Here is a 72,089-nt window from a genome sequence, read left to right on the forward strand (position 1 = left end):
AGAGAGGGGGTCCCAAGATGGCAGAAGAATAGGATGGGGAGACCACTTTCTCCCCCCAAAATATATCAAAAGATGATCTGCACGTGGAACAACTTCCACAGAACAACTTATGAACACTGCAGACGACACCAGATACCCAGAAAGGCAAACCAATCTCTTGGAAACGAGATAGGACAAAGGATAAAGATGAAAAGCAAGACAGAGGATTTCAGGGCAGTGACCCGTCCCGGGGAGGGAGTCATGAAAGACAATTTTCCACACAACAGGAAACCCACTCACATGCAGGAGCTTTGGAATCTCAGAGGGCAGCCTAACCGGGTAACCAGGGCGGTGGGGGCTGGGGTGGCGGAATTGGATGGGAACTACCACAGAAATCACGCCCAATGGCAATTACCAGCCAAGAAGAGGCTCACAGATCACAATCGCCTGCAGCAAGTTGGGGCTGGCTGCAGATGTGCTGGCTGCATCCTCAGTCCTTAGAAAAAGGAGCAGGGTTGAATGCCCTAAGGACACTCTGAGGGGACTCATGTGACATAGCACAGACATAATGGGGAAAACCTAAACTGTGGGAATGCCGGAGAGACAAAAACAAAAGACCTTACCCGCAGAAAGGCTATAATGCTGCACTGTGACCCCCGGTGCACTCATAGAGCGAAGGATCCCACCCTAGCGAATACCAAAGGACAGCAAGCCAGCTGCTATTTGTGGCCCTCTCTGGAGGCAGAGAGAGGGCTTGCCTCATAGCTCAGTCAGTAAAGAATCTGCCTGCAATGCAGGAGACCTGGGTTCAATTCCTGGGTCAGGAAGATCCCCTGGAGAAGGAAATGGCAACCCACTCCAGTACTCTTGCTTAGAGAACCCCATAGACAGAGGAGCCTGGCAGGCTATAGACCATGGTGTTGCAAGAGTCAGATATGACTTAGTGACTAAACTACCACCACTGGAGGTGGAAAGGTAGGTGCATGACAGCCAGAGGCAGAAGGCAAGGGGCCACTGCAATCTTAGTCCCAGAGATCATTTTTCCCACCAAGCTGTGAGTGGGAACCCAGTCGCTAACCACATCTTCCTGGGATCCTGCACAGTTCATATCTGCCAAGAGGGTAACAGCTTGAAACTAGCTCCCCTGAGGAGATGCATGGTCCACCTGGGACTGTGCCCTTGTGGTGCATCCAGGACCCTGAGTGGCTTGGACCTGGGAAGGACACAACAGTAGATTGAAGCAACCCCTGTGTGGTCCATCCACCGTGAGCACTGGCAGACACGTGCCAGTGCGATTTGTTTGCAGTGTCCCTCCCTCTCCACAGCACAACTGAGCAAGTGAGCCCAAATAAGTGGCCACTTTCCACCCCCTCATGTCAGGGAAGAGATCAGACAGTGAAGAGAGACTTGCAAGCAGAGGAGGCCAACCTAAGCAAAGAAAAGAAGGGGAACCAGACCAGAAATGGCAGGTCCAACATATTAAAATCCTGCAGTTAAATTGAGACTATGCATTTGAGGGGCAAATGTAGATTTTGAGAACAGGTACAAGCTAGAACAAGGGATTATCTGACACTGAACTGACTCCACACTGCCAAAAATGGCTCCAGACAAATTCCTAAATATATATTTTCTTTATTATTATTTTTTTTACTTTTTAAATTTTCTTTTAAATTTTTTATTCTTAGTTTTTCTTTTTTCTCTTTTTCCCCCTTTCTTCCCCTTCTCTTTTTCTTTTGTCCTCTCATTCTGTCCTAATATAGTTCTTTATTTCTCCTATAAGTTTTATTTTTTAGAGACTACTTTTACTTTTTTTCAAAAAAAACCCTTGTTTTTAAAATAAATTCCATTTAAAAAATAATTCTTTTCCATTTTGTTTTTTATTGTACATTTGAGAGTCTAATTTTTATTCTAGGTTTTTAATTTTTGCTTTTTGATCTTTTGTTATTAATTTTGTGTCTTTAAGAGTCTAATTTTTAGTATCCATTTTTCAGTTAAGGATTTGATTACTGTCTTCATTGCTCTTTTCCCTTTTGACTCTCCCTTTTCTCTTCCTGGTCACCTCTGTCTCTTTCTTCCCTTTTCTCTCCTCTATATTACTCTATGAATCTCTGGGTGCTATTGTCTGTGGAGAATTGTTTCACCATTAACCTAGGGGTTTTGTTTTCTGTGCTGTGTGGATGGAGAAGTCTTGATGCTATTGTAAGAGGTCAGGACCAAAACCCAGAGGCAGTAGGCTCAACTCCAGAAGTTTAGACCATTGTAGAACTTCTGACTCCAGGGAACATTAAAAGACAAGAGCCCACCCAAAAGCCTCCATACCTATACTGGCACTGAACTCCACCAAAGAGCTAGTAAGCTTCAGTGCAATACACCTCACACTACTCCTCCAGCAAAACGAGAACACAACCCTGAACGTTAAAAGACAGGCTGCCTAAAGCCATACCAAACCCATAGATACCCCTAAACTCACTACTAGACACTCCACTGCCCTCCAGAGAGATTATATCCAGCTCCATATAATCTGGGACATATAAGCTGGACACAGACACAAGCTCTCCCAACCAGGAAACCTTCACAAACCACTGGTCCAACACCACCCACAGGGAACAGACTCCATAATTAAGAGGAAGTATGACACTCCAGACTGAAGAAAGGAGACCCCAAGTAAATCAAAATAAACAAAATGAAAAGGCAGAGAAATATACAGCTGGTTAAGGAACATGATAAAAACCCACCAAACCAAACAAAAGAGGAGGAGATAGGGAGCCTACCTAAGAAAGAATTCAGAATAATGATAGTAGAGATGATCCAAAATCTTGAAAACAAAATAGAGATACAGGTAAATAGACTAGAGACATGGATTGAGAATGTGCAAGATATGGTTAACAAGGACCCAGAAGAAATAAAGAATAGTCAGTCGGAATGAACAATTCAATAACCGAGACTAAAAACACTCTGGAGGGAATCAACAGTAGAGTAATTGAGGCAGAAGGAAGGATAAGTGAGCTGGAAGATAGAATGGTGGGAATAAATGAAGCAGAGTGGAAAAAAAAAAAAAAGAAATGAGGACAGCCTCAGAGACCTCTGGGACAATGCTAAGTACCCCAACATTCAAATCATAGGCATCCCAGAAAAAGAAATCAAAAGGAAAGGACATTGGAAAATATTTGAGATAATAATCAAAAACTTCCCTAAAATGGCGTAGGATATAGCCACCCAAGTCCAAGAAGCCCAGAGAGTCACATACAGGATAAACCCAAGGAGAAACATGCCAAGACACATATAAATCAAACTAACAAAAATTAAACACAAAGAACAAATATTGAAAGCATCAAGGGAAAAGGAACAAACAACATACAAGTGGATCCCATTAAGGATAAGAGCTGATCTTTCAACAGAAACTCTGCCAGCCAGAAGGGAATGGCAGGCCATATACTTAAAGTGATGAAAGAGAAAAACCTACAACCAAGATTACTCTACCCAGCAAGGGTCTCATTCAGAATCAAAGAAGAAATCAAAAGCTTTACAGACAAGCAAAAGTTGAGAGAATTCAGCACCACCAATCCAGTTCTTCAACAAATGCTAAAGGATGTTCTCTAGACAGGAAACAGAAAAGGTTTATAAAAATGAACCCCAAACAATAAATAAATGGTAATGGGATAATATCTTTCAATAATGACCTTAAAAGTAAATGGGTTAAATACTCCAACCAAAAGACAAAGACTGGTCGAATGGACACAAAAACAAGACCCCTATACATGCTGTCTGTGAGAGACCCACCTCAAACCTAGGGACATATACAGGCTGAAAGTGAGGGGATGGAAAAAGATATTTCATGCAAATGGAGACCAAGAGAAAGCGGGATTAGTAATACTTAAATCAGATAAAATAGACTTTAAAATAAAGACTGTTATAAGACACAAAGAAGGACACTACATAATGATCAAGGGATCAATCAAAGAATAAGATATAACAATTATAAATATATATGCACCCAACATGGGAACATCTCAATACATAAGGCAAATACTAACAACTATTAAGAGGAAAATTGACACAATAATAGTGGGGGACTTTAATACCCCACTCATACCAATGGACAGATCATCCAGACAGGAAATTAACAAGGAAAAACAAGCCTTAAATGATACACTGGACCAGTTAGAACTACAGGGCATTTCACCCACAACCAATGGATTTCACTTTTTTCTCAACTGCACATGGGACATTCTCCAGAATATATCACATCAAGCCTTGGTAAATTTTTAAAAATTGAAATCTCTTCAAGTATCTTTTCTTATCACAAAGCTGTAAAATTACATATAACCTACAGGAAAAAAAGCTATAAAAAACAAACATATGAAGTCTAAATGACATGCTTTTGAATAACCAACAGATCATTGAAGAAATAAAAAAGGAAATAAAAAATCCTCAATGGTGAAAAATTGAAACCATTTCCTCTGAAATCAGGAACAATTCAGGAGTGCCCACTCTCACCACTACTATTCAACAAATTTTGGAAGTCCTAGCCAAAGCAATCAGAGAAGAAAAATAAACAAAAGGAATCCAGACTGCAAAAGAAGTAAAACTCACATTTTTTGCAAATGATATGATTCTCTACATAGAAAACCCTAAAGACACCACCAGAAAATGACTAGAGCTAATCAATGAATATAGTAAAGTTTCAGGATAAAATTAACACAGAGAAATCACTTTTATTCCTATACACTAACAGTGAAAAATCAGAAAGAGAAATTAAGGAAATAATCCCATTCACCATTGCAATGAAAAAAATACTTAGGAATAAATTTACCTAAAGAACCAAAAGACCTGTATACAGAAAACTATAAAACACTGATGAAAGAAATCAAAGATAACACAAATAAATGGAGAAATTTACTATGTTCTTGGACTGGAAGAATCAATATGGTGAAAATGAGTATACTACCCAAAGCAATCTATAGGTTCAATGCAATCCCTATCAAGCTACCAATGGTATTTTTCACAGGACTAGAACAGGCAATTTCATAATTTGTATAAACACAAGAATGGAACCAGAGGAATCGACCTTCCTTACTTCAGACTACTACAAAGCTACCGTCAACAAGACAGTATGGTATTGGCACAAAGACAGAAATATAGATTAATGGAACAAAATGGAAAGTCCAGAGATAAATCCACACAACTTTGGGCACCTTACCTTTGACAAAGGAGGCAAAAATATACAATGGAGAAAAGACAGTCTCTTCAGCAAGTGGTGTTGGGAAAACTGCTCAACTACGTGTAAAAGAATGAAACTAGAACACTTTCTAATACCATATACAAAAATAAACTCAAAATGAATTAAAGATCTGAATGTAAGACCAGAAAATTATAAAACTCTTAGAGGAAAACATAGGCAGAAAGTGAAAGTGAAGTCACTCAGTCGTGTCTGACTCTTTGCGACCCCATGGACTGTAGCCTCAAGGCTCCTCCATCCATGGAATTTTCCAGGCAAGAGTACTAGAGTGGGTTGCCATTTCCTTCACCAGGGTATCTTTCCGACCCAGGGATCAAACCCAGGTCTCCTGTATTGCAGGCAGACGCTTTACCATCTGAGCCACCAGGGAAGCCCTGGTGGCAGAACACCCTCTGAAATAAATCACAACAAGATCCTCTATGACCCATCTCCTAAAGTAATAGAAATAAAAACAAAAGTAAACAAATGGGATCTGATTAAACTTAAAAGCTTTTGCAAAGCAAAGGAAACTATAAGCAAGGTGAAAAGACAACCCTTAGAATGGGAGAAAATAATAGCAAATGAAACAACTGACCAAGAATTAATCTCCAAAATATACAAGCAGTTCATGCAGCTCAATACCAGAAAAACAAAAACACAATCAAAAAGTGGGCAAAGGACCTAAACAGATATAAATAAAAGCAGCTAGAGAAAAAACAATGTATTACATACAAGGAAAACCCCATGAGACTATCAGTAGAATTCTCAGGCCGGAGAGGAGTAGAATGATATAGTCACAGTGCTGAAAGAAAAGACTTCCAATCCAGAATTCTCTACCCAGAAAAGTTATTGTTCAGAACTGAAGAGACTAAGAGTTTTCCACAAAAACAAAAGTTAAAGGAGCTCATCATCACTAAATAAGCCTTACAAGAAATGTTGAAAATAATTCTATAAGTTGAAAAAATATACTAATTAATAATAAGAAAACACAAAAGCAATCATCTCATTGGAAAAGTTCAACAAAAATGAAAGGTAGAAATGTAGTATATCAATCACTTATAAAGGAAGTATGAAGGTCAAAAAATAAAAGTAGAATTAAAATTGTAATAACTAGTTTAAGGGATGCATTAAATAAAAATATGTAAAATCAGCCTAAAATATGAAGACTGACTGGAAGAGTAAAAATGTAAAGCTTTTGGAATGTGTTCAAATATAAGTTGCCATCAAAAAAATTTTTAATATATGCACAGGATGTTGCTTATGAAACTCTTGGTAACCACAAAGAAAAAATTTACAGTACATACACAAAAGAAAATGAGAAAGGAATCTAAATATAACACCAAAGAAAACCATCAAACCAAAAGAGGGAAAGAGAAGAAAGGAAAAAAGAGGAATTATGCAAACAGCCAGAAATCAGTGAACAAGATGGCAATATGTACATGCCTATCAATAATTACTTTAAATGTAAATGGCCTAAATTTGCTCATCAAAGAGGTAAAATGGCTGAATGGATTTTAAAAATAGCACTCATCTATAGCTATATTCCAGAGAAGGCAATGGCACCCCACTCTAGTACTCTTGCCTGGAAAATCCCATGGACGGAGGAGCCTGGCAGGCTGCAGTCCATGGGGTCGCTGAGGGTCGGACACGACTGAGCGACGTCACTTTCACTTTTCACTTTCATGCATTAGAGAAGGAAATGGCAACCCACTCCAGTGTTCTTTCCTGGAGAATCCCAGGGATGGGGGAGCCTGGTGGGCTGCAAACACAGAGTCGGACATGACTGAAGCGACTTAGCAGCAGCAGCAGCATAGCTATATTCTGCATACAAGAGACTCACTTCAGAAGTAAGGACACACACAGGCTGTGAAGGGATGGAAAAAGATATTCCATGCAAACAAAAATGAAAAGAAACTTGCAATAGTTATAGCAGATAAAATACACTTTAAAACAAAGACTATAATAAAAGATAAGGGTACTAAGCAATAATAAAGAAGCCAATAAAGCAAGAAGATAAATATTCATTAATATATATATGCACCCAATGTAGGTGCAGTGCTGCAGTCCATCAGGTTGTGAAGAGTTGGATGTGACTTGGCAACTGAACAACCCAATGTAGGAGCATCAGAATATATAAAGCAAATAGTGACGTACCAAAAAGGAGAAACTGAAAGCAATACAATAATAGTAGGGGACTTTAACACCCCACAAGGCTGTATATTTTCACCCTGCTTATTTAACTTATATGCAGAGTACATCATGAGAAATGCTGGGCTGGAGGAAACACAAGCTGGAATCAAGATTGCTGGGAGAAATATCAATAACCTCAGATATGCAGATGACACCACCCTTATGGCAGACAGTGAAGAAGAACTAAACAGCCTCTTGATGAAAGTGAAAGAGGAGAGTGAAAAAGTTGGCTTAAAGCTCAACATTCAGAAAAAGAAGATCATAGCATCTGGTCCCATCCCTTCATAGGAAATAAATGGGGAAACAGTGGAAACAGTGTCAGACTTTATTGTTTTTGTTTTTGTTTTGTTTTTGTTTTGGCTCCAAAATCCCTGCAGATTGTGATTGCAGCCATGAATTAAAAGATGCTTACTCCTTGGAAGGAAAGCTATTAGCAACTTGGATAGCATATTGAAAAACAGAGATATTACTTTGCCAACAAAGGTCCATCTAGTCAAGGCTATGGTTTTTCCAGTGGTCATGTATGGATGTGAGAGTTGGACTGTGAAGAAAGCTGAGCACTGAAGAATTGATGCTTTTGAACTGTCGTGTTGGATAAGACTCTTGAGAGTCCCTTGGACTGCAAGGAGATCCAACCAGTCTATCCCAAAGGAGATCAGTCCTGGGTGTTCTTTGGAAGGACTGATGCTAAAGCTGAAACTCCAATACTTTGGCCACCTCATGGGAAGACCTGACTCATTGGAAAACACTCTGATGCTGGGAGGGATTGTGGGCAGGAGGAGAAGGGGATGACAGAGGATGAGATGGCTGGATGGCATCACTGACTCGATGGATAAGAGTTTGGGTGAATTCCGGGAGTTGGTGATGGACAGGGAGGCCTGGCGTGCTGCAATTCATGGGGTCGCAAAGAGTGGGACACGACTGAGTGACTGAACTGAACTGAAGATAGATGCCAAAGAGATTGCCTATGTTTTCTTCTATACTAGGTTTAACTGTTTTTCATCTTACATTTAGGTGTTTAATCCATTTTGAGCTTATTTTTGTATATTGTATGAGAAAATTTCTAATTTTATTTTTTCACATGTAGCAGCCCAGTTTTCCTAGCCCCATTTATCAAAATATACAGTCCATGGACTGTACAGCCCTTGGAATCACCAGGCCAGAGTAAAGAGTGGGTAGCCACTCCCTTCTCCAGGGGATCTTCCCAACCCAGGGATCGAACCCAGGTCTCCCACATTGAAGGCAGATCCTTTATCAGCTGAGCCACCGGGGAAGACCAATAATACTGGAGTGGGTAAACTATCCCTTCTCCAGGGGAACTTCCTGAACCAGGAATCGAACTGGGACCTCCTACATTGCAGACGGGTTTTTTACCTTATCAACTCTAGCTGCCTTGTATCCTAGGCCATCAGCTCCATCTTCACAACTCAGCTAGTCTGACATGTTCTTCCTCACTTTCCCTTCCCTGACTTGTAGTGTAGAAACTCTCAAAGCAGTAATCTGAGGTGTTTGTAAGCTTTAACTCAGTTGTTTCCCATCTTTCAGGGATCACTGTCTGATGGGGATGTTTGTGTTTCCCTAAATTTGTATGTTGAAATCCTACCCACCCACTCCACGTGATGATATTTGAATATGGGGCTTTTGGGAAGTAACTAGAATTAGAAGAAGGCATGAAGGTGGAGTCCTCATGAATGAGATTAATGCCCTTATAAGAGTTAGAACTCCTGTCCTCTTTCTGTTCTCTTTCATGTGGGAATACAATGAGAAGTTGATAGTCTGCTCTCAACAGAATCTGAACATGCTGGCACCCTGGTCTTAGCCTCCAGAACTGTGAGAAATAAATGCCTGCCATTTATTAGCCACCCGTTTTATGGTATTTTATATGGCAGCGCAAGCTGACTGAAACATTGTTCATTATCTGATTGTCTTGAAGACAGTTGTTTCAAACATTCTTGTCTGATTGTTGTTATTGTCATTGCTTCAAGTTGGAGGTTAAATCCAGTCCCTGTTACTCTATCTTGTCCAGAAGTGGTATTACTAGACTTTTTTAAAATTATCTTTTCAGTCATTTTTAATATAGCATGATATATACATTCCTAAAAATCACCACGCCATGCAAAATTATGCAATAAAAACCCATTTTACTCATAGGAAAATTAGGTTATGAACACAACACCAGAAAATTCTGACACATTAAATAAAAAGATAAGTACTAAATAAAAATGGAAGTACAGTTTTTAACAGGTTTAATGACTAATAAATACTATAACAAACATGGCACTTTACCTTGTGAAAAATCTGAAATTTACTTGTGGGAGGGCATGCTCATTCTCCTGCCAGCCTGCCCACCTCACCCTCACCATGTTGTATGTATGAGAAAGAAAGCAAAAGAGCTTTTAAAAACATTGAGAGAAATGGTAGATTAAACAGAAAAACAACAAAGAACATGGAGAAAAAAGTGCAAATAGTCTGACAAGACAGACAGGAAATTAAAGCTAGAATGTACTAGGCTGAGCAGCCAAATTGACCATTTGAAGGGATATAACTTGTGAATTATTGTCAAGTGATAGAAGGAGGGTTGTCCAAGATAAGATGGAGAATTTCAACACCAGATATGGATGTGTGGGGCTCATTGTCCTTGAGGCATGTGGGGACATGTGTTTTATGATCTACATTTCTCAGTTTATCTGGGTGCAGTCGTTTGCAGTTACTTAGTGTTTTTTAGGTACAAAATTGTGCTTCAGTCAGTTCAGTCACTCAGTCGTGTCCAACTCTTTGTGATCCCGTGGACTGCAGCACGCCAGACCTCCCTGTCCATCACCAACTCCCAGAGTTTACCCAAACTCATATGCATTGAGTCAGTGATGCCATCCAACCATCTCGTCCTCTGTCGTCCCCTTCTCCTCTTGCCTTCAATCTTTCCCAGCATCAGGGTCTTTACAAATGAGTCAGTTCTTTGCATCAGGTGGCCAAAGTATTGGAGTTTCAGCTTCAAACATCAATCCTTCCAATGAACACCCAGGACTGATCTCCTTTAGGATGCACTAGTTGCATCTCCCTGCAGTCCAAAGAACTCGAAAGTCTTCTCCAACACCACAGCTCAAAAGCACCAATTTTTTGGCGCTCAGCTTTCTTTATAGTCCAACTCTCACATCCACACATGACTACTGGAAAAACCATAGCCTTGACTAGATGGACCTTTGTTGGCAAAGTAATGTCTCTGCTTTTTAATATGCTGTCTAGGTTGCTCATAACTTTCCTTCCAAGGAGTAAGAGTCTTTTAATTTCATGGCTGCTGTTAAGGAAATGCAAAATTTACATCCTCTCAAATTCTTCTGTAATGTATCAAATGTCTAGTAACAAATCATACTTTCAAACCAAGGATTATAGAATAACTATCTTCCCCTTGTATTTCCTTGACTTGTTTTTCTTTTTATTTTAGTATTTAATTAAAATACTTTTCATGTATATATGAAAAGGATTTGAATATCATATTAAGGATTTGAATATCATATTAAGTGATAATTTTGCTTCATATAAATTTCTTCATTCTTTCAGAAAATTTAGCAGAGAAATGGAAAAAAGATGACACATTCTTTCAAAGGAATGCTGGACTTTATCCATAATTCTCTTTAAGGTTTATCAGAGTCTATAGAATTTACACTTTCCATTATCTCTGATAATTTTTCAACTCTTTAGTGATGAAGTCAACTTTTCAAAAGCCTGATAGTGATGAAACAAATGGTTCCTCTTAAAAAAGATGCAAGTGAATTTTGTACGGTAGAGATGCGTTTTATTCTACACCCCTCTCAAACCTGTGAGAGAGATGATTATAAATACTACATTTGCTTTATTACCCAGCAGATATTGGGTAAATATCCTATTTACACCTATTATCAAATTCAGTTCAGGCTTGACGGCTCTCTCTCCCTTTGGACTCTCCTTTTTCTCCACCAGGTCGCCTGTGTCTCCTCCCTCTCTACTCTACCCAACTCTGTGAATTTCTGTGTGTTCCAGACGGTGGAGAACACTTAGGGAACTGATTACTGGCTGGATCTGTCTCCCTCCTTTTCATTCCCCCCTTTTATCCTTCTGGCCACCTCTGTTACCTTCCTCCTTCTACTCTTCTCTGTATAACCCCGTGAACATCTCTGAGTGGTCCAGTTGTGGAGTGCACATAAGGAAGTGACTACTGGCTAGCCCACTCTCTCCACAATTGATTCACCTCATCTCATTTGGGTCACCTCTAACTCCCTCCTCCCTCTTCTCTTCTCCATGTAACCCTGTGAACCTCTCTGAGTGACCCTCACTGTAGAGAAACTTTTCATCTTTAATGTAGATGTTTTATCAATGGTGCTGTATAGAAGAAGAAGTTTTGAAACTACTGTAAAAATAAGACCAATAACTGGAAGCAGGAGACTTAAGTCCAAACCCTGACTCCAGGGAACTCCTGACTCCAAGGAACATTAATTGACAGGAGCTCATCAAATGCCTCCATACCGACACTGAAACCAAGCACCACACAAGGGCCAACAAGTTCTAGGGCAAGACATACCAAGCAAATTCTCCAGCAACAAGGAACACAGCCCTGAGCTCCAAGATACAGGCTACCCAAAGTCACCCCAAAACCATAGACATCTCATAACTCATTACTGGACATTTCATTGCACTCCAGAGAGAAGAAATACAGCTCCACCCACCAGAACACCGACACAAGCTTCCCTAACCAGGAAACCTTGACAAGCCACCTGTACAAACCCACACACAGTGAGGAAATGCCACAATAAAGAGAACTCCACAAACTTCCAGAATACAGAAAGGACACCCCAAACTCAGCAATCTAAACAAGATGAAGAGACAGAGGAATACTCAGCAGATAAAGGAACAGGATAAATGCCCACCAAACCAAACAAAAGAGGAAGAGATAGGGAATCTACCTGATAAAGCATTCCGAATAATGATAGTGAAATTGATCCAAAATCTTGAAACTAAAATGGAATCACAGATAAATAGCCTGGAGACAAGGATTGAGAAGATGCAAGAAAGGTTTAACAAGGACCTAGAAGAAATAAAAAAGAGTCAATATATAATGAATAATGCAATAAGTGAAATTAAAAACACTCTGGAGGCAACAAATAGTAGAATAACAGAGGCAGAAGACAGGATTAGTGAATTAGAAGATAGAATGGTAGAAATAAATGAATCAGAGAGGATAAAAGAAAAACGAATTAAAAGAAATGAGGACAATCTCAGAGACCTCCAGGACAATATTAAACACTACAACATTCGAATCATAGGGGTTCCAGAAGAAGAAGACAAAAAGAAAGACCATGAGAAAATACTTGAGGAGATAATAGTGGAAAACTTCCCTAAAATGGGGAAGGAAATAATCACCCAAGTACAAGAAACCCAGAGAGTCCCAAACAGGATAAACCCAAGGAGAAACACCCCAAGACACATATTAATCAAATTAACAAAGATCAAACACAAAGAACAAATATTAAAAGCAGCAAGGGAAAAACAACAAATAACACACAAGGGAATTCCCATAAGGATAACAGCTGATCTTTCAATAGAAACTCTTCAAGCCAGGAGGGAATGGCAAGACATACTTAAAATGATGAAAGAAAATAACCTACAGCCCAGATTATTGTACCCAGCAAGGATCTCATTCAAGTATGAAGGAGAAATCAAAAGCTTTTCAGACAAGCAAAAGCTGAGAGAATTCTGCACCACCAAACCAGCTCTCCAACAAATACTAAAGGATATTCTCTAGACAGGAAACACAAAAACGGTGTATAAACTCGAACTCAAAACAATAAAGTAAATGGCAACGGGATCATACTTATCAGTAATTACCTTAAATGTAAATGGGTTGAATGCCCCAACCAAAAGACAAAGACTGGCTGAATGGATACAAAAACAAGACACCTACATATGTTGTCTACAAGAGACCCACCTCAAAACAGGGGACACATACAGACTGAAAGTGAAGGGCTGGAAAAAGATTTTCCATGCAAATAGGGACCAAAAGAAAGCAGGAGTAGCAATACTCATATCAGATAAAATAGACTTTAAAACAAAGGCTGTGAAAAGAGACAAAGAAGGTCACTACATAATGATCAAAGGATCAATCCAAGAAGAAGATATAACAATTATAAATATATATGCACCCAACATGGGAGCACCACAGTACGTAAGACAAATGCTAACAAGTATGAAAGGAGACATTAACAATAACACAATAATAGTGGGAGACTTTAATACCCCACTTACACCTATGGATAGATCAACTAAACAGAAAATTAACAAGGAAACACAAACTTTAAATGATACAATAGACCAGTTAGACCTAATTGATATCTATAGGACATTTCATCCCAAAACAATGAATTTCACCTTTTTCTCAAGCGCACATGGAACCTTCTCCAGGATAGATCACATCCTGGGCCATAAAGCTAGCCTTGGTAAATTCAAAAAAATAGAAATCATTCCAAGCATTTTTTCTGACCACAATGCAGTAAGATTAGATCTCAATTACAGGAGAAAAACTATTAAAAATTCCAACATATGGAGGCTGAACAACACGTGCTGAATAATCAACAAATCACAGAAGAAATCAAAAAAGAAATCAAAATTTGCATAGAAACGAATGAAAATGAAAACACAACAACCCAAAACCTGTGGGACACGGTAAAAGCAGTCCTAAGGGGAAAGTTCATAGCAATACAGGCACACCTCAAGAAACAAGAAAAAAGTCAAATAAATAACCTAACTCTACACCTAAAGCAACTAGAAAAGGAAGAAATGAAGAACCCCAGGGTTAGTAGAAGGAAAGAAATCTTAAAAATTAGAGCAGAAATAAATGCAAAAGAAACAAAAGAGATCATAGCAAAAATCAACAAAACCAAAAGCTGGTTCTTTGAAAGGATAAATAAAACTGACAAACCTTTAGCCAGACTCATCAAGAAACAAAGGGAGAAAAATCAAATCAACAAAATTAGAAACGAAAATGGAGAGATCACAACAGACAACACAGAAATACAAAGGATCATAAGGGACTAGTATCAACAATTATATGCCAATAAAATGGACAACATGGAAGAAATGGACAGATTCTTAGAAAAGTACAACTTTCCAAAACTGGACCAGGAAGAAATAGAAAATCTTAACAGACCCATCACAAGCATGGAAATTGAAACTGTAATCAAAAATCTTCCAGCAAACAAAAGCCCCGGTCCAGACGGCTTCACAGCTGAATTCTACCAAAAATTTAGAGAAGAGCTAACACCTATCCTGCTCAAACTCTTCCAGAAAATTGCAGAGGAAGGTAAACTTCCAAACTCATTCTATGAGGCCACCATCACCCTAATACCAAAACCTGACAAAGATGCCACAAAAAAAGAAAACTACAGGCCAATATCACTGATGAACATAGATGCAAAAATCCTTAACAAAATTCTAGCAATCAGAATCCAACAACACATTAAAAAGATCATACACCATGATCAAGTGGGCTTTATCCCAGGGATGCAAGGATTCTTCAATATCCGCAAATCAATCAATGTAATACACCACATTAACAAATTAAAAAATAAAAACCATATGATTATCTCAATAGATGCAGAGAAAGCCTTTGACAAAATTCAACACCCATTTATGATAAAAACTCTCCAGAAAGCAGGAATAGAAGGAATATACCTCAACATAATAAAAGCTATATATGACAAACCCACAGCAAACATTATCCTCAATGGTGAAAAATTGAAAGCATTTCCTCTAAAGTCAGGAACAAGACAAGGGTGCCCACTTTCACCATTACTATTCAACATAGTTTTGGAAGTTTTGGCCACAGCAATCAGAGCAGAAAAAGAAATAAAAGGAATCCAAATTGGAAAAGAAGAAGTAAAACTCTCACTATTTGCAGATGACATGATCCTCTACATAGAAAACCCTAAAGACTCCACCAGAAAATTACTAGAACTAATCAATGATTATAGTAAAGTTGCAGGATATAAAATCAACACACAGAAATCCCTTGCATTCCTATACACTAATAATGAGAAAACAGAAAGAGAAATTAAGGAAACAATTCTATTCACCATTGCAACGGAAAGAATAAAATACTTAGGAATATATCTACCTAAAGAAACTAAAGACCTATATATAGAAAACTATAAAACACTGGTGAAAGAAATCAAAGAGGACACTAATAGATGGAGAAATATACCATGTTCATGGATTGGAAGAATCAATATAGTGAAAATGAGTATACTACCCAAAGCAATTTATAGATTCAACGCAATCCCTATCAAGCTACCAACAGTATTCTTCACAGAGCTAGAACAAATAATTTCACAATTTGTATGGAAATACAAAAAACCTCGAATAGCCAAAGCGATCTTGAGAAAGAAGAATGGAACTGGAGGAATCAACCTACCTGACTTCAGGCTCTACTACAAAGCCACAGTTATCAAGATAGTATGGTACTGGCACAAAGACAGAAATATTGATCAATGGGATAAAGTAGAAAGCCCAGAGATAAATCCACGCACATATGGACACCTTATCTTTGACAAAGGAGGCAAGAATATACAATGGATTAAAGACAATCTCTTTAACAAGTGGTGCTGGGAAATCTGGTCAACCACTTATAAAAGAATGAAACTGGACCACTTTCTAACACCATACACAAAAGTAAACTCAAAATGGATTAAAGATCTAAACGTAAGACCAGAAACTATAAAACTCCTAGAGGAGAACATAGGCAAAACACTCTCCGACATACATCACAGCAGGATCCTCTATGACCCACCTCCCAGAATATTGGAAATAAAAGCAAAAATAAACAAATGGGACCTAATTAACCTTAAAAGCTTCTGCACATCAAAGGAAACTATTAGCAAGGTGAAAAGACAGCCTTCAGAATGGGAGAAAATAATAGCAAATGAAGCAACCGACAAACAACTAATCTCAAAAATATACAAGCAACTCCTACAGCTCAACTCCAGAAAAATAAATGACCCAATAAAAAAATGGGCCAAAGAACTAAATAGACATTTCTCCAAAGAAGACATACAGATGGCTAACAAACACATGCAAAGATGCTCAACATCACTCATTATCAGAGAAATGCAAATCAAAACCACTATGAGGTACCATTTCACACCAGTCAGAATGGCTGCGATCCAAAAGTCTACAAATAATAAATGCTGGAGAGGGTGTGGAGAAAAGGGAACCCTCTTACACTGTTGGTGGGATTGCAAACTAGTACAGCCACTATGGAGAACAGTGTGGAGATTCCTTAAAAAACTGGAAATAGAACTGCCTTATGATCCAGCAACCCCACTGCTGGGCATACACACTGAGGAAACCAGAAGGGAAAGAGACACGTGTACCCCAATGTTCATCACAGCACTGTTTATAATAGCCAAGACATGGAAGCAACCTAGATGTCCATCAGCAGATGAATGGATAAGAAAGCTGTGGTACATATACACAATGGAGTATTACTCAGCCATTAAAAAGAATACATTTGAATCAGTTCTAATGAGGTGGATGAAACTGGAGCCTATTATACAGAGTGAAGTAAGCCAGAAGGAAAAACATAAATACAGTATACTAACGCATATATATGGAATTTAGAAAGATGGTAACAATAACCCAGTGTACGAGACAGCAAAAGAGACACTGATGTATAGAACAGTCTTATGGACTCTGTGGGAGAGGGAGAGGGTGGGAAGATTTGGGAGAATGGCAATGAAACATGTAAAATATCATGTAGGAAACGAGTTGCCAGTCCAGGTGCGATGCACGATGCTGGATGCTTGGGGCTGGTGCACTGGGACGGCCCAGAGGGATGGTATGGGGAGGGAGGAGGGAGGAGGGTTCGGGATGGGGAACACATGTATACCTATGGCGGATTCATTTTGGTATTTGGCAAAACTAATACAATTATGTAAAGTTTAAAAATAAAATAAAATTAGAAAAAAAAAATTCAGTTCAGCATTCCCCATTGCCTAAATAGTTGCCTGCTCTTAGGATTCTATTTAAACCTATTTAAACATCTTAATTGTTCCCTCATTAATTTATAAGTTACATGAAATTATTAATACATGCCCATTTAATTTTACATGAAAGCCATAATTTTACATTTCTTCAATTATCATTTAACAGTTCAAAAACTCCATCACATTTTTTTTTTTTTTTGCCATGCTGCACGACATGTGGGATCTTAGTTCCCAGACCAGGGATCAAACATACAACCCCTGCAATGGAAGTATGGAGTCTTAACCAATGAACTACCAGGGAAATCCCCTTCACCTTGCTTTTGCATCAACTGTTTTTTGAGATGTATGATACCAATATCATTTTTTAGTGCTTGCTAGTTGTGGAAGGCAGACTTAAAGATTGGTCTTCAATGATTCCCATCTTCTTCTGTTGACCATCTAGTGCAACAATCTCTTTTCAAGTGTAACAAATTGAATTCATAAAAAATGATGGGATATCACCTCTGTGTTTAAGTTACATGAGCTTGTGACCTCCATGTTGTTACTAGAATCTCTTCCATGTTGGATTTGACAAAGCAAGGTGCCAAATTGGGAAGGTCAGAGAGCTGCAAAACTTGTAGCTGCAAGAAATTGTGCTCTTATGATGGCCCTATGTTCAGTTCAGCTTAGTTGCTCAGTCGTGTCTGACTCTTTGAAACCCCATGGACTGCAGCATGCCAGATTTCCCTGTCCATCACCAACTCCTGGAGCTTGCTCAAACTCATGTCCATTGAGTCGGTGATGCCATCCAACCATCTCATCCTCTATCGTCCCCTTCTCCTCCTGCTTTCAATCTTTCACAGCCTCAGGGTCTTTACCAATGGGTCAGTTCTTCACATTAAGTATCCAAAGAATTGGAGTTTCAGCTTTACCATCAGTCCTTCCAGTGAATATTTAGGACTGATTTCCTTTAGGATGGACTGGTTGGATATCCTTGGGTCCAAGGTACTCTCAAGAGTCTTCTCCAACAGTTCAAAAGCATCAATTCTTCAGTGGTCAACTTTCTTTAGAGTCCAACTCTCACATCATTACATGCCTACTGGAAAAACCATAGCTTTGACTAGAGGGACCTTTGTCGGCAGAGTAATGTCTCTGCTTTTCAATATGCTGTCTAGGCTGGTCATGGCTTTTCTTCCAAGAAGCAAGTATCTTTTAATCTCATGGCTATATTCACCATCTGCAGTGATTTTGGAGCCCCCCAAAATAAAGTCTCTCACTGTTTCCATTGTTTGCCATCTATTTGCCATGAAATGATGGGACCAGATGCCATGATCTTAGTTTTTTGAATGTTGAGTTTTAAGCCAACTTTTTAACCCTTCTCTTTCATTTTCATCAAAAAGCTCTTTAGTTCTTCACTTTCTGCCATAAGGGTGGTGCCATATGCATATATGAGGTTATTGATATTTCTCCCAGCAATCTTGATTCCAGCTTGTGCTTCATCCAGCCTGGCATTTTGCATGATGTATTCAGCAGAGTGACAATATACAGCCTTGATGTACTCATTTCCCAGTTTGGAATCAGTCTGTTGTTCCATGTCTGGTTCTAACTGCTGCTTCTTGACCTGCATACTGGAAGAAACACAAGCTGGAATCAAGATTGCTGGGAGAAATATCAATAACCTTAGATATGCAGATGACACCACCCTTATGGCAGAAAGTGAAGAGGAACTCAAAAGCCTCTTGATGAAAGTGAAAGTGGAGAGTGAAAAAGTTGGCTTAAAGCTCAACATTCAGAAAATGAAGATCATGCCATCTGGTCCCATCCCTTCATGGGAAATAGATGGGGAAACAGTGGAAACAGTGTCAGACTTTATTTTTGGGGGCTCCAAAATCACTGCAGATGGTGACTGTAGCCATGAAATTAAAAGACACTTACTCCTTGGAAGGAAAGTTATGACCAACCTAGACAGCATATTGAAAAGCAGAGACATTACTTTGCCAACAAAGGTCCGTCTAGTCAAGGCTATGGTTTTTCCTGTGGTCATGTATGGATGTGAGAGTTGGACTGTGAAGAAAGCTGAACATCGAAGAACTGATGCTTTTGAACCATGGTGTTGGAGAAGACTCTTGAAAGTCCTTGGACTGCAAGGAGATCCAACCAGTGCATTCTGAAGGAGATCAGCCCTGACATTTCTTTGGAAGGAATGATGCTGAAGCTGAAACTCCAATACTTTGGCCACCTTATGCAAAGAGTTGACTCATTGGAAAAACTCTGATGCTGGGACGGATTGAGGGCAGGAGGAGAAGGGGACGACAGAGGATGAGATGGCTGGATGGCATCACTGACTCAATGGACGTGAGTCTGAGTGAACTTTGGGAGTTGGTGATGGACAGGGAGGCCTGGCATGCTGCAATTCATGGGGTCGCAAAGAGTCGGACACAACTGAGCGACTGAATGTAACTGAACTGAAGGTAAGATAAACTTCCCACGGCAGTAGATGCCTAATATGCTACTTGAGAACAGTGGGGAAATAACTCCAGAAAGAATGAAGGGATGGAGCCAAAGTGAAAATAACGCCCAGTTCTGGATGTGACTCATGATGGAAGTAAAGTCCAATGCTGTAAAGAACAACATTGCATAGGAACCTGGAATGTTAGGATCCTGAATCAAGGTAAATTGGAAGTGGTCAAACAGGAGATGGCAAGAGTGAATATCGAAATTTTAGGTATCAGTGAACTAAAATGGAATGGAATCAGTAAATTTAATTCAGACGACCATTATATCTACTACTGTGGGCAATAATCCCTTAGAAGAAATGGAGTAGCCATGATAGTCAACAAAAGAGTCCGAAATTCAGTACTTGTATGCAAAATGACAGAATGATCTCTGTTCGTTTCCAAGCAAACCATTCAATATCACAGTAATCCAAATCTAAGCCCTAACCAGTAATGCTGAAGAAGGTGAAGCTGAATGGTTCTTTTAAGTCCTACAAGACCTTCTAGAACTAACACCCAAAAAAGATGTCCTTTTCATCACAGGGGTCTGGAATGCAAAAGTAAGAAGTCAAGAGATACCTGGAATAACAGGCAAATTTGGCCTTGGAGTACAGAATGAAGCAGGGCAAAGGCTAACAGAGTTTTGCCAAGAGAACACACTGGTCACAGCAAACACCCTCTTCCAACAACACAAGAGAAGGCTCTACACATCGGCATCACCAGATGATCAATACTGAAATCAGATTGATTATATTATTTGCAGCCAAAGATGGAGAAGCCCTATACAGTCAGCAAAAACAAGATGGGGAGCTGACTGTGGCTCAGATCATGAACTCCTTGTTGCCAAATTCAGACTTAAATTGAAGAAAGTAAAGAAAACCACTAGACCATTCAGCTATGATCAAAATCAAATCCCTTATGGTCATACAGTGGAAGTGAGAAATAGATTCAAGGGATTAGATCTGATAGACAAGAGTGGCTGAAGAACTATGGATGGAGGTTTGTGACACTGTAAAGGAGACATGGATCAAGACCATACCCAAGCAAAAGCATTGCAAAAAGGCAAAATGGCTGTCTGAGGAGGTCTTACAAATAGCTGTGAGAAGAATAGCAGTGAAAAGCAAAGGAGAAAAAGAAAAATATACCCATTTGAATGCAGAGTTCCAAGGAATAGCAAGGAGAGATAAGAAAGCCTTCCTCAGTGATGAGTGCAAAGAAATAGAGGGAAAGAATGGAATGGGAAAGACTAGAGGTCTCTTAAAGAAAATTAGAGATACCAATGGAACATTTCATGCAAAGATGGGCACAATAGGGGACAGAAATGGTATGGACCTAACAGAAGCAGAAGATATTAAAAAGAAGTGGTGAGAATACACAGAAGAAGTATACAAAAAAGATCATGACCCAGATAACCTCGATGGTGTGCCCACTCACGTAGCGTCTGACATCCTGGAATTCTAAGGATGACTCCAGTAAAATGCTTGCCTGAGAAAGCTAAACACTGCCAAGAGAATATACTGTTTGTCCTACCCAGCACCTAATGATAGGCCACTGCTATCTTCATGCTCCCTTAAATTGAACATTTACTATAAAAGGACTTACAATTATGAATCCTTTATCCATCCTTTTGAGATGTATATCTATGTCCTACAACTAGATGTGTCTTTCTCAAAGACCAGAAAGTCATTGCTTCAAAATGTAATCATAAGGAAGGATAGAGCACTCCCAGTCTCTGGGGGAAGATAAAATCTTAACCTTGATAATTGCCAGCTAGCAGACACTGGCCCACCTGCATTTACACTGACCAACCCTTCATAATTTTTCACTTCTTTACCTCTCCTTGAGTCTCAATTCACCTTTCTCTGATTTTCCCTTTAAAATACCAGAACATTTCCTCACAAATTGGTATGAGGCTCAGGTTCTTTCTCTTACTGGAAGCAGAAATGTTTCACTGCTTTTACTAATCCCCAGCTGTGATTATCTCTTACAGCTCACATAGCAAAGAAGTGAAAGTAGCCTCTGAAGAAACAACCAGCAAGAGAGTGAGGCCCTCAGTCTAACAGTTGCAAAGAACTGAATTCTGCTAACCACAAGAGCTTGAATGTAGACCTTGCCCAGTTGAGACTGCAGCCCTGGACAACACCTTGACTGCAGCCTTGTGAGAGACCTTAAAGCAGATGACTCAGCTAAGCTGTGCCTGGACTTCTGACCCAGAAAAACCATGCGATAGTAAAGTGTGGGTTTTTCTCACTAGCCAAACTTGTGGTAATTTGTAATGCAGCATTACATAACTAATACAGTCTTCCTCTCTAGAAGCTTTAAATTTTCTCTTTCTCTTTTGTAGTCTCTATTTTCTCTATTTTTAGGCATGGTTTTTGTTTCTGGTTTTTTTGTTTTTTTTTTTTCCTTTTCTTCCCTACTCATTTCTTTATGGCTCTTTTTATCTGACATCTTTCTACTTTATTTAATCCTAGAAAAATAGTTTATAGATTTAAATAATTGTTTTCATTTTTCTCTTTCTGCAACTCTTGTTATCTAGATATTGGCACATAGCTTCTATCTAACATAATTTTATTATTTATTATTATTTAATTTCAAAGATTGCTATTAAATAATTAATAAATATTAATTTTTTATATTTTCCAGCTGCTATCCAACATTTTTCTTCATATGTTCTCTCAGTTCCCTAAGTTTTCCTTCAGCTGTATGATTCTACTAATTGTCACATCCAATGTATTTTTAACTCATATATTACTGACCTAATAAATGCATTTTTTGGTGGTTTTCCAATTAAAATTTCCTTTAATTTTCCTTATCTTAACTTGATTGATAATGCATATTTAAAATTTTGATTTGTTTTAGTAACTCTACTTCATATTGTATTTTTTCAATAATTCCATTTGTCTTCTTCTGAAATAGTGATTCCTTTTTAGTTACTTTGGTTTGTGATGCCATATTCTCCTGTTGACTGTGGTTGCTTTACCTGGTAATGCGTTTTAAGCAAGGGCCAAAGGCCTTACCCATATTTATGTCATTTTTCCAGTAAAATGAAGGAGAGTGGGTAGGTTGAGGTCTAGAACAGAGAACTCCAGGTATCCCCAAACAGTAAAATATTCCTGCTTTCTGTCTCCCCACAAACCAGGTCCCCAAGTGAGGGTTTCACTTGACTGATATAATTCACTGGAATTTTGGGAGGAAGGTGCATCCTAGACTCTAATCTATAAGTCTTAGGATTTTTAGAGAGACAGAGATGCCCGCATCTCAAACTATTTATCTATTAATATCTTATTCAACTCTTCACCTCAGCAGTGCACTTTGTGTGCTTAGTCACTCAGTTGTGTCTGACTCCCTAGAGTAGATTGTCATGCCCTCCTCCAGGAGATCTTCCCAACCCAGGGATCGAACCCAGGTCTCCTGCATTACAGGAAGATTCTTTACCATCTGGGCCACCAGAGAAGCCTGAAGTGCTCTTTGCTGACCTGATATTATCATGAACACCTGCACCAGGAATCTTGACTATTTCTTTAACTTCCTTCTGAGAGGATGGACAGACATTGATAATTCCAGGCAATGTGGGAGAGCGGGAACAGAAATAACTTAAAACTGCCTTTTTCAAACTTATGACTTCAGTTTTCTGTGCTCAGACAGCAGCTACTTTCTTCCCTACATGTTCATTTTAAGACAGCCTTCAGTTCCCTCTGGAGTTTTCAAAATGTTCTTCAATTCAGTTCATTGCTCAGTCATGTCTGACTCTTTGCAACCCCAAGTACTGCAGCATGCCAGGCCTCCCTGTCACCAACTCCCAGAGTTTACTCAAACTCATGTTCATTGAGTCGGTGATGCCATCCAACCATCTTATTCTCTGTCGTCCCCTTCTCCTCCTGCCTTCAATCTTTCCCAGCATCAGGGTTTTTACAAATGAGTCAGTTCTTTCCATCAGGTGGCCAAAGTATTGGAGTTTCAGCTTCAAACATCAGTCCTTCCAATGAACACTCAGGACTGATTTCCTTTAGGATGGACTGGTTGGATTTCTTTGCAGCCCAAAGGACTCTCAAGAGTCTTCTCCAACACCACAGTTCAAAAGCATCAATTTTTTGGCACTCAGCTTTCTTTATAATCCAACTCTCACATCCATACATGACTACTGGAAAAACCATAGCTGTGACTAGATGGACCTTTGTTGATAAAGTAACGTCTCTGCTTTTGAATATGCTGTCTAGGTTGGTCATAACTTTTCTTCCAAGGAGCAAGTGTCTTTTAATTTCATGGCTGCAGTCATCATCTGCAGTGATTTTGGAGGCCCCCCCCCCCCCAAAATAAAATCTGTCACTGTTTCCACTGTTTCCCCATCTATTTGCCATGAAGTGATGGGACCAGATGCCATGATCTTAGTTTTCTGAATGTTGAGTTTTAAGCCAACAATGTTCTTAGTTCTTAGAATATGTTTTCCTTTTATAATATAGGGGAAGTAAACAGCTGTTCTTAGCTCATCACTGTAGCAGGATTCAACAAATGTTGTGTTATAATTATTACTTATAGTACTTGTAAAGAAAAATCTCTGCTGTATTTATAGTTATTTCCACTTTTTATTCTGTATTTTTGCTCTTTTTTTTTTTTTGTCTTGATTAATCTCTCTTAACGTCTATCTCTAGTGTTGATTTTATCAAAGAACCAGCTTGTGGCTTTGTTAACTTACTGCATTATTATTATTATTTACTTTACTTTACTTGCTTATTCTTGTTTCCTTTGGTATTCTGTTGCTTCTAAAAACATGTCTAAATTGGATTCTTAACTTTCTAAAAATTAATTAATTTGACTGTGTTGTGTCTAAGTTTTAGTATGCTAGGTCTTCCTTGTGGTATGTGGGATCTTTTTCAAATTTTTTTAGTTGCAGCATGCAGAATCTTTAGTTACAACATATGTAACTCATGTGTTTAAATATTGTGTTATTTTATGACAAACATTTAAATCACTTAATTTCCACTATAATTTCATCTTTAATTCAAGCGTAATTTAGTAATAGGTTACTCAGTTTCCAAATATGTCTTAAAGCTATTCTTAATTATCTGAATAACTAATTTTAACCAACTTATGGTTGGTAAACATAGTATGTATAGTATTAATCCTAATCCAGTACATTATTTTATACATATTCTACATGGTCTCAAAAATAATGTGAATTATTCAATGAGTGGAGAGTTATTTACACAACTGATGTCCCAATCTGGCTTATTGCATTGTTTAGAAATTTGAAATCTATCCCTAGCTTTTGTATGTTTTAACTATTAATTTCTCAGAGATACATGTCTATAAAACCATCCTCTACATTTGTTGATTTGTAAATCTACTCATTTCTGTCAGTTGTTGCTTAAATTTGTCACTCTTTTAGCTAACAAGATCTTTATCTTAATATGCTCTTGTTTCTCTTTGGTGTCTCATTCCTTTATCCATGCTGTTGTATTATTCTCTGTGCATCAGCTTCTCCATCGAATGTACTATTTTTCACTAGCTGTTAAGAGTAAACAAGTTAATATTTGTAAAGTACTTAGGGTAGTGCTTGCCATGTAATATTATGTAGGTGTTTGGTTAGGATAAAAATGGCTAGAGGTGGTCATTGAAACCACAAGCATGTTTAAAGTCATTTTAGGAGACAGGATGATTTGAGAAAATAAAAGGATCAATGATCAAATTTAAGGAAATCTGTTTAATGGGCATGTGAGGGATAAAACTTCAAAAGAAACTTAAAAGGAGTACACAAAAAAGTAGGAGGGAATCCAAGAAAATACATTACCAATGGCGCCAAGTAGAAGGATTAACGTGCTGCTGAATAACTAAGATCATAGCATCTGGTCCCATCACTTCATGGGAAATAGTTGGGGAAACAGTGGAAACAGTGTCAGACTTTATTTATTTTATTTTATTTTTTGGCTCCAAAATCACTGCAGATGGTGACTGCAGCCATGAAATTAAAAGACACTTACTCCTTGGAAGGAAAGTTATTACCAACCTAGATAGCATATTCAAAATTAGAGACATTACTTTGCCAACAAAGGTCCATCTAGTCAAGGCTATGGTTTTTCCAGTGGTCATGTATGGATGTGAAAGTTGGACTGTGAAGGAAGCTGACCATTGAAGAATTGATGCTTTTGAACTGTAGTATTGGAGAAGCCTCTTGAGAGTCCCTTGGACTGCAAGGAGATCCAACCAGTCCATCCTAAAGATCAGTCCTGGGTGTTCTTTGGAAGGATTGATGCTGAAACTGAAACTCCAATACTTTGGTCACCTCATGCAAAGAGTTGACTCAATGGAAAAGACTCTGATGCTGGGAGGGATTGGGGTCAGTAGGAGAAGGAGATGACAGAGGATGAGATGGCTGGATGGCATTACAACTTAATGGACATGAGTTTGAGTGAACTCTGGGAGTTGATGATGGACAGGGAGGCCTGGCATGCTGCAATTCATGGGGTCGCAAAGAGTCGGACATGACTGAGCGACTGAACTGAACTGAACTGAGTAAAGATATAAATAAATGTGACAAACAGCATCAACTGAAGTAGCTGAATGAGTGGTTTAATGAGTACACTTGACACTTTAATGCATTTCCCAGAACTTCTTTGAGAAATGGTTTTATTCTGCCAACATTCCAACTGGGAATGTTGCCAGCAGACATGCTTTAGCTATGCCTCCTTGAGTAATTGCCTTGGCTAAAGAGATCCTCCTCACCTAAGCTCATGCACCCTTCCCTGGAAAAGCCTGAATCCCACTTGGGAAGGCTTCAAAAGTTCATCTTAATTTTAGAGCTCTATGTGGGATCCTTGAAGGGCTTTATTAAGACTGGGCATCACAACCTAATTTTTCCCTCTGTCCAACTTTGCTCCCTTTTCTTCCTTTCTAGGACTGCAAGGAGATCCAACCAGTCCATTCTGAAGGAGATCAGCCCTGGGATTTCTTTGGAAGGAATGATGATAAAGCTGAAACTCCAGTACTTTGGCCACCTCATGTGAAGAGTTGACTCATTGGAAAGACTCTGATGCTGGGAGGGATTGAGGGCAAGAGGAGAAGGGGACGACAGAGGATGAGATGGCTGGATGTCATCACTGACTCGATGGACGTGAGTCTGAGTGAACTCCGGGAGTTGGTGATGGACTGGGAGGCCTGGCGTGCTGTGATTCATGGGGTCACAAAGAGTCGGACACGACTGAGCGACTGAACTGAACTGAACTGAGGCTTCCCTGGTGGCTCAATGATAAGGAATCCATCAGCCAGTGCAAGAGACTTGGGTTCAAATTCCCAGGTAGGGAAGATCATCTGGAGAAGGAAATGGAAACCCACTCCAGCATTCCTGCCTGGGAAATCCCATGGACAGAGGAGACAGGTTGGGCTACAGTTCATGGGGTCACAAAGAATCCAACAGGACTTACAGCTAAACAACATGCTTTCCTTCCACAGACACTGATCCCTAATAAACTTCCTGCCCACCAAAGTCTATCTGAAGAGTCTGCCTCCCAGGGAACCCGATCTGTGACAATGAGCTTCATTTATGAGAAGTGCTGATGAATATGAGAAGTTAAAAAACACAAAATTTAAGAAATGAGTGGTGAGAAAAATAAAACAAGCCAAGAATGGGCAACTCATTTAAGTAATTCTGCTTTCACAGACAGGAGGATGATCAAAACCAAGATAGTAAAAAGGGCTCAACACTGTGCCTCCTCTTTAGTATGGGGATATTTCACTAAAAGATAAATACCACTTACACACACAGGATTCGATATCACCAAAATTAATCTTTAACAAAGAGTGAATAGTAGTTTAAAAGTATTACTCTATGATAATCGAGACGTCAAGATCTTTCATTTCACTAACGAGTTAGGAGAATGACTAACCAGCATTTATAAAAGACCAAAATAAACCTTTAATTTGGCTACCATACATCAGTCTCCTAAATTTGAACAGTATGAGCCTGTTTACATTTTTACTGCTGGTAGCTGATAAAACTAGATCTTTGAAACCACTCCTCCCACAACTTCCTCCTAGTCCCAGCTGAAGCCAGAGTCAACCCATTTCTCAGATAAGAGACTTAACAACAGTAATCAAGAGACATCTGCCAAGTATTTCTCTGGAGAGTCACATAAAGATGCCAAAAAGTAAGTCAATACAAGAAATGAAACTTTTAGGGAATGAAGAAACTATATGACAGTGTTATTTCCAGCAAGTATTAAGGGGTGGAGGGAGAACGTAGGTTAAGTCTCGAGGCAAACCTTTAAGTAAGAGAATAAAACCCGAGAGACCCACAGGAAGTAGCAATAAAACAGGCGCTTGCCACAGGCAGGTGTCTTAAAATTTTCTCACTCCGGAAGTTCCTATGACTACGAAAGAGCCCTCCAATGTCTTTTAAAGCACTGGCGGAAAAGAAAACAGACCAGCGGCAAATACAAAGGGAGGAAATTCGCGATTGCCCCGGAAACATTTTATTTTGCGTAGGCATCTGGAGAATTTTCTTTTGCGATTCGTTACTTGATCCGGAAGAAGAGATGGCAGACAGCACCTTTGATTGGATCGAAGTATAAGGGCGGGGCGCTAGCGAGCCAGTCATCTTGGCGACCGGATGTGACGATACAGGAAGCTGGCAGGCTGAGCTTTGCTAGCTGGCGGCTTTGGTGGGCGGGGTCGGTCGGGCCCTTCTGGCTCGGTCTTTAAGGCTGACCAAGCACCCATAGGGGCGGTGCCATTAAGGCCACGCCTCCAGCGCTGACTCCGGGCGGCTGTGGAGCGAAGTCCCAGGCGCTGAGTGGGTGGAGACTCGAGACCCTTCTCTGAGAGGCTAGGGACGGACCCGCCCCGTCAGTCTCTTCTATTCTTCCGGTTTTTAGTGGCTGCGCCGCCTCCCTCCGAAGCCTAAGGATACACCCTCTTAAAAGCCTGCCATCTCTCTCCTTTCATCTTCGAACCCCTCTGAATTGCTCCGGGACAACTCCAGCCCAACATTCTCTCGCTCTCGCTCTCGCTCTCATTCTCGTCCCTTGGAGGACCTCGGCCCCGACACTGCCCCCTTTCCTGGATGTATTGGCCCCTCCCAACCCTATAAAATGTCCAATAACCCACAGAGGGTCTTCTTGAAACCTACAGAGGAAAAGTCAGGCAACGCCTCGCATTGGTAAGTACCGGTTTCTAATCTCCCTCGACCCGGCGGCCCCTCTCCAGTCTCTTAGCAGGATGTCGAGTCGGCCGTCGTTTCCTGAGGTTCTGCAGTTCAGACGCCTTTGATCCCTCTGGGTGAGCATTCCAGGGAAAGTGCGCGGCAGTTTGGCGCTTAGATCCCTTAAAGCACGTCCCCCTTCAGAGTCTGACGCAGTCAGCCTCTGCCCTGGCGCCGCAGGACTCCAGCGTCTGAATTTCATAGGCTGACAGAGTAGATCTCCATGGGAGAGGAAAATCAACATGGCCGGCGCGCCTGTATGACCAGAATCTTCTGGAAGATTCTCGCGCACTCGCAGAAAAACACGCAGCAATCAGAGCGGATTAGCAAGTGCAGCACAGGTGGCGCTGGACCGTCAGGGAAGATAGCTGTAATGTAAGAGTTTGTGGGAAGGAAAGGCTTTTTTGGGGGGGGTAATTGATAAGAATATAGAAACTGAAAATTTGTTTTGGAATAAGGGAATTAATTTAAAAAAAATTTTTCAAATGATAGCTTTATTTGAAGATATTAAAAAATGAAAATAGAGGAATTATCATGTAAAATCCTTTGGAACAGCGTATTTGAAGCGGGTGTAATGAGAATGATGTATATATAAAGGAACTACATTTGTCAGAGGTAGATTCCTATATTTCTTAGACACTTATTTGTAAATTTAGATAATAGTGTATCACTAACTCATTTTTTAAAAACATATTATTCAAGATGAAATAAAACGAACAAAATTGTTACCTAAGGTAGAATATTTTAAGTTAAACTGTCAATGGTTTGTGAGTATATAATAAGTGGTGAGAAAAAAGTTTGAGTCCCTGTAGAAGAAAATGTGAAGAAGAAACCATAGAAATGGAGATGTAAAAATCATGGAAGAGCGTTTATGTTTGAAGAAAACAGTATCACTAGGTTTAATCCTTGATTTGCTAGTTACTATTTGTGAGGCCAAATGACTTGGTTTCCAGTCTGTAAGTAAGAACACCCAGAGGTATTTTAAGGATTAAAAGAATGAATATACTAAAATACTTAGTGCAGTAAAAATAGAAAAGCGTTGTTTAAATGTTAGCTATTATAATTTTAAGGATACGATTTTACTTCTGTAAAAATTTTAGCCCAGGAAGTAGGTAGTTACGAATAGATACGAAACCTAATTGTGATAAACACTTAAGCATGCATAATAATCTAAAACGAAATGGTCATCAAAAGTGGTTAGCTATAACTGCATTGAAAACTGCCAAGAAAGAGCCATTGTATTTCAGATCATAGCAAGAGCCAGCTTTTGTGCATGTCTGTTTTTTGTTGGTTTATTTTTGGTGGAAGTTGAGGGAAAGAGCAGAGATAGTGCCTTGTGTGGATACGCAAAAATGGAACTAGTCTTTAATGGTTGTTGATTTCTTCTATCTTGTCTTAATACCTGCATATTTGATAACGTTTGATTTATCCTAGTTTAATACAATTTGTTTCAGGGTTTCATTCTTTTTAAATACCAGAAATTAGAGTAAGAACCTTACTTTTTGTTTATTGTGTACTTAATTATCCTGTTTCTACTTTTGGTTATATTTAAAAACATTGCAAATTGAATTATGTTTTCTACATTTATCAATTATTCGGAGTTAATTAACTCATTGGTTTATACATTATTTTTATCATCTTTGAATGTATTTTTCTTCAAGTCCTTAAGATTTTAAATCACATATTTGGGACATTTGCCAGATGCCTTTCTGAAGCTCTTTGACATTTATTTTGGTTACTGTTTGCATATTTGATTCTGTTGTTTTATAATTAATCTGCAGGACATTCAAAGATACTTTTGTAAATACGTGGATTAATGTCAGCTCTTTAGTTTTTTGGAAGCTTCATGGTCTTACATATCTGATGATATTTTTATTGTACAAAAGCATTTTTTATAAGCTTAAAATTATATGATTTTCTATGGATACTTGGATTTTTCTTGAGTTACCTCTTTCCTGCTGTAAAAGCTTTCAGTAATGTAATACAGAATGTTGATTGCTTTAAAAGTGTTTAATTCATCAGGGTATAAAATGTAAAAGCCAAACTTAATCTTATAATACAAAGGAGAAATCTGGAAGATATCTGTGATAGTAGGCATTAAGTTTATTTAGATTTGAACTTTATATGTAAAGAGAAAACCAGGAGTCAGAATGGTACAGTTGAGGTACAAAGACCTTGATAGAGTTAGAGAAAGAAGATAGTTACAGAGACCTAGGTTCATGTTCTAGTTCATCACTTAGTATAGTTAAAACATTTGGTTAAAAGCTGTTCACTGAGTGCCTATGGTGTGACTGACTTTACTAAATGGAGAGACTGATTAAAGAATAGGCTATGGACCATGCCCATGAAAAACATTAACATCTAGGGGGAATTATAATACACTTGTTAATAATAATATGCACAGGATGATCCTGTGAGGGCATAGAGAAAGGAAATTGTGGGAAAGGTTTCTGGAGTGGCTGAGTTGGGGAATATTAAGTATTAGCTGTCCAAGTAAAAGATAAATGAAGGCTATACCCAGGCAGAGGAAATTGATTAAAAAAAAAAAAAGGTAGTATGATGTATTGCTAGTAATTGGTATTTATTGTTGGAGTCTATACTACAAGCAGGATAAATAGATAGCTCATAAGGATTTGCTAAAAAGATTAGACTTCTCTCCATTGGAGACCCTTCTGAGGATCTTAAGAAAGGAACTGTTATAGTCACATGTCTTTTTAGGTAACTGATGACAGTGTGGATTTGAGGTGCCGAGTCAGATGAATAAAGATTCTATTTCAGTTGTCCTTTCAGAGATTCTGAAAGTCTGTGCTAGAATGTAGAGCAAGGGTTGGATTCAAAGAAATACAGAAAGGCAAATGGGCAGATCTTGTCAGTGAATTGGTATGAAGAAAAGTGGGTCAATTATGCCAGTTTTCTGGGCAGATATTATCAAATTAATTGAGATGAGGAATACACCAAGAAAGCAATCAGTGAGATACTTGAATCTGAAATTCAGGTAGAGTCAAAGCTGGAAATTTGAGAGTCAGAGTTCACAAAGAGACTTGTGAGTCATCAGCTTAGAAGAATTATAATAAAAGCCTGTGATAATATATCCCACAATAATAAGAATTAGGATGCCATGTGATTGGCAGTTGGCTTCTATCCGCCTTTGACCCTTTGTTCTTAAATAGGGAGCTAAATGGGTGTCCTCAGTATGGGACTTGGTTTGGTTATAAAATGTTTCATTGTCAGTTTGGTGTGCATGTAGTTTTGTACAGTTGTTATTATCTTTGTTTATGTGATTTGAGTGTGTGTGTGTAAGAGAAACATACTATACTGGTTAAATGAAATCTATTTCTCATTAATATCTCAGTTTATGCATGAATTTTGAGGACCATATTGAGGTTATGCTAAAGTAAATACAAGAAAGTGAATGGGATTCCCTAAGAAAGCATGTCATTCTGAATAAGTTCTTTAATATTACTAAACTTCCATTTTCTCAACTATAAAATGGGAATGGCAGTACCTACCTTGTTGGACTGTTTATAAAGAGTAGAGTTAATGACAACTATTTATAACAACTTGTTATACATATGATGTCATATGAAATATATTATCATATATATTATTATATTATGCATTTGTATATGTTATGTGTGTACATAATAGAGAATAATTATAGAGATTATTATAATAATCATAGAGAGTAAGTTGGAAAAAATCTCTTAGCAGTTGAAAATTTTGTGAAATTATCTACAAAATGTTTATTAACCTACAAAAATTTTTTTAAATTATTTTTGGTTGCACTGGGTCTTTGTTGCTGAGCACGGGCTTTCTCTAGTTGCAGTGATCAGGGGCTACTCTTGGTCACGGTGCACAGGCTTCCCATTGTGCTGACTTCTCTTGTTGCTGAACACAGGCTCTAGGCACATCGTTTTCAGTAGTTACACCACAGGGGCTCGTTAGATGTGGCTCACGGGCTCTAGAATGTGGACTCAATAGTTGTGGCACGTGGGCTTTAGCTACCTGTGATGTGGGGAACCTTCCCAGACCAGGGATCAAACCTGCATCCCCTGCATTGTCAGGATGACTCCTATCCACTGTACCATCAGGAAAGTCCTAACCTGCAAAATTTTTATGATTCTGTATCAAATCTGTAAATGCTTCATTCAAAATGAAAAGTCAAAAATGTCAAAAGTTATATAGTAAGTTTATTTAATATCTTTTATTAAAGTTCTCATATTTTCATAAGATTACCTGATTCATTTACTTGATCTTGGACAGAAATTATAATATTTTAATGCAAGATAATGTCTAGCATGTATTGGGAGCTTATCAGGATCCCAACCAGTTATAGCAAAACTTACAAATAAAGAAAGAGAGATTAGAAGAAATTAAGTAAGTTTACCAAAGTCAATTAATAATTGGGAGAGCTAGGATTAGAAGCCAGTAATCTTCTAATACATTTCTCTCTTCTCTTTTAAAATCTTAAAACTAACTTTCCAAAGTAATTTCTCAGTTCAAATCCTAATTGATTTAAAGTAATTAGCATGTTTATTATTCTTTAAGTGGCCTAACCAGAACATGGGATGCAAAATCTGGCTCTAGTTTTAGTTCTAACTTTAGCTAGAAGAATATAATCTTTAGTATCTTAAATGGAATGTCTCTTCTGTATCTGAAAAAAATGTACAGTGATTGAAGAAGTATGAATTTCATCCTGGTTTATCACTTCTTTCCTTAGCATTCTGCATTTCAGTTTAATCTTTAGAACTCATTCCATTTATTACTAGGAAATCATGGATTTTTTAAAAATTACAGCTTGTAGGATTCAGTTTAGCTAATACTGTTAACAGTGTGCCAGTTGCTCTATTACGTATAGAGAACATAGATATGAATAGGTCTCTGGCAGATCATATAAATCTCTACTGGTATACTGACATAGAAGAGACTGTATTTTCCATCCCTTTTTTGAGGGGAAGTGGAAAAGAGGGAAAAACTCTGGATTAGATTTAAAAAGAGTTTGCATAGTATAAATATTTTTTATAAAATGAATACAGGGGTCATATAATAAAGTATATGAATGACCTATTGGAAGCCTGTGTGATTTGCTTAACTGCTGTGCTAATTAAAATGTGTTTACGTGTGTGCTAAGTCGCTTCAGTGGTATCTGACTCTTTGTGATCCTATGGGCTGTAGTTGGCCAGATTTTTCTGTCCATGGGATTCACCAGGCAAAAATACTGGAGTGGGTTGCCATTTCCTCCTCTAGGGGATCTTCCTGACCCAGGGATCGAACCCACAACTCTTACGTCTCCTGCATTGGCAGGCAGGTTCTTTACCACTAGTGCCATCTGGGAAGCCCTTAAACGTGTTAGTTGCTCAGTCATGTCCCACTCTTTGGGACCCCTTTGGACTGTAGCCTGCCAGACTCCTCTATCCATGGAATTCTCCAGGCAAGAATACTGGAGTGGGTTGCCATTTCCTTCTCCAGTGGATCTTCCTGACACAGGGATGAAACCCAGGTCTTGTACATTGCAGGCAGATTCCATACCATCAGAGCCACCAGGGAAGTCCAAAATGTGTTTTCCGCTATGCAAATAATTAATTATAAAAGCATGGATTCTGTTCTGTTGAAACTTCTAATCTGTTAGCCAGATATTACTGACAGATGAAATACATTAACTAAACAATACAGGTGTTGAGGCATTTTAATATGTTTGAAATATTTCAAAGAGTTGCATTATTTTTTATATAATTTTGTTAGGGCCTTCTGTGCTTGGTATTGGAAGAATAATTACAAAATAAATGATACAGTCTCTGACCATAAGGAGTTTCAGCCTTACTGAGGAAAACAATAGTTTACTCATTTAAAAAAATTAACTAATAAAGACAATACAGAAGGCATTATATAACTCCTGGCATTAATGGCAACAAGAGTGCTTTCAGGATACCAAGTTGGGAGAAATTAATGTGAGTTTGAGTGTCTAGAAGATATTTCGTAGAGAAAATGCATTGGTCCTCAATTTATAACTTTTAAATTGTTAGAGAAGGAAAAAAAACCCTTGAAGAATAGTTAGAGTAAATATTGTACATGGGACAATCCAGAATAGTAAAGACCTTTATGATAAGACCAGAGATTTTATGTTGAGATGTTATAGAAGATTGGTTGAGACTAGGTTGTAGATGATTTTAACATCAAACTGAATTGGCAGTGATGAATTATTGAAACTTTGAGCAAGAAGGCAACAGGATGAAAACAATGATTTAGTCTGCCAGAGATACATCATAATAATGGCTGCAATCAAGCAATCTAGTTTAAAAGTCAAAGCCAAAAAATATAGGGATGAGATAATGAGGACAGGACACAAGGTGATACAGGTCTGATCTAGGAAGTAGAAGTGACGACGAAGAAAGAGAATATGACGAAGAGGTGTAAAAAAGGGGAAAAAATGTAGACTTGGTGATTCATTCAGTATACGTTTATTGTATGTTTATCCTTTGTAGGTATCTATACAAGGTACTCTGAATTAAAGTTGAATAAGGAGGGTGGTAAAGACAGAGATGACTAGGTATTTTAAGACCTAAGTGACTTGGAAAATAGTATGCTGACACATGACTGGATGGTAAGAAAGTATTAGTTTTCAGTACAGAGTAATTTTAACTTTAATGGTTTTAGAAGTGAAAATATTTGGTCAGGCATTACAAATATGGAATTGAGATAAATATTAAGGAATAGGAAGAGAGATAAATAATAGAGTCATTATTGCAGAGTAGATAATTTAAGATAATAGAAGCTTTGAACTGTTACCCTGATGCAGTCTTTATGGAAGAATGCCTTTAAAAAGTTTTGTTTTTTTTTTTTTAATTGAAATATGGTTGATTTACAAAGGAATGTCTTGAAAGAAAAATAGTGAAGAACTGTACTTTCAGGAGTAGTCATAGTTGGATGCTTAAAATGCAGAAAATTAATAAGAAACGGAACAGAAAGACAAAACAAATACTGCACACAATGGAAACTGTGTTAGGAAGAGGTTCAAGATAGGCAGATAATTAGCTACCAGTGTTAGCTTCAGCAGAGAGCACCTAGGAAATGAAGACAAAGAATAAGCCAGATTTAACTGTGAGGACATACTTGGTAATCTTCGAAAATAAGGTGTAGTAGAATATGGAAGGAAAATAGATTGCAGAAGACATGAGCTTCAAGTCAACTTTCTAGCATATCAGCAACAGAAAGTTAACTGTGGTTCATTAACACCATGTACCCACTTCCTGTCACTGAATGTAAGCACCCACATCCTAATCATCTCTCTAATCCAAATGACTTCAGCATCTGTATGGGTAATCTCTTTTGTCACCTGGTCTTTCAGTACACAGATCTTTTTCTTCAATGTTTTCTCCATTCTATCACCATCAATCCACTTCTGTAGTTGTTATCAGATGAAATTGCTGCATTTACAAAATTTTGGTTTTAGGCATCCTGCTTTCCAAACACCACAGTTCCTGTATTTTAGCTTAGTTGTTTTAAGTACTCCCACGCTGACTTTTTTATCTGGCCCTTCAGTCTATTCCCTTTATTTTCTCCCTATGAAAGTGAAAAAGTGAAAATGTTAGTTGCTCAGTGACGTCCGACTCTTTGCAACATCATGGACTGTAGCCTGCCAGGCTCCTCTGTCTGGGGAATTCTCCAGGCAAGAATACTGGAGTGGGTATCCATTGCCTTCTGTAGGTCTTCTCAACCTAGGGATCATACCTGGCTCTCTAGCATTGTAGGCAGATTCTTGACTGTCTGAACCACCAGGGAATCCCCTTTCTCCCTAAATGTTAGATTTTATATTCTCATTTTCATCCCATCTAGTATAGATTCTGCATTTCATTATTTGAAAAAAATTTTCAATACCCTAAAATCATTTGCTGCTCTTTGATTTTTGTTACACCCTTCTGAAGCCACTGCAACCTTGGGTGAACTTAGTGATAACACTTTCTCTTTGGCTATGCCTGGTAAAACAAGGAGACTAACCAGCACAGTTGGTATAACTGTAAATTAATGATTGTTACCTACCTCTCTGGGGCAGTGTCTAATGACTCTGATATTTTCTAAAGTCAGCTTACTCTTGCTGAAAGACTTGTTTTTGCATCTTTTTTATTTTTTTATTTTTCTAGCTAAGTTTTTCTCGTATTTGTGTGTGTGTGTTCTAACTTTACAGTATTGTATTGGTTTTGCCATACATCAACATGAATCCACCACAGGTGTACACGTGTTCCCCATCCTGCACCCCCCCCCTCCCTCCCCTACCATCCCTCTGGGTCATCCCACTGCACCAGCCCCAAGCATCCTGTATCATGCATCGAACCTGGACTGGCAATTCATTTCACATATGATATTATACATGTTTCAATGGCATTCTCCTAAACCATACCACCCCTTCCCCTCTCCCACAGAGTCCAAAAGACTGTTCTATACATCTGTGTCTCTTTTGCTGTCTCGGATACAGGGTTACCGTTACCATCTTTCTAAATTCCATATATATGCTTTAGTATACTGTATTGGTGTTTTTCTTTCTGGCTTACTTCACTCTATATAATAGGCTCCAGTTTCATCCACCTCATTAGAATTGATTCAAATGTATTCTTTTTAATGGCTGAGTAACACTCCATTGTGTATATGTACCACAGCTTTCTTATCCATTCGTCTGCTGATGGACATCAAGGTTGCTTCCATGTCCTGGGTATTATAAACAGTGCTGCGATGAACATTGGGGTACACATGTCTCTTTCAATTCTGGTTTCCTCGGTGTGTATGCCCAGCATTGGGATTGCTGGGTCGTATGGCAGTTCTATTTCCAGTTTTTTAAGGAATCTCCACACTGTTCTCCATAGTGGCTGTACTAGTTTGCATTTCCACCTACAGTGTAAGAGGGTTCCCTTTTCTCCACACCCTCTCCAGCATTTATTGCTTGTAGACTTTTGGATCGCAGCCATTCTGACTGGCATGAAATGGTACCTCATTGTGGTTTTGATTTGCATTTCTCTGATAATGAGTGATGTTGAGCATCTTTTCATGTCTTTGTTAGCCATCTGTATGTCTTTGGAGAAATGTCTGTTCAGTTTTTTGGCCCATTTTTTGATTGGGTCGTTTATTTTTCTGGAATTGAGCTACAGGAGTTGCTTGTATATTTTTGAGATTAATTCTTTGTCAGTTGCTTCATTTGCTATTATTTTCTTCCATTCTGAAGGCTGTTTTTTCACATTGCTTAGAGTTTCCTTCATTGTGCAGAAGCTTTTAATTTTAATTATGTCCCATTTGTTTATTTTTGCTTTTACTTCCAGTATTCTGGGAGGTGGGTCATAGAGGATTCTGCTGTGATTTAAGTCGGAGAGTGTTTTGCCTATGATCTCTTCTAGGAGTTTTATAGTTTCTGGTCTTATGTTTAGATCTTTAATCCATTTTGAGTTTATTTTTGTGTATGGTGTTAGAAAGTGTTCTAGTTTCATTCTTTTACAAGTGGTTGACCAGTTTTCCCAGCACCACTTGTTAAAGAGATTGTCTTTTCTCCCTTGTATATTCTTGCCTCCTTTGTCAAAGATAAGGTGTCCATAGGTGCGTGGATTTATCTCTGGGCTTTCTGTTTTGTTCCATTGATCTATATTTCTGTCTTTGTACCAGTACCATACTTTCTTGATGACTGTGGCTTTGTAGTAGAGCCTGAAGTCAGGTAGGTTGATTCCTCCATTTTAGTCTCTTGAACTGACTTGTGGTCTCAATTTCCTACCTCTTTTTCAAACTTTACATTATTAATTGTCCCTCTTTCTCCTTTATTTCCAGTCTCTCCCTTAAGGTGACTCACATGAGTATTCATGCTCAAGTTCAGAGATCCTCAGCTTCCAGATCTAATGCTTGATGATCTGAGGTGGAGCTGATGTAATAAGTGATATAATAATAATAGAAATAAAATGCATGATAAATGTAATGTGATTAAATCATCCTGAAACCATCCCCCCACCCTGGTTCATGGAAACATTGTCTTCCATGAAACCAGTCCCTGGTGCCAAAAAGAATGGGGACTGCTGCTCTAGTTCACCTAACATTTAAAAAAAAAACAAAACTCCTCTTTGACCCCGTTTAGTTTCCAGCTACTTGCCAGTTTTTCTCTTTCCCTTTACATCCAAAGTTCATCAAAGTGTTATCTGTCTTTGCTGTTTTCATATTCTTTCTTCATATTCACTCCTACTGACTTCTTTCCACACAAAACTGCCCTTTAATGCCATCAGTGATCCTCATGCCATTAATTCCTGTATACATTTTTAATCTGCTTTCTATTTGGTCTCTCAGAAATTTTCAGTGGAATTACCTAGTTTTCTTGAAACTCTTTCTTCCTTTGTCTTCAATTGCCTCAGAATCTCTTGGTTTCCTTTTTACCACTGAGATAGTGGGAAGCTGATGAAACATTTTAAGTAGGGAAGGGCCAGCCAGCTTTAAGAGTGCTAGGTAATTTGAAGAGAAGACGATAGACTAAAGAAAAGATTGGTTGTTAAGCTACTATAACAGACCAAGCCAGAGATAGACTGGGGTGGGAACGACTGATTTGGAAACAGTTGACTAGATCAAGAGAAAGGTAGGAAATAATATCAACAGGATTTTGAGATAGGTTGGGTATATATGGTTAGAAAGTTGGAATTACTTGTTAGAAAGCTGGAATTACTTGTTTAGATTTAGGATCTAAGATAGTTGGGATACCATTTACTGAAGGAAGAACATTGGAAAAGACTGTGTCTAGTTTTAGGTGTGTTTGAGATTGTGAATGGAAATGTCAAGAGGGAAGTTGGACATACAAGCCTGACTCAAAAGAGCTAAGATATAAATATTTGAATTGTTGATATATAAATGGTAATTTAAGTCATGTATATAAAATAAATCATCTGGGGCAAAGCTTATTGAGTAGGAAGAGTTCACTTTAAACTTTGTTGAATTCCAACATTTTAAGGCTGATTCAAGGATTGGAGTTGGCAAAGAAGACTGAGGAACCACTACAAATATAGAAGAATATGGTATCTAGGAAGCCTTGGGAAGAAAATGTTATAAGAAAGGAGTAAGCATGTTTGTTGTCATACAAATAGATCATCATCTCAATGATAATTGCCTATTTACATGTTCATGTACCCAACAGTTTAAGTTCTTTTAGGGATTGTGGGTTGAACTACATTGGAAACTAGCAAACATTTTCTGTAAAGGGTTAGATAGTAAATATTTAGGCTATATAAGCTATATGATCTCTTCTGCAACTACTGAACTCTTGTTGCAGCATGAGAGTAGCCATGTACAGTACATAAAAAGTAGGGGTGACTCTGTACTAATAAAACTATTTATGGATCAGTTCAGTTCAGTCGCTCAGTCGTGTCTGACTCTTTGCAACCCCATGAACCGCAGCACACCAGGCCTCCCTGTCCATCAGTGAGTTTGAAATTCATAATTTTTACGTATCACAAAATACTTGTGATTTTTTAAAAAAGATTTTAAAAAAGCATTCTTAGCTTGTGTACTGCATAGAATTTTTTACTTTGATTTGTATTAATACCTGAGGCTTAAAAAACACCTTTAGGCAGTAAAACATACCTTTACACTACTGAGAATTCTAATTATTATTTCATTGTTTTTCATTCTTAATTTTTTTTCATCTGATCTTAGTCATATAAAGCCGTGTTAACTGTATAGGACATGGACTCTGTACCCATATTGCTAGAATTTAGCATGAGAGACAGTACATAAACTGGTGAAAAAAAAATTAAGATATGGTAAAAACCTGTGATGTATGTACCCTGAAGAAAGTTAATTAATTAATGTTATTAATTATGAAGGAGGAACAAGGGTAGTTAAAAGTGGCCAGAGGATGTATCTTCTGGGAAATATCATTTATGTTGAGACTTAAGTTACATGGGTGGATGAAGAATAACTAACTAATAACTAATTAGCATGTGTGAGGACCCTGATTCCCATACTAAAGGTTTAGTATTTTCCAAGAGCTGAAGGTTGGTTTTAGGTATATAGCTTTAGGTGTCTGCATTTAACTAATCTACAGATAATTAATTATACGATCTGATACTGGTATGTATTGATTTTTTCTTTAAAATCAGACAACCTGTGCTAAGTAATAGCTAATAACTATCAGGATCAAAATAGGCTGTTAAAAAGGAATACTGACTTCCAGTGTATTTGATAGTTTATAGTGAATGATGTCATTCATATTCCATATTCATTGAAAGCCATTCAGCTGAAATGATGTTGCTATTAAAATATGGATTGACAGACAGTTGAAACTAATATGAGTAATTGCCATACCAAGAGCTATTTAGTACTAAATGTCAAACGTACTGACATCAAAGAAGAATTTGCTTCCTACATGAGTAACTCAGTTTAGTCTCCAGACATGTGGCACATGAAGGTGGTGTCTTAAGAGATGTGTTGAGCAAAAGAATAGCTGACAGTAGAACTTGTCATTATCAGTGGGAAGAACACAGAACAGATTAGCTAGGGAAAGAAAAGAGCGAGGGAAATAGAATGACATAAATGGAGGTAAAATGAGAATCATGGTCAGTAATAGTAAAGAAGAAGGACTAGAGGAAAGAATTTAAGAAAGAAGGGAGAATATGTGGTTTAAGAGGAGCATATTCTAGTAGGTGAAATTTTATACAAGATAAAACCTTAGGAAAGTCTAATTTTAGTTTTAAGAATAAGTGCTAGTATCTCATATGCATTGCCTAATCATATGAGAAGATCTAAATCAAAGCTTGCTATATCTTTGATTATCTCTTCTACTTCAAAATCTTTCTTTTGCAGTATTTCACTTTGAAAACTCAAAGTGTCAAATTACATACTTATATTTTATAAACTTTTACTTTTAAAAAATAATATTTACAAATACTTGTTTTTAAATAAAATGTATATACCATGTAGTATGTTGTATTTATTTACTCAATCTTTTTTTAAGTGTTTCAGGCTGCATGTACCAAGTAGTTCAGACGATTGGCTCGGATGGAAAAAACCTTCTGCAATTACTTCCAATTCCTAATTCCTCTGGAAATCTTATGCCACTAGTTCAATCTTCAGTCATGTCTGATGCTTTGAAAGGGAATACAGGAAGTCCAGTTCAAGTTACTTTTCAGACTCAGATTTCCAGCTCTTCCACAAGTGCATCAGTTCAATTGCCCATTTTTCAGCCAGCCAGTTCTTCAAACTATTTTCTTACAAGAACAGTAGATACAGCAGAAAAAGTTAGAGTTACTTCTGTGGGGACTGAAAATTTTACCTCATCAGTTTCTAAAGTTCAGAGTCATGGTGTGAAAGTTGATGGACTCACCATGCAAACATTTGCTGTTTCTCCCTCTTCAACACAAAATGATTCATCTTACATTTTAGTAAATACCCAGAATCTCCCAATGACTGTGAAGTCTCCGGTTTTGCCTTCTGGGCATCATTTACAGATTCCAGCCCATGCTGAAGTGAAATCTGTACCAGCGTCATCATTGCCTCCTTCAGTTCAGCAAAAGATACTTGCAACTGCCACCACAAGTACCTCAGGAACAGTTGAGCCCTCCCAAATACCTACTGTTATTTATGTATCTCCTGTAAATACAGTGAAAAATGTAGTTACCAAGAACTTTCAAAACATTTACCCAAAACCTGTTACAGAAATAGCAAAGCCAATGATATTAAACACCACACAGATTCCAATGAATGTTGCTAAAGAGACACAGTTAAAAGGTGGTCAGCATTCTCAAGCTGCTCCAGTGAAATGGATTTTTCAAGAAAATCTACAGCCTTGCACTCCATCTCTTGTTCCTGTTAAATCTTCAAATAATGTGGCTTCAAAGATTTTAAAAACTTTTGTAGATAGAAAAAATTTGGGAGATAATACTGTAAATATGCCACCATTGAGTACCATCAGTCCTACTGGGACACAATCCAAAAGTATGCCTATTAAAGATAATGCTTTGGTTATGTTTAATGGGAAAGTCTATCTCTTGGCTAAAAAGGGGACAGATGTTTTGCCATCACTAATTGACAAACAGAATTCAGTTTCTTCTGATATTCCACCAAGAAAAGATGCATCACAGATAGTGAGTTCAAGTCCAGTCACAGAAATATCCAGAGAGGTTGTAAATATTGTTTTGGCTAAAAGTAAATCTTCCCAGATGGAGACAAAATCAGTTTCAAATACTCAGCTTGCTTCCATGGCCAATTTAAGGGCAGAGAAGAATAAGAAAGTGGAGAAACCATCTCTTTCTGCCCCAAACCCACATAGTATGAACCAATCTATTAACTACTTAAAGCAGAGTAAGACTTTATTCTCAAAGCCAGTCTTACCAGATGGATTTAGTACAGGACAAAATGCCCCCAGGAAAGGAAATATCATCCAGAGCATAGAGAAAATAAGTTCCTCTGTTGATGCAACAACTGTTACTTCACAACAGTGTGTTTTCAGAGACCAAGAACCAAAGGTAATTTTCCCATGTCAGGGTGTTCTTTTTATCTTATGTATATAGAAAATTTTTCTTTCTTGATTCTTAGTTATCTATGATACCTCTTTTTACCTCCTCTCCCATCCTCCTTTTCATCGAATACATATCATACACAGGTGAATGCTTAAGCCAAAGCTTTCATTTGAGGGAAATGTTTGAGAAGTGTAATAGAAACCAAACAGTATTTTTCTCTTGAATCATTTGGCATGCCAAATCTTCAGAGCAAAATTAAACAGACAAATCACAGAGCAACAAGATTCAGAAGAGTTGGAGAAGGATAATGTGAAGTCAAAGCTTCGTAAAATTATGTGTGTAAATATATATATGCATGCTTATATTTGTACACATAAGTACATATACATACATGTATTTAAGAGCTTACTTTTAGTATAAGAAGAGATTAATGTTAGGCATAGAGGAGAGCTGGGATTTGTTTGTTTTGTGGTAGGGAGCTATCTGGCAGTTTTTTAGGTAGATGGTGGAAAGGGTAGGACTTGACTAATTAACACCTTTCATTCATATGTGGAAAAAAGTTATCAACATCCTGATTTTTTTTTTTTTTAATATACAAGTTTCCTTTTCCTTTTTCTAGCCCTTCTTTCTGACTCCTCATTCAGTTACCCAACATATCCACATAATTATTTTTGTTCTACTTAAGATATGTGTATGTGTGACCTCTAAATATTTGTACTTAGAGGTCTACTTAATAATCTCAGTATTTTCCCCTTTTGTACAGAATTCATTGAACTCCAGGGATATAAGGAGGTAAATTCTCATTAAGTACGATTGATTAAAGGTGTAAGAGTTTTTCAAAAAATGACAATTTCCAACAATGTCATATAGATTATCTTCAACTTGTTATTAGTCTGTATTCTCATTTCATTTGTTTGAGAATTGACTGCCTGTTACCTTCCTAGTACAAGAAAGTAAAATTGTAGGGGAGCATTTTGGTTTTGCCCAGTAAAGTTCAGCTTTCCAAGTGTGGGTGGTAACGTAAGACTAATGCAATCCAACCATTTAGGACTTTAAAGCATGGCATTTTAAGTAAGATGAGGTAATTACTTAGTTGCTAGTGTGATAAAATAGCTTAAGTAATTGGCAGTATTGTTTGTGTGTTTTCTTTTCCTATTTCCAGATCCAGAATGAGATGGCATCAACATTAGAAAAAGTTACTCAAGAAAGAAATGACAAGAACAGTTCTCAACGAAGAAGCAATAAGGTGTCATATCTGAAGAGTGATGCTGAACTTAAAAAGATATTTGGTATCACTAAAGATTTGAGAGTGTGCCTTACTCGGATTGCTCAGCAGTTGGGCTCTGGAGAAGGTTTTGATTCCATTAGCCCTTTGGTGAAGAGTGAAACTTACAAAGAGGCAGAGTTTATAGTGAAGGAGGAAGGGAGAAAACAGGTAATAGATTTTCCTTTTTTATTATTATTATTTTTTACTTTACAATATTGTCTTGGTTTTGCCATACATCAACATGCATCTGCCATGGGTGGGGGTTCAGGATGGGGAATTCGTGCACACGTGAACACAGGTAATAGATTTTAAAGTATCCTTTATAGGTATTCCAAAGATACATGAATGTATTAATTTTCTTGATTTTTATTTTTTAGTCTTATGCATTAATATGAATGATAGTTCTTACCAATATTGTGTCTATATGTATTATACCAAAACATATAAGAAAATAAGATGTGCACAAGTAAAAAGATATCTCCAGTTAATTAAAATGTTGTTTAGGGAATTCCCTGGAAGTCCGGTTGTTAGGACTCCACATTCTCACTGTCGAGGACCCAATCCCTTACTCAGGGAACTAAGATCCCTTGAGCTGCACAGTGTGGCCAAAAAAATTTAAAAAGGAAAATAAATGACAGAAATGTAAGGAAAATATAAGCATGTAGATATTCACTACAGTATTGCTTTTAATATAAGCCTTAAGAGAAATCTACACAATAATGATGAACCAAAAAATCCCTGTAACGTTGCCTACTGTCATTCTACTTATAAATGTTTCCTTATTGTTGAATATCCTGAACTTCAGATCAGAAACCAGTCAACCTTTCCCAGTGATAATTTCATATGTGCCTACTGTGCAGATGAAAAAAAATGTTAGATAAATTCTATTTCTTAGGCTCTTCACAAATGATTGTTAAGCTTTTATTGTAGATCAATATAGCTTCTATTAGTTGACTTAAGCAGGAAAATAGGCAATTTATTCTCAGTGACTGTCACTGGGACATTGCCATTCACTTTGATACCATACAGTGGCAAACATTACTTTCTTCCTGTAGTTGTTCTCAGTAGTTTTGTTGAGTTAAATTTAATGGCTAAATATTTGTAACTGGACATATTTTTAAATTCAAGAGTACAATAAACAGCAATAATATTTTATTTTTCTTTTGAAGTCTTACTCAAAACTGCAGCAGGGTATTGATAAGAAAAGAAAAGCAAAAACCACTAAGAAGATGGATCACCCAAAGAAGAGAAGAACCAGTAGTGTTAATAACACAACTATAAATGGAGGAACTAATGTCACCAGTTCCCAGCTCATTAGCAGTATTTTACCAACTTCAGATGTGTCAAACCATAACATCCTCACAAGCTGCAACAAAACCAGAGAAAAAAATAGAACTGAGGTAGAGCACCGTACTCATGGAAACCAAGAAAAAGACATATTGAACTCAAGTACAGCTTTTGAACAAAGCCATTCCTTTAATAAAAATTATACTGAAGATATTTTTCCAATGACACCACCAGAGTTAGAAGAAACCATTAGAGATGAAAAGATAAGAAGACTTAAGCAAGTGCTGAGAGAGAAAGAAGCAGCTCTTGAAGAAATGCGTAAGAAGATGCATCAAAAATAATAAAATGGCTGTTCTTAAAGGCATCAGTGAAATAGCTATGTTTTTTCATATACTTTTGCATTGTTATAGGGCATTCTGAAAGTGTTTTTGAATGTAAAAGTTGTCTTTTCATCAGCTGATTGTAAAATTTTATGTAAGAAATACAGAAAAGATTAACTCATGTTTGACTTTTATGAATAACTCATGGGATATCTGAATCTTTGTCTATAGGTACCTTTTTTTGGAAGGAAAAATTTTCTATTTTTCTATTACTTCAACTAGAATTCCCTGTTTGAATATTTGTTATTTGTATGTTTAGCTAAATTGCCCAGATGTTATTCCAACAATAGTTAATTATTGTGTACTTTTAAAATTATATAATCCAAGATAGGAAATCAACTTAAAACTTAGCTTTGCCAGTGGGCTTGTATCTTTATATGTCTCTTTACCCATAAAATGACAATACCTTCTACTCACCATTGTTGTAAGTTTTTCTTAAATTTCATGAAAGAAAATGTATTATAGCAGCAGCATTAAAAACTTCCAACATTTTTCAAGAGTGAGGGATGTTTTGTAACTTTTACAAAGTAGTTTCATATGATACAAAATGGGTTTTAGAATTCAGGCTAGATAATGTATTGTTTGCTTAAAGTGGTATGTTATCTCTAGGCAAATGCTTCCGTTTTTTGAAATATGTAAATATATGACTAAGATTGTGTGAAAAGTAAATCTGAACATGGCCACATTTAATACTTTTTAAAATTGTAAAGTGTAGCTTTTCTTAATAGAGCCAGACATTTTAATCTCTGGTTATCTTTGATTTGGAGAGTTGTAGAGATAGGGATTAAGGGAAAGGAGGAAAAGGTTATTTTTAAGAAATAATAAATTTCTGGAAGTAAGGTCAAATAAAACCTGGACATTGGCAACAAAATAGAAAACAGAAAGTCAGAAAATACTGAGAGGGAATAAAACAAATGCAAACTGAGTGTCAACTAGATTCTCTTGGCCCCCCCCCCCCCCCCCCGCTTTTTTCTGTAACTTTATTAAGGTAATTTGCATATTGTAATTTCACCCTTTTGAAATGTAGTTATTCACACAGTTGTGTAACCTTCAACATGATCTAATTTTAGATCATTTTCATTACCACCTAGAAAACGTCATACTCATTAGCAGTCTCCCCAGACCCTTCTTTCCGCATCCCTTGGCAACACAACAATACACTTTCTGTCTCTATAAATTTGCCTAGTTTAGACAGTCATATGCATGGAATGAACCATTCAGTATATTTTCCTTTGTGACTGATTTCTTTGAGTTAGTTTAATATTTTCAAGGTTCATCTGTGCTGTCACATGCATTCATACTTAATTTTTTAAATTGCTAATATTCCATTGTATGGATATACCATACTTTGTTTATCCATTTGTTTATGGACATTTGGGTTGTGTACACTTTGGCTACTAGGATGTTATATTGCTATGTTTTTCTGAATGTTTGGGTATATGTTTTTGTGTAGACATAATGTTTTCAAGTCTCTTGGGTATATACCTAGGAGTGTAATTGCTGGGCCATACCCTAACTTTGAGGAACTGCCAGATTATTCCAGGCAGATTTTTCTCCCCCTTCTCCACCATATTAGATTTTGTTAAGGACACCAGCAACTACCATGTTGCTAGATCCAGTGGTCAGTTGTCAGTCTTCTTAATTTATCTATCTGTGGGGAGATTAGTTCATGAATTAATTACCTCCTTTGAAAAAAAATTTAAGCTTTAAAAAAAGAAGCAGTACATGTCCATTTTGGGAAAATTGCAAATACAACAATCCAAAATATTAAAATTTCACTTTCCTATCAAGCTAAAATATTAAATGTTGGAGCTTGGGTATACATAATTAAAGGCTATCAGTAAATAGGTACCATTTGAAGCCATTGGTCTGAATAACTTCACTTAGGGAAACAGTATAAACAGAGAAGAAGGTGAAATTGTGGGCTCATGTCTTAATACAATTAAAGATTGGGAAAAGGGCAGTCTCAAATGAATTTTGGGAATCAGAAGCTTCTTGAATTAATTGTATTTATAAATCCTTGGATAGTGCCTGACAGCGATGTATCAGTATTTGTTAAATAAAATCATCTAAAATCATCCTAATAGACATATTGCATCCATTTTCATTTCATTTCATTTTCTTACTTTACCTCCTCCTTTTGATGCTTTCTGCTTTTATTATTAAGGCTTTGCTTCTCATGGAATTATCAAGCACCCATTTTTTTCTGATAATAAATTCCATAATATGGAATGTAGCTTGAATCCTTTAGAGCAAAATTCTCAAAATTTATCTATACTGATGGTCTCAAACTCTTATTTCTCATTTGAAATTCACTCAAATTAGGGTTTTAGCTTTATCACTCCATTAAAGCTATTTTTCTCAAGGTCTTCAAATATCAACATATTGCTAAATCTAATGGTCAATGCTTAGTCTTTATATTACTTGACCTGTTAGAGCATTTGACAATTTATAAGTCATTGAAATTTGACACTACTTTCTTGGGCCCCAAAATCACTGCAGATGGTGACTGCAGCCATGAAATTAAAAGACTCTTCTTGCTCCTTGGAAGAAAAGCTATGACCAACCTAGACAGCATATTAAAAAGCAGAGACATTACTTTGCCAACAAAGGTCCATCTAGTCAAAGCTGTGGCTTTCCAGTAGTCATGTATGGTGTGAGAGCTGGATGGTAAAGAAAGCTGAGCACAAAAGAATTGATGCTTTTGAACTGTGGTGTTGGAGAAGACTTGCAAGTCCCTTGGACTGCATGGAGATCAAACCAGTCCATCGTAAAGGAAATCAGTCCTGAGTATTCTTTGGAAGGACTGATGCTCAAGCTGAAGCTCCAATATTTTTGGCCACCTGATGCAAAGAACTGACTCATTTGAAAAGACCCTGATGCTGGGAAAGATTGAAGGCAGGAGGAGAAGGGGACGACAGAGAATGAATGGTTGGATGGCATCACCAACTCGATAGACATGAGGTTGAGCAAGCTCTGGGAGTTGGTGATGGACAGGGACGCCTGGAGTGCTGCAGTCCATGGGGTCACAGACACAACTGTGCAACTGAAGTGATACACACACCTATGTACATACCAAGCAAGATGTGTTTCTGTTGCTCCAAAGAGTTTCCATGTACCTGTTTTTAGTCAATTTCTCATTTCTCCATCCAGTCGGGCACAACTGAGTGACTGAACAACAACACTGAAATTTGTTCTTCACTCTTGCTACCAAGACATCATATTCTTGATTTCCTACTACCTTACTGGTTGCTCCTCCTTAGTCTCCTGTTATTTTTTTCCCTCCTCCATGATCTCTTAATGTTGAAGTTACATACAGCTCAGTCCTGGTGTGTCTTTGATTTTATACCTATGTTCACTTACGATAGTCTCATCTAATTCTCATAAATTAAAATACCATCTATATACAGGAACTTTTTCCTGAACTTCAACATTGTGTTTCCAACCACCTTCTTGAGATTTCTATTTAGAAGTTCAGTGGGCATCTCAAAATTAACACAGACCAAACCCAAGTTCTAATCCACACCCACAATTTTCCTCAACCAAGATCTCTATCTCAGTTAATGAAAAATCCAGGCTTCAACTTGTTCAAGTGTACCTACTTGGAGTACACCTTGAGTTTTCTTTTTCTTATACCCTAGTCTAAGCTTCTCTGGAGAAGGGATAGGCTACCCACTCCAGTGTTCTTGGGCTTCCCTGGTGGCTCAGATAGTAAGGAATCCACCTGCAATGCAGAGACCTGGGTTTGATCCCTGGGTTGGGAAGATCCCCTGCAGGAGGGCGTGGCAACCCACTCCAGTATTCTTGCCTGGAGAATCCCATGGACAGAGGTCCCTGGAGGGCAGCAGTCTGTGGGATCGCAAAGAGTCAGACATGACTGAGTGACTAAGTACACCACAGTTGAACCTTGGAGTAACCTTGATTTTTCTTTTTCTCTTACCCTAGTCAGTTAGGAAATTGTCTTCATTTACCTGGAATCTGACCATTGTTTACCACCTGTATTGTGACAGCCTTGCATTATCTGTCATTTGGATTATTGAAGCAACCGTCTCCCTGCTTCCACCAGTGTCCTCCTACAACCTTTACTTAGCACAATAGGCAAATAATTGTGCTAAAAGTATAAAAAAGTGCGTGAATGCTCAGTCATGTCCAACTCTTTGTGACCCTGAGGAGTGGATCTGCCAAGCTCCTCTGTCCATGGAATTTTCCAGGCGAGAATACTGGAATGGGTTGGAATTTCCTACTCCAGGGGATCTTCCAGACCCAGGGAATGAATTTGCATCTCTTGCGGCTACTATATTGGTAGGCAGATTTACTTCTGCACCACCTGGGAAGCCCCAAAAGTATAGGTAATGAGAGGAAAAAGAACCAAAAGCAGAATGAGAATGGGCAAAATATATGAACAGATAATTCATGATGAAAGATATAACCTTCAAACGAAAAGTATTAAAATTCATTTGAGATTAGATAAATGCAAATTAAAATTCAACAATTTTCATTGGTAAGAATGGAAAATACTTAAGAATATGGCAATACATGTTGGCAAGACTAAAGAAATAGTCATGTTCACATGTTCCTGATGGGACTACAAATGGATACAGTTTTTCTGGAGGGAAATTTGATGGTATGTAACAAAGTTATTCATTTACGTTTTAACCAGTGGGGCCAGCTCCTCTGTTTTCAGGAATCCTGAAGATATCCCTCCAACAGTATTAAAGTATATACAAAAATATATTAATTATAATAGTTTTTAATTGCAGTGAATTGCAAACAATTTAAATGCCCGTTCATAGGAGAGTAGTTGAAAAAAAACATGTCTACATAGTGGGATGAGGAAGAGCTTTATGAACTGATAAGTGATTTCTAAGACATGGAGTAATTTCTAAGACATGCTTTAAAATGAAAAAAAAAAAACAAAACACAGAAGAGTATAGCATGTTACCCTTCATGTATCTACCCTTCAAAATATCTCCCCTCTGTGGCTCAGCAGTAAAGAATCTGTCTGTAATGCAGGAGACACAGGTTGGATCCCTGGGTGGGTAAGACCCTCTGGAGGGGGGCGTGGCAACCCAATCCAGTATTCTTGCCAGGAAAATCCCTGGCAAATGGACAGAGAAGCCTGGCAGACTGTGGTCCTTGGAGTCACAGTCAGACACGACTGAAGCGACTGAGCAGGCATAAGAGCTATAAGAAAATAAACATCTGCTCATTTGTACAAAATAAAAAAATACGAGAAGCATAAACCAAAAGCTAACAAGACAGACTACCTAAAGGAAAGGGATAGAAAGAAGAAGAGAATGGCAATAGGTTAGCAAGAATGAAGTAGAGTAACATTTCTCTGATTACATCTTTTTGTATGATTCGTAGAATCTTGCATGCTCTTCACATACCCTTAAATAAACAAATGACTAAAACCAAGCAGGAAATGACAAAAGAAAATTGAAATGCCAATACTAACAAATGAAAGTAAATGTACTGTGAAAGAATAACATGACCATACTTAAGAAGATGGGGAAAAAAATCAACCTAAGCAACTTAGAAGCAGTATCTTCACTAGGCACAGAGCTAAAGTCTTAAGCACTGTGCTCTAGTTAGTAAATGTTATTCTCACAGGTATATGAGTTAGCAATCCTGAAACTGCATTTGCCTACTATGTACTGGAATTGAACAAGTAAGTACATATATTGTGGATAGTGAGAGCCAGGCGTCTTACTGTTGGAGGAAAACTTTGTAAAGAAAGGAAGAAGGATAAAGTCAAGCCTGTGGTATTGGATTAGAATAAGAGGCATCCACATAGATTCATGGGTTTTAGTATATAATTCAGACACATTATTATAAATATATAATATGGGCATATGTGTGGGTTAGTATACATTGATATTTCCTAACTAACTCACTGAGAAGGCCTAGAAGCAGTTGACACTCCAGAACAATGAGCACACCTACTATCAGATCTTGGTTTCTAGATGCCATGCTCCAACATAAGGAACCAGAGTTCCTTGGATAATTTGATTCCACAGCAGCCTGGAGCAAAGAAAATAGAAGATAAACTTAGGACATTTTGTGATGTCAGAAGGTAAGGAAATGCTCCTACAAAAGATGGAGGCTTATTAAAAACAGAGAAACCAATCTAAAGGAGCATCTAATGGCTAAAACTGGAATAATGTGAATAACAATATAATAGCGTTTGACTTTAACGCCTAGAATAATACACTCAGGGAGTCTATGCAAATATAAAAATTAAATGCATAAATGAAGGAAAAGAGACAGCTCTTTCTTACAGTTGAATTTGAATTAAATGTAGATGGAAAGGGGAAATAGAGAATCATCATTCTAAGTGCCCTAGTAATATTTGTTGCAGACAAGATTCACCAATGGATGCTAAAATTAGGGGGCAGATGTTTGAGAAGGAATTTCAATCTCAAAATACTCCCCCAAAGATACTTATTAACTATAAGGGGAAATAAAGTAACTGTAATTTAGGGGAGAAACCTAGCAGACACCAACCTATCCAAATGATCAGGATAAATAACACCAGTAAGTAGACATATCAATATCATGAATCCCTTGATATGATGCATAAAGACATTTTTGTATGTGGTAGTCTTTCCAAAAATACAAAACCTTTCTGTTATGGGCTGAATGTTTGTGTCCTTTCTAAAATTCATACACTGAGGCCCTAAACCCCAGTGTGGAGGTGGGGCCTCTAAGGAAGTAAATGAGGTTAAATGAGGTCATAGGAATGGGACTGTGATTTAATAAGATTAGTGTCCTTATGAGACTTTAGAATGATCCCCCACAATCACCCCCCCACCCCCAGCAAGAATGTACTGAACCAGCATGCTCGCTCTGAAGAAGATCAACTGAAGACATGGTGAGAATGCAACCATCTGCAAACCAGGAAGAGAGTTCACATTGGAGTTCACACTCAGTTCAGTTCAGTTGCTCAGTGGTGTCTGACTCTTTGCGACACCATGAATTGCAGCACGCCAGGTCTCCCTGTCCATCACCAACTCCCAGAGCTCACCCAGACTCACGTCCATCGAGTCAGTGATGCCATCCAGCCATCTCATCCTCTGTCGTCCCCTTATCCTCATGCCCCCAATCCCTCCCAGTGTCAGAGTCTTTTCCAATGAGTCAACTCTTCACATGAGGTGGCCAAAGCACTGGAGTTTCAGCTTCAACATCAGTCCTTCCAAAGAAATCCCAGGGCTGATCTTCAGAATGGACTGGTTGGATCTCCTTGCAGTCCAAGGGACTCTCAAGAGTCTTCTCCAACACCACAGTTCAAAAGCATCAATTCTTCGGCGCTCAGCTTTCTTCACAGTCCAACTCTCACATCCATACATGACCACTGGAACAACCATAGCCTTGACTAGATGGACCTTTGTTGGCAAAGTAATGTCTCTGCTTTTCAATGTGCTATCTAGATTGGTCATAACTTTCCTTCCAAAATCAGGAAGCAACAGTTAGAACTGGACATGGAACAACAGACTGGTTCCAAATAGGAAAAGGAGTACGTACAAGGCTGTATTGTCACCCTGCTTATTTAACTTATATGCAAAGTACATCATGAGAAACCCTGGGCTGGAAGAAGCACAAGCTGGAATCAAGATTGCCAGGAGAAATATCAATAACCTCAGATATGCAGATGATACCACCCTTATGGCAGAGAGTGAAGAGGAGCCAAAGAGCCTCTTGATGAAAGTGAAAGAGGAGAGTGAAAAAGTTGGCTTAAAGCTTAACATTCAGAAAATGAAGATCATGGCATCTGGTCCCATCCCTTCATGGGAAATAGATGGGATAACAGTGGAAATAGTGCCAAATTTCATTTTGGGGGGCTCCAAAATGCAGATGGTGATTGCAGCCATGAAATTAAGAGATGCTTACTCCTTGGAAGGCAAGTTAAGACCAACCTAGATAGCATATCGTAATGCAGAGATATTACTTTTCCAACAAAGGTCCATCTAGTCAAGGCTAAGGTTTTTCCAGTGGTCATGTATGGATGTGAGAGTTGGACTGTGAAGAAAGCTGAGCACCGAAGAATTGATACTTTTGAACTGTGGTGTTGGAGAAGACTGTATTTGAGTCCCTTGGACTGCAAGGAGATCCAACTAGTCCATTCTAAAGGAACTCAGTCCTGAATATTCATTGGAAGGACTGATGCTGAAGCTGAAACTCCAATATTTTGGGCACCTCATGCGAAGAGTTGACTCATTGGAAAGACTCTGATGCTGGGAGGGATTGAGAGCAGGAGAAGGGGACGACAGAGGATGAGATGGCTGGATGGCATCACCGACTCGATGGACGTGAGTTTGAGTGAACTCCGGGAGTTGGTGATGGACAGGGAGCCCTGGTGTGCTGTGATTCATGGGGTTGCAAAGATTCGGACATGACTGAGTTATCTGATCTGAACTGAAGTTCTAAATGAAAAATGATATATATATATATAACAAAATATTCTCAAATATACAAGAGCCGAGAAAATATGCTTTTCAGGTTTCCTTGTTGAATAAAACTATTTTAACATGTGCTATTACAGCTCATTGTAGGGCGTTTATTTTGGCCCCAGAGCTTGCAGAATCTTAGTTCCTCCACCAGGGGTTGAATCCAGGTCCCCTGCATTGGAAGCACGGAGTCCTAACCCTGGACCACCAGGGTATTCCTTGCATATTTTGTTTTTAAAAATATGTTAACCCTGAATATTCATTAGAAGGACTGATGCTGAGGCTCCAATACTTTGGCCACCTGATGCAAAGAGCTGACATTGGAAAAGACCCTGATGCTGGGAAAGATTGAAGTCAGAAGGAGAAGGGAACAACAGAGGATGACATGGTTGGATGATATCACCAACTCAATGGATATGAGTTTGGACAAACTCTGGGAGATAGAGAAGGACAAGGAAGCCTGGTGTCCTGCAGTCCATAGGGTCACAAACAGTTGGATATGACTGAGTGACTGAACAACAGTGGCTTTGTACTAAGTCAGCTTGGCTAGGCTAAGCTACATTTCCTAGAACTTCCTTTTGTATATAGTATTTCTAGTTAGGGTGGACTACAAGAGAGACTTCTGTGGGAAACTTGGGAGGCAAAAGCAAAGCAGTAGCCACTTTATTGCTCACACAGCTTGTCTGATCTACTGACACATATCTTTGTCATGAGGTGTGGCCAGATCTGGAACTACTTCATCTTCCCTGTATCTTTCTTCAGCTTTCTTACTTATTGGCCAAGTTACTAAGTTTAGGTCTGTGACAAAGAGGGCATGCAAACCATCAAGGTAAGAGACAATAGGAATTGACACAAATTTCAATCTGTCCTGTGGCCCTCAGCTTGTCCTTGTGTGTTCCGACTTGTTCTTCCTCTCCCTCAGAATTTCTTGCTGATTTCCTGCCTTGTGGACTTGAAGTTTCACCATCAGATAGGGAGACAATAGCTCTTCACAAGGAGGCAAGATTAGATTCCTAGAATGAATCCTTTTGCACATACACAGACATACATATTCCACATTGTGGTTCTGCTTCTCTGATTGAATTCTGACTTATACATTACCCTGAATTTATTTTAAAATTCTCCAACAATTTCTGTGAAGAGTTTAGAATTTTTTTCCTTTCAAAGACTGTTCTTTAACTTGCTTCATATTGGTTTTCATATATGTACAGTGTGAATGAGTTCAATTCGATTTCTTTCCAAATGATTAACCCATTGTTTCAAGATTCTTAATTGAAAAGTCCATCTTTTCACTTTTGATAGGTATGTCACACGAGTGTATGTTCCTTGGTTCTTTGTCTCATCACAACAAAGATTTGGAGCGACGGACATTAAAGTCCTCAGTGCGTCACAGCTCTCGGGTCTTGGACAAACCGTGCTACAGCTCTTAGGCAAATCAGTGTTACAGCTCCATTTTATTTAGAAGATAGCAGGGGAATCCAAGACTCGAAGAGAAGAGAGTGGAGGAATGCGTGGGGAGTGGGGGGGAGAGAGAGAGAGAGAGAGAGAGAGAGAGAGCGCGCGCGCACACACACACGGAAGAGAGAGAGAGAGAGCGCATGCGTACGCGGGGGGGGGGGGGTGGGGTGGGGGGCGGAGAGAGAGAGAGACAGTCTGTGAGAAAGCGCTTTGGCTCCTCCTTTTATATGTTTTTTCCTCCACCTGGGCCTGCCCTATGCAAATTGGGCTTAGCCAGGAGTGCTGTTTGTTCTGCCTGAAGTCTTCACTCTGGTCCTCGGACCTTCTTTGACCTTCCTTGTCTTCTAGTCACCGCCATTTTGGACTCCTTTTCCCTATTCTACCTACCTAACATTTCCCCAAGAGATGGGAGGCCCAATTCTTTGAGAATACGGGCGTCGAGGTCTTTCTGGCTACTTCCTGCTGAACTGGAGCGGTGAGGGGTATTGGGCCTCCCCCTCTTGCTAGTCTCAACCCCCAGAGTCCTTATAGCGGTGTCCAAGGGTGTGTGATATTTTCCGTGGTCAGCTGTAGTTTTATATCTTTGTTGAACTGGCACTGCATGTTGTAGCTGGTTGATCTGGGCAGAGACAAAACAGGTTAGACAATTGACAGTACATGGAATAATCATAGGCATCATCAATATAGCATAATGAGGACTAGTAGGGACATTGGTCAATTTTAAATCCACATCGCCAGGATAGCTCAAGTCCCTCCTTGTTCAGGGATCAGAAGATCTATCTCCTGTCCGTTTTGGAGTACAGTCTCTGTCAAGCTGTGTTGGGAGTTATCCTGAGAAATCTTATCAACAGAAACCAGATTTTGGGGGTGTTCATTAGAATGGCACTCATTGGTAGTTCTGAATAGGTATCTGAGATCTCCCAGGGGCTCACAGGTGTATTGAGTGTACTCTTCTGTTTTCTTCCATGGCTTGACTCGTGAGTAGTGAATCCAGGAGTCATGTCCTGGTACCTTGACTGCTGTGGGGGTAGAAAGTATTACAGGGTAGGGGCCCTTCCATGTGGGCTGGAATTGAGCCTTTGGGGACCCATCTTTCCAGACTTTAATTAGGACTTGAGTCCCTGGAGCATATAGTGGTGACTCTTTAGAATCTTTTGGGTCCTGGTTCATACCCCACAAGCGTATATCCTGTTGGAACTGCCCCATGGCCATGATATAAGACTGGAAGGTCTGAACCTCTGGATCTAGGAAGAGGTCATTGACATAAACAAAAGGTCTCCCATATAGCATCTGATAAGGACTAAGACCAACCTGTTCCTTAGGGGCAATGCAGGTGCGGAGGAGAGCTATTGGTAAAGCCTCCTTCCATCCCAGGGAGGTCTCCTGGGTTATCTTTTTTATCGCTGATTTTAAGAACTGATTGGCTCTTTCTACTTTTCCTGAAGATTGAGGCCTCCAGGCACAATGGAGATAATAAGTAATGCCCAATGCTTTCGAGACCCCTTGGGTGACCTTAGAAGTAAATGATGTCCCATTGTCACTTGTAATGACCTGGGCAGACCAAATCTTGGAATGATTTCATGGAGCAGTTTTTTAACTACCTCCTCAGCCTTCTCGGTCCAGGTGGGAAAGCCTTCAATCCATCCTGTGAATGTATCTATCATAACTAATAGGTATTTATACCCTTGAGAAACTGGCATCTGGGTGAAGTCGATCTGGCCAGTCCTCTCCTGGGTAGGCCCCACGTTGTTGGATGGGCTGGGCCAGCTGGGGTCTTTGAGCTTCTTGAGGGTTGTTTAATTGGCAAGTGGGACAAGAGGAGACCACCTGTCTTATAGTTGTTTGGAGGCCTATTCCTCTGAAGGACCTTTCTAGTAATCTTTGGAGGGCCTTTTCTCCTAAATGAGTAGTGGCATGCAAGGAGTTAACCAACTTCCATTGGAGGTTTCCAGGCAGAAAAAGGAGTCCCTTTTTTTGGAACCACCCCATATGATCTTCTTGAAAGCCCTCGCTCTTAGCTTTAAGAGTCTCACCTCCCACCTCCAGTATATGAAGGAGTTTTTGGAAAATTAGTCTGTGAAACTAAGGTGGCAATCCCTATTAGGTCATGGTTCTGTAATGCTGCTCTCCTAGCTGCCTGATCAGCTGCTTGGTTCCCTCATGCCACTTCCGTGTTCCCTTTTTGGTGTCCTTTACAGTGGGAGACTGAAACCTCAGTGGGCAGATGGACTGCCTCCAAGAGTCGAAGAATCTGATCACCATATTTGATTGGGGACCCTCGGGTGGTCAAGTGGTCCCTTTCTTTCCAAATAGCTGCATGTGCATGTAGCACCAGAAAGGCATACTTGGAGTCAGTGTAAATGGCTATTCTTTTTCCTTTTCCCAGCTCTAAAGCTCGAGTCAGGACTATGAGCTCAGCTAATTGGGCTGAAGTACCTGGTGGCAGAGGCTTAGCCTCTACAGTCTCAAAACTGGAGACTACTGCATACCCGGCTCTTCTTTTTCCATCCAAGACAAAGCTGCTTCCATCAGTGTACTAGATTTCCTCAGGATTGGTCAGAGGATCTTCTGACAATCCCTCTTGGGGTTTTGTCCAGTGGTCCAAGGTTTCTAGACAAGAATGAAATGGGAGAGAGCCCTCAAGGGTAGGTAGGAGGGTGGCTGGGTTAAAAACCTCACAAGGGGATATAGTGAGGCCTGGATTTTCCATCAGCATTACTTGATATCTGAGGATTCTTTGATCAGACATCCATAAATGGCCTCTCCCATTTAGGAGTTGTTTTACTTGGTGGCTGGTAAAAATAGTTTGCCCCCAAAGGAGAGTTTTAAAGCATCTTCTATCATGATTGCAATAGCTGCAAGATTTCAAAGGCAGGGGGGCCAACCTCGGGAAGTTGGATTGAGCCTCTTGGATAAGTAAGCTACAGGCTGGGGCTCAGATCCCAACCTTTGAGTTAACACTCCCAAGGCTATTCCCTCTCTTTCATGGACATAAAGTTGGGATGCTTTTCTGGGTCTGGCAACCTCAAGGCTGGTGCCTGAGTTAAGGCCTGTTTTAGTGTAGCCTCTGCCTCCTTTTGAGGAGTTCCCCACATCAGTGGGATTGAATCATCTCGTCCCTTTAAGCTTTCATATAAGGGCTGGGCAATTAGACCATAGTTGGGTATCCAGATTCTACAATAACCAGTTTGCCCCAGGAAAGCTCACAATTGTTTTCGAGTCGTGGGGGAGGGCAACTGGAGGATTCCTTGTACCCGATCAGAGGACAGCCTCCTGGACCTGTGTGTAATCTGAACTCCCAGGTAAGTGACCTTTGTCTCGACCATCTGTGCCTTAGTACGGGAGACTTTATATCCCCTTTCTGCCAAGAAGTTTAGAACCTGAATTGCATGTTGTTGGGCACTTTTCTCATCTGGAGAGCAGACTAGTAGGTCATCTACGTATTGTAATATTTTCCCATTAGGTCCCGGGTCCAGATCTATGAGATCCCGGCTAAGGGCCTGTCCAAACAGGTGGGGGCTATCTCCGAACCCCTGAGGTAATACTGTCCAAGTCATCTGTTGGTGTTTTTCTCCTGGGGCCTCCCACTCAAAGGCAAAAAGGTATTGGGATTCTTTAGCCAGTGGTATGCAAAAAAAAAAAATGCATCTTTGAGATCCAAGACTGAAAACCACTTGGCACTGGGTGGGATTTCTCCCAAGATTACATAGGGATTGGGTACTGTGGGATGGAGGGGAACTACAGCTTCATTTATAATCCGGAGATCTTGAACCATTTGCCAGGTTCCGTCTTTTTTTTGTTTACTGAGAGGATTGGGGTGTTACATGGCGAACTGGTAGGGATCAATAGCCCGCAAGCAAGGAATTTATTTATTAAAGGCTATAGTCCCTCCCGAGCCTCTCTTTTGAGAGGATATTGTTTCCGGTTAGGAAAGCGAGTGGGATCTCGGAGGACAATGATGACCGGTTCAGCTTGGTGGGCTCGTCCAGGAATCCCCTGGTCCCACACCTGGGGGTTAATTTTGTCTTCCCATAGTTTTTGATCCCTCTCTATTGAAGGTGTAATGGGTTCTTCAGTAGTAACCAGGAGCTGTAGAGCTCTAGGGGCTGAAAAACTTCCCATCACAAGGTTGGTCCCCAGTTTAGTGAGTATATTTCTTCCCAATAAGGGGGTAGGACACTCAGGGACCACCAGAAACTGGTGGGAAAATATTTGTCGATCCCAGCAACAAAGAAGTGCTCGGGTGAATCTTTTAGTAGTTGCTTTTCCTGTAGTACCCAAAATGGTACAGGTTTGGGAGGAGAAGGCTCCGGAGTAGGAGATCAAGACAGAGTAGGTAGCCCCTGTGTCAACCAAGAAATTCTCAGACCTACCTGCCACATCCAGTTGCACCCTTGGCTCCAGCCCCATGATGGTTATCTGTGACAGGCGGGCTGGCTGGAGTGGGCTGCTTCAGTCCTCTTGAACCATTATGAGGGTAGGCTTGGCACTTGACCTTGAGGCTCTTGGGTCCCCAGGGCAGAGTGCCGCCCAATGTCCCAGTTGATGGCATTTGTGGCAAGCCATTCTAGGAGACTTGTTTGGACGGTTTGGACACTCTTTGGCCCAATGCCCCGCCTGTCTAGAGATCAGGCATCTGTCTCATGCCTTGTCCCTCAAGGACTCAGGGTTTGCCATAGGGCTTCTCTGGAGGGCAGCCAGCATTTGGGCATGCCTTGTCTCTTTCTTTCTCTCCTCCTGGGCCTTGGCCTCCTTCTCCTGTTCTCTGTTATAAAAGGTATTGGTGGCTGTCTGGACCATCTCATCTAAAGAGGCAGCAGCGTCCTGCTGTTGTAGCTGCTGTAACTTAATTCTGATATCTGATGCACATTGGGACAGGAATTTGTCCTTTAAAATCACCCATCCCTCATAAGAGTCTAAGTCCAGGTTGGTAAACTTTTGGAGTGCCTCTTTTAGCCTCTCCAGAAAGGCAATGGGGTTCTCATTGGGCTCCTGAGTTATTGCTGAGACTGGGCACAGTCCCACAAGTAATAGGCTTCTTTATGTTTCCATGGGTGGGCTTCCTTAGGGGTGAGTCTTTCTAAAGCTTATCCTACCCAGAACTGTTGCAACCTGAGAGCCAGGCGTCCCTGGGTCATGGTGCAGATCCCCAGGCAGGCTGAGGCATGACAGCCTCCTAGAGATCGAATCCCCAGGCAGGTCGAGGTGTGATGGCCTCCCGAGGATTGGGTCCCTGGGCAGGTCGAGGTGTGACGACCTCCTGGGACCCCTGGGACTAGAGGATCCCCGAACAGGTTGAGGCGTGACAACCTTTCGAAGATCGACCCCTAGGCAGGTCAAGGCGTGATGACCTCCTGGGACCCCCCAGACTGGAGTTTGGGCATCCCCAAGATGTCCAGTGTGACCAGTGCTGGGTAGAATTAAGAGATTTGTAACTCATTGCTAGTTTGCCCACCGTGGACAGGAATAGATACAAGTTCATCTTACCCAGAACTGTTGCAACCTGAGAGCCAGGCGTCCCCGGGTCAGGGTGCAGATCCCCAGGCACGCTGAGGCGTGATGGCCTCCCGAGGATTGGGTCCCTGGGCAGGTCGAGGTGTGATGACCTCCTGGGACCCCTGGGACTAAAGGATCCCCGAACAGGTTGAGGCGTGACAACCTTTCGAAGACCAATCCCTAGGCAGGTCAAGGTGTGATGACCTCCTGGGACACCCCGGACTGGAGTTTGGGCGTCCCCAAGATCTCCAGTGTGACCAGTATTGGGTAGGATTAGGCGGTTGGATATTATAAAGTATTTTCCTCACAAGGCCAACTATTTTCTGGTTTGTCTCTCCAGAAGATTGTAGAGACAACCTTGTGGGTCTGGATGGGGCTCAGGAAAAGAGCATGAAACAGGAGGGAAGGGGGCAGAGCACAAACTTTGAAAGAGTGACATAGCACAAGGGTATAATGTAAACCAATTAAAATCAATTGGGTCCAAGATGACAAGTCAACTTCAAGTAAACCTTAATCCCCAATCTATAAGCCAACAGACACACCCAGAGGTGGCAGGACAGCTCCAAGGCACAAAGTAAAAGAGGGAGGAGTGGGTGGTTCCCCAATGGCTGGGATGATCCTCTCACTCATTAGCATATGAATTCCATCCCTTCACAAAACCTAGCCAGGCCTAATTACATGGCCTCAGCCCTTGCCCTCGGCAACAGTTCACACCCTGAAGGGTGGCTTCTCTCTGGATCCTAATAAATCTACCTCTTATCGCTTTGTATCTCAAATAATTTTTGCAATGAGACATCAGAGCCTGAGTTTCATTAGTTTTGGCCTGGCTTGAGTCCCGGGAGAGGGCTGAAGGACAGGAGGAAAAAGCAGTGGGAAAAACGTGCCAAGGAATCCCCTTCATAGCCCGCCGGAAAATTTGCTAAATATATGACGGGTACTCACAATTTCATTGGTCTGATCTTCGGCGCAGAGAAGATAAAGGACAGAAGAACCCCCACCGGCTTGTGTAACAGCTACTGGGGCTCAGCAGATAGCGCCTTTGAGACATACTGAGGAGTAGCCTCTCCAGAGTCCCTAATTGTGCCCCCTGCCGCCTGTCTGTTCGCAGGAGGTTCGAGGAAACAAGAAACAGGAGATTGTAAACGTCCCTCCAGCTATAGGAGCAAGGACCACTTACCTTAACCTGAGGTCTTCTGGAATCTGAGACTGGGCCGCGTGAGCTTTCTGCTGAGTTCGTTTTTCGCTGTCCAGGTTTCCAGCATGATGGGCCTTCCCCTGCGCTGGGTTTCTTTGCCTTCCGCTTCTAGCGCGGGAGCTTTGCTGAGTTGGGCTCCTGTTGTGCTTGGCCTCTTCCATGCAGAGATTGTTTCAGCCAGGTTATATCCAAGTCACGGCACCATAGATGTCACGTGTGTGTATGTTCCTCGGTTCTTTGTCTCATCACAACAAAGATTTGGAGCGACGGACATTAAAGTCCTCGACGCGTCACAGCTCTCGGGTCTAGGACAAACCGTGCTACAGCTCTTAGGCAAATCAGTGTTACAGCTCCATTTTATTTAGAAGATAGCAGGAGAATCCAAGACTCGAAGAGAAGAGAGTGGAGAGTGGAAAGCGCTTTGGCTCCTCCTTTTATATGTTTTTTCCTCTACCTGGGCCTGCCCTATGCAAATTGGGCTTAGCCAGGAGTGCTGTTTGTTCTGCCTGAAGTCTTCACTCTGGTCCTCAGACCTTCTTTGACCTTCCTTGTCTTCTAGTCACTGCCATTTTGGACTCCTTTTCCCTATTCTACCTACCTAATAGGTAATATCAAGTTTATCATATAGCACGTGTCCATACATGTATGGGTTTGTTTTCTGGTCTTTCTCTTAGTGTATCTATGTATATATATTAGTATAGCTGTACCTAACTTAAGTTAAGGGATATCTATAACTCAGTGAATACTTGTGTCTTAATTACAGTAGCTCTAATATATATATCTTGGCATGTACCCTATCTTACTTTTCTTGATCCAGCATATCTTAGTGTTTTTATCCTTAGCATTTTTATATAAATTTTAGGAATAACTTCTCAAATTCCATAATGTAGTCTGTTGGTATGTATTCAGGTTGGATTATATCAATAGATTAAATTGGAGATAATCAACATGTATTATCTTGTATAATGTTAACAGATACAATCTCTAAGCATGGTGCATTTCTCTATTTAAGTTTTCTATAATGCTTTTCAACTGAGTTTTAAAATATTCTCCAAGAACCTCTTGCATAACTTTTTAGAAATTTATTTCTAGATACTTATATTTTTTCTCTATTAAAAATGATAATTAAATTTTTGATGGAAAATATAGCATAACTCTAAAGGTTTTCAATAGAAGTATATTGTATATATTTATTGGAGTGTTGTTTTTTAATTCAGTATTATGTTTTAAAACATCATCGTTTAGTTAATTCATTTTCATTGACATCTAATATTTCATCACATGAATATGTCACGATTTATCTACTCTATTGTTGATAGACATTAGGAATTTCCCCAGCATTCTGCTGCTATAGACAATGTTTCTGTGAAACAAATTTATACTATGTCCCAGAGCATTTAACTAAGCATTTCTGTAGGATGTTTATTTAAGAGTGAAATTACTGCATCAAAGAACGTGTCACATTGTTGTACAAGGGATTGTATTAATTTATGTACTCATCAGCAATATATAAGATTTCCCAATATTTCATATTTTAATACAGAAACTAGTCAGCTCTGTTATTTATTTATTTATTTACTTAGCCAAAGTAATATGTATGCAGTGATGTCTTATTTCCCTGATTTCTCATGAATTTGAGTAATTTATTATGATTACCAGCTGTTTGAATTTCCTCTTTTGTGAAGTGCCATGTCAGTCTCTGGTGGAGGTGTGGGTCGGCAGTGGCCCGCTGCAGGGTTTGGGTCACTGAGGGTGGCAGTGCATGCATGGGACCTTTTGAGGAGGTCAACATTATCATCTTTACCTCCACCACAGTTTGGCCTCAGATCAAACAACAGGGAGGGAACACAGCTCCACCCATCAACAGAAAATTGGATTAAAGATTTGCTGAGCCTGGCCCCACCCATCAGGACAAGAGCTAGTTTCCCTCTTAGTCAGTATCTCCCATCAGGAAGCTTCCATAAGCCTCTTATCCTTCTCCATCAGACAGACAGACAGACAGAATGAAAACCACAATTGCAGAAAACTAACCAATCTACTCACATGGACCACAGTCTTGTCTCACTCATTGAAACTATGAGCCATACCATGTAGGGCACCCAAGATGGGCGGATCATGGTGGAGAGTACTGACAAAATGTGGTCACCTGGAGAAGGGAAAATCTTCCCTGGTGGCTCAGATGGTAAAGCGTCTGTCTACAATGCGGCAGAGCTGGGTTCGATCCCTGGGTCGGGAAGATCCGCTGGAGAAGGAAATGGTAATCCACTCCAGTACTATTGCCTGGAAAATCCCATGGACAGGGGAGCCTGGTAGGCTACAGTCCATGGGGTCGCAAAGAGTTGGAGAAGGGAATGGAAAACCACTTCAGTATTCTTGCCTTGAGAACACCAGGAACAGCATGAAAAGGCAAAAATATAGGACACTGAAAGATGACCTGCCTGGGTCAGTAGGTGCCCAATATGCTACTGGAGATCAGTGGAGAAATAACTCCAGAAAGAATGAAGAGATGGAGCCAAAGCAAAAACAACACCCAATTGTGGATGTGACTGGTGATGGCAGTAAAGGAGGATGCTGTGAAAAACAATATTGCATAGGAACCTGGAATGTTGGGTCCAGGTCAAACAGGAGAGGGCAAGAGTGAATGTTGACATTTAAGGAATCAGTGAACTAAAATGGAATGGAATGGGTAGGTTAAACTCAGATGACCATTTTATCTACTACAGTGGGCAAGAATCCCTTAGAAGAAATGGAGTAGACTTCCTAGTCAACAAAAGGGTCTGAAATGCAGTACTTGGATGCAATCTCAAAAACGACAAAATGATTTCTGTTCATTTCCAAGGCAAAGCATTCAATATCACAGTAATCCAAGTCTATGCCCCAACCAGTAATGCTGAAAAAGCTGAAGTTGAAGGGTTCTATGAAGACCTACAAGACCTTATAGAACTAACACCCAAAAAAGATATCCTTTTCATTATAGAGGACTGGAATGCAAAAGTAGGAAGTCAAGAGATACCTGGAGTAACAGGCAAATTTGGCCTTATAGTACAGAATGAAACAGGGCAAAGACTAACAGAGTTTTGCCAAAAGAACACACTGGTCATAGCAAATACCCTCTTCCAACAACACAAGAGAAGATTCAATACATGGACATCACCAGATAGTCAATACTGAAACCAGATTGATTATATTCTTTGCAACCAAAGATGGAGAAGCTCTATACAGTCAGCAAAAACAAGACCGGGAACTGACTGTGGCTCAGATCATGAACTCCTTATTGCAGATTTCATACTTAAATTGAAGAAAGTAGGGAAACCACTAGGCCACTCAGGTATGACCTAAATCAAATCCTTTACGATTATACAGTGGAAGTGACAAATAGATTCAAGGGGTTAGATCTGATAGAGTGCCTGAATAACTACCGATGGATGTTTGTGACATTGTACAGGAGGCAGTGATCAAGACCATCCCCAAGAAAAAGAAATGGAAAAAGGAAAAGTAGCTGTCTGAGGAGGCCTTACAAATAGCTGTGAAAAGAAGAGAAGCAAAAGGCAAAGGAGAAAAGGAAAGATATACCCATTTGAATGCAGAATTCCAAAGAATAGCAAGGAGAGACAAGAAAGTGATCAGTGATCAGTGCAAAGAAAGAGAGGAAAACAATAGAATGGGAAAGACTAGAGATCTCTTCAAGAAAATTAGAGATACCAAGGCAACATTTCATGCAAAGATGGGCACAGTAAATAACAGAAATGGTAGGGACCTAACAGAAGCAGAAAACATTAAGAAGAGGTGGCAAGAATACACAGAAGAACTATACAAAAAAGATCTTCATGACCCAGATAACCACGATGGTGTGGTCACTCACCTAGAGCCAGACATCCTGGAATGTAAAGTCAAGTGGGCCTTAGGAAGCATCACTATGAACAAAGCTAGTAGAGGTAATGGAATTCCAGTTGAGCTATTTCAAATCCTAAAAGCTGATGCTGTGAAAGTGCTGCACTCAATATGCCAGCAAATTTGGAAAACTCAGCAGTGGCCACAGGATTGGAAAAGATCAGTTTTCATTCCAATCCCCAAGAAAGACAATGCCAAAGGATGTTCAAACTGTTGCACAATTGCATTAATCTTACATGCTAGCAAAGCAAAGCTCAAAATTCTCCAAGCCAGGCTTCGGCAATATGTGAACTGTGAACTTTCAGATGTTCAAGCTGGATTGAGAAAAGGCAGAAGAACCAGAAATCAAATTGCCAACATCTGTTGGATCATTGAAAAAGCAAGAGAGTTCCAAAAAAAAAAAAAAATCTACTTCTGCTTTATTGACTATGCCAAAGCCTTTGACTGTGTGGATCACAACAAACCATGGAAAATTCTTAAAGAGATGGGAATACCAGCCCACCTCACCTGCCTCCTGAGAAATTTGTATGCAAATCAAGAAGCAACAATTAGAACTGGACATGGAACAACAGACTGGTTCCAAGTCGGGAAAGGAGTACATCAAGTTTGTATATTGTCACCCTGCTTATTTAACTTATATGCAAATACATCATGAGAAATGCTGGGCTGGATGAAGCACAAGCTGGAATCAAGATTGCTGGGAGAAATATCAATAACCTCAGATATGCAGATGACACCACCCTTATGGCAGAAAGTGAAGAAGAACAAAAGATCCTCTTGATGAAAGTGAAAGAGGAGAGTGAAAATGTTGGATTAAAATTCAACATTCAGAAGAATAAGATCATGGCATCCTGTCCCATCACTTCATGGCAAATAGATGGGGAAACAATGGAAACAGTGAAAGACTTTATTTCCTTCGGCTCCAAAAGTACTGCAGATGGTGAGTGCAGCCATGAAATTAAAAGATGCTTGCTCCTTGGAAGAAAACCTATAACCAACTTAGACAGCATGCTAAAAAACAGACATTACTTTGTCAACAAAGGTCCATCTAGTCAAAGCTATCAGTTATCCAGTAATCATGTATGGATGTGAGAGTTGGACTATAAAGAAAGCTGAGTGCCAAAGAATTGATGCTTTTGAACTGTAGTGTTGGAGAAGACTCTTGAGAGTCCCTTGGACTGAAAAGAGATCAAACTAGTCAATCCTAAGGAAACTAGTCCTGAGTATTCTTTGGAAGAACTGATGCTCAAGCTGAAGCTCAAATACTTTGACCACATGATGTGAAGAACTGACTCATTGGAAAAAATCCTGATGCTGGGAAAGATTGAAGGAGGGAGAAGAAGGAGATGACGGAGGATGAGATGGTTGGATGACATTACCAACTTAATGGACATGAGTTTGAGTAAGCTCCGGGAGTTGGTGATCGACAGGAAAGCCTGGTGTGCTTCAGTCCATGGGGTCACAAAGGGTCGGACATGACTGAGCACTTGAACTGAACTTATATCAAATCTTTTGCCCATTTTCTTTGTATTATACTTTTCTTATCCAGTTGCAGGAATTCTTTATCAATTTTGAATATAAGCCTTTTTTGATTCTCCACGATGCAGATATTTTCTCCTCTTCTGTGGTGTGTTCTGATTTGGTGACTTTTTTTTTATATGATTAATGTAAGCAACCCTTTCATGGATCACAGCCTTGTCATGGGAAAAGGGCTTGTGTAACTCAGTGAAGCTATGAGCCCTGCCATGCGGGGCCAACCAAGATGGATGGGTCATAGTGAAGAATTCTGAGAAAATCTGGTCCATTGGAGGAGGGAAAGGCAAACCATTCCAGGATTCTTCCTGCAAAACCCCATGAAGAGTTTCAAAGGACAAAATAATTGACACCAGAAGATGAGCCACCCAGGTTGGAAGATGTCCATTATGCTATGGGGGAAAAGTGGAGGGCAATTACAAATAGCTCCAGAAAGAATGAAGCGGCTGGCCAAAGAGGAAACGATGCTCTGTTGTGGATGTGTCTAGTGGTGAAAGTAAAGTCTGAGGCTGTTAAGAACAATATGGCATAGGAACCTGGAATGTTAGGTCCATGAATCAAGGTAAATTGGATGTCATCAAGCAGGAGATGACAGAGAACTATTGACATCTTAGGAATCAGTGAACTAAAATGTACAGGAATGGGTGAAATTAATTCAGATGACCATTATATTTACTAAGGGATTGAGAAAGAATCCCTTAGAAGAAATGGAATAGCCCTCATAGTCAACAAAAGAATCTGAAATGCAGTACTTGAGTGCAACCTCAAAAGCAACAGAATGATCTCAGTTCATTTCCAAAGCAAACCACTCAACATAAGAGTAATCCAAGTCTATGCCCAAACTTAAGTAAACCAAAGTAAACCTAAAACCTAAGTAAACCTAAGTAAACCAAATCTATGCCCAAACCAAAGATGCTGAGGAAGCTGAAGTTGAACAGTTCTATGAAGACCTACTAGAACTAACACCAAAAAAAGATGTCCTTTCATCACAGGAAATTGGAATGTAAAAGGATGAAGTCAAGACTGGAGCCTATTTTATAGAGTGAAGTAAACCAGAAAGAAAAACACCAATAGAGTATGCTGCTGCTGCTGCTAAGTCTCTTCAGTCATGTCCGACTCTGTGCGACCTCATAGACGGCAGCCCACCAGGCTCCCCTCTCCCTGGGATTCTCCAGGCAAGAACACTGGAGTGGGTTGCCATTTCCTTCTCCAAGGCATGAAAGTGAAAAGTGAAAGTGAAGACGCTCAGTCGTGTCTGACTCTTAGTGATCCGTGGACTGTAGCCTACCAGGCTCCTCCAACCATGGGGTTTTCCAGGCTAGAGTACTGGAGTGGGTTGCCATTGCCTTCTCCCCAATACAGTATATTAACACCCATATATGGAATTTAGAAAGATGGTAACGATAACCCTATATGCGAGACAGCAAAGAGACACAGGTATATAACAGTTTTTTGGACTCTGTGGGAGAAGGTGAGGGTGGGATGATCTGAGAGAATATCATTGAAACATGTATATTGCCATATATGAAATAAATCACCAGTCCAAATTCGATGGATGAAACAGGGTTCTCAAGGCTGGTGCATTGGAATGACCCAAAGGGATGGGATGGGGAGGGAGGTTGGAGGGGGGTTCAGGATGGGGAACACATGTAAACCCATGACTGATTCATGTCAATGTATGGCAAAAACCACTGCAATATTGTAAAGTAATTAGCCTCCAATGAAAATAAATAAATTTTGTAAAAAAGATTAAAATCAATCATAATTGTAGAAAAAAGAAAGAAAGAAATACATGGAGTAATAGGAAAGTTTGGCCTCAGAGTACAAAATGAAACAGGGCAAAGGCTAACAGAGTTTTGTTAAGAGAACATACTACTCATAACAAACACCATTTTCTAACATACATGAGATGTCTCTACACATGGAAATCACCAAACTGTCAATACAAAAATCAGATTGATTATATTCTTTGCAATCAAAGATGAAGAAGCTCTATACAGTAAGCAAAAACAAGACCTGGAGCTGACTATGGCTTAGGCTCTGAGCTCCTTATTGCAAAATTCAGGCATAAATTGAAGAAAGTGGGGGAAATCACTAGCCCATTTTGCTATGACCTAAATCAAATCCCTTCTGATTATACAATGGAGGTGACAAATAAATTCAAGGAATTAGATCTAGTAGATAGAGTGCCTGGAAAACTATGGACAGAGGTTTGTACCGCTGCAAAGGAGACAATGACCAAAAATATCCCAAAGAAAAAGAAACACGAAAAGGCAAAGTGGTTGTCTGAGGAGGCTTTACAAATAGCTGAGGGAAGAAGAGAAATGAAAAGCAGGGAAGAAAGGGGAAAATATATACAACTGAATGCACAGTTCCAGAGAATAGCAAGGAGAGATAAAAAGGCCTTCTTCAATGAACAACACAGAAAAATAGAGGAAAACAATAAAGTGGGAAAGACTAGACATCTCTTCAAGAAAATTGGAAATATCAAGGAAACATCTCATGCAAGGATGGGTATGATAAAGGACAGAAAAAGTAAGGACCTAACAGAAGCAGAAGAGATTAAGAAGAAGTGGCAAGAATACATAGAACTATACAAAAAAGGTCTTAAAGACTTGGATAACCACATGGTGTGTTCATTCACCTAGAGCCAGACATCCTGGAGTGTGAAGTCAAGTAGGCCTTAAGAAGTATTACTACAAACAAAACTAGTGCAGGTGATGGAATTCCAGCTCAGTTATTTAAACCCTAAAAGATGATGCTGTTAAAGTGCTTCACTCAATATGCCAGCAAATTTGAAAAACTCAACAATGGCCACGGGACTGAAAGAGGTCAATTTTTATTCCAATCTCCAAAAAGGGCAATGCCAAAGAATGTTTAAACTACCATACAATTGTGCTCATTTCACATGCTAGTAAGGTTAGGGTTAAGGTTAGTGTTGTTTATCTATTTTATGTATCAGTTCAGTTCAATTCAGTCACTCAATCGTGTCCAACTCTTTGTGACCCCATGAATCGCAGCATGCCAGGCCTCCCTGTCATCACCAACTCCCGGAGTTCACTCAGACTCATGTCCATCGAGTCAGTGATGCCATCCAGCCATCTCATCCTCTGTCGTCCCCTTCTCCTCATGCCCCCAATCCCTCCCAGCATCAGAGTCTTTTCCAATGAGTCAACTCTTCACATGAGGTGGCTGAAGTATTGGAGTTTCAGCTTTAGCATCATTCCTTCCAAAGAAATCCCAGGGCTGATCTACTTCGGAATGGACTGGTTGGATCTTCTTGCAGTGCAAGGGACTCTCAAGAGTCTTCTCCAACACCACAGTTCAGAAGCATCAATTCTTCAGTGCTCAGCTTTCTTCACAGTCCAACTCTCACATCCATACATGACCACAGGAAAAACCATAGCCTTGACTAGATGAACCTTTGTTGGCAAAGTAATGTCTCTGCTTTTGAATATGCTATCTAGGTTGGTCATAACTTTCCTTCCAAGGAGTAAGCGTCTTTTAATTTCATGGCTGCATTCACCATCTGCAGTGATTCTGGAGCCCCAAAAAATAAAGTCTGACACTGTTTACACTGTTTCCCCATCTATTTGCCATGAA

The 72,089-nt window shown here is 39.3% G+C and overlaps 1 protein-coding gene across 3 annotated transcripts; it reads left to right on the plus strand.

The window, feature by feature from the left end:
• The first annotated feature begins 28,486 nt into the window (after positions 1–28,486).
• On the plus strand, positions 28,487–48,554 carry LRIF1 (ligand dependent nuclear receptor interacting factor 1). Of its 3 annotated transcripts, none has more exons than XM_027536218.1 (4): positions 28,487–29,025; positions 42,029–43,538; positions 44,695–44,967; positions 45,969–48,554. In XM_027536218.1, the coding sequence occupies exons 1-4, from the start codon at positions 28,958–28,960 to the stop codon at positions 46,425–46,427; spliced, it is 2,310 nt and encodes a 769-aa protein (XP_027392019.1). In that variant the 5' UTR covers positions 28,487–28,957; the 3' UTR covers positions 46,428–48,554. The 3 variants fall into 3 exon arrangements, with proteins under 3 accessions (XP_027392019.1, XP_027392021.1, XP_027392020.1); XM_027536219.1 differs by having other exon boundaries at positions 28,526–29,025; positions 42,037–43,538; XM_027536220.1 differs by lacking the exon at positions 42,029–43,538 and having other exon boundaries at positions 28,525–29,025.
• Positions 48,555–72,089: the final 23,535 nt, after the last annotated feature.

This window comes from Bos indicus x Bos taurus, chromosome 3 (assembly GCF_003369695.1).
Source record: "Bos indicus x Bos taurus breed Angus x Brahman F1 hybrid chromosome 3, Bos_hybrid_MaternalHap_v2.0, whole genome shotgun sequence".
Taxonomy (NCBI): Eukaryota; Metazoa; Chordata; class Mammalia; order Artiodactyla; family Bovidae; genus Bos; species Bos indicus x Bos taurus.

What these genes read in the sequence shown, in the direction of transcription:
- LRIF1 (XM_027536218.1), top strand. Translation starts at nt 28,958, where the DNA reads ATGTCCAATAACCCACAGAGGGTCTTCTTGAAACCTACAGAGGAAAAG. An exon ending in TCAGAGACCAAGAACCAAAG is followed by an intron (nt 43,539 to 44,694) that starts GTAATTTTCCCA and finishes TCCTATTTCCAG; the next exon opens with ATCCAGAATGAGATGGCATC. An exon ending in AGGAGGAAGGGAGAAAACAG is followed by an intron (nt 44,968 to 45,968) that starts GTAATAGATTTT and finishes TTTCTTTTGAAG; the next exon opens with TCTTACTCAAAACTGCAGCA.